This window comes from Leptonychotes weddellii, chromosome 6 (genome assembly GCF_054177405.1).
Source record: "Leptonychotes weddellii isolate Sample4059 chromosome 6, ASM5417740v2, whole genome shotgun sequence".
NCBI lineage: Eukaryota > Metazoa > Chordata > Mammalia > Carnivora > Phocidae > Leptonychotes > Leptonychotes weddellii.
The window spans coordinates 132,170,142-132,227,997 of NC_138374.1; the positions used below are offsets into that span (position 1 = coordinate 132,170,142).

At 39.9% G+C, this 57,856-nt stretch overlaps 1 protein-coding gene across 1 annotated transcript; it reads right to left on the reverse strand.

Annotated features, from left to right (window-relative positions):
* Positions 1-19,315: 19,315 nt before the first annotated feature.
* Positions 19,316-49,461, reverse strand: NUF2 (NUF2 component of NDC80 kinetochore complex). The gene is made up of 14 exons (XM_006734512.3): positions 49,314-49,461; positions 45,680-45,819; positions 44,419-44,493; positions 43,322-43,398; positions 42,560-42,621; positions 37,941-38,038; positions 36,691-36,764; positions 35,255-35,351; positions 33,765-33,827; positions 31,064-31,201; positions 28,967-29,107; positions 27,880-28,055; positions 26,838-26,973; positions 19,316-19,708 (listed from the first exon to the last, which is right to left on the reverse strand). The coding sequence occupies exons 2-14, from the start codon at positions 45,800-45,802 to the stop codon at positions 19,574-19,576; spliced, it is 1,395 nt and encodes a 464-aa protein (XP_006734575.1). The 5' UTR covers positions 45,803-45,819; positions 49,314-49,461; the 3' UTR covers positions 19,316-19,573.
* Between the last annotated feature and the right edge of the window lie 8,395 nt (positions 49,462-57,856).

Below are 57,856 nucleotides of genomic sequence, written 5' to 3' on the forward strand. Positions count from 1 at the left end.
TCATTAACAGTTTTTGAGGGGTGGGGAAAGGAACCATCACTGTACTTTTGGCCAAATTCCTGTCATATGGAAGAGGGTTCAAAAGTATTGTGAATGACTTTCTACTTCAGGGGTTCAAGATCATAGGCTTTTGGGGGATGATGAAACCCGGTGATATTTATTTTCAATCATGATTATAGACCATGGATCTGGCATCAGTTGCTCCCTCATTCTGGGAAAACAAATTGACAAAGTAAAATAATCTAATGTAATGAGCCTGCTTACTGTATAACATCTGGTTGGGAAAGGGGGTATTCTAATATATGTAACAGCCCATCAGACAAAAATTTTGGCCATCAGGTTATCAGTGTTAATGTGAGAGCAAAGAATTGAGATTGACAAGTGTTTATGGGATGTATATCATGTCCAGGAACCATGTTAGGTGCAGGAGGTATAAGGCTATGATGCAACCATAAGAAGTTTTACAGTCAAGTGGGAAAGACAGATGAACCTGTAAAGAAAGAATCTCTATAATGTGGTAACAAACAAGTTAGGACAAAACAAAACGAAACAAGAAACACCTTGCAAAACTGTGATGAACAAAGTGAAGGAGTAGTACCCAAGGATAAAAACCAGACTCTAGAACCTGGGCCTCCTCTGTATAAACTTGAATTTCTCCAGGCCTCAGTTTTCCCATCTGTAAAAAGGGGAATACTACAATTTGCCTTGAAAGACTTTTTTTGTGAGGATTTAGATGAGATATTTTATGTGTAATGTTAGCTTCTTAGTAGTCATTAAATAAATAGTAGCTATTGCAATATATGCTGTTAATATAGGGGACATGCAAATCAATGCCCAGCTACCAAAAAAAACGAAAAACAAAAAACATGCAGGAAGAGCCCACTCACAAAAGAACAAAGTCAAATAGCTAATAAAAAAAGAATATCATTCCAACTTCCCACATAAAAAAATAAAAAAGAATGAGATGCATTTCTTGACCACCAAATTGACAATTTATTTCAAAGTAACACTTGACTGTGGCAAGATTGGGGTAAAATAAGCTGTTTGGGGCAGCGCCAGTGACTTTGCACAGAGTTGTAATCTTTCTGCAAAGGAATTGGTCAATATGTATCCAAGGCCTTCAAAATGTTCATATGGCTTTTAGCCTGGTACTTCTACCTCTACTTTAAAGATGTCCATTATGCTGCTTTCTATTATAAAGATTTTTAAAAACAATCTAGATATAAAAAATAGGGAAATAGTAAGATTTCATTCTACATCCATAGAGTAGATTATCATATAGTGATAAACATAATGCTTGGCCAGAAATTTTCTATTATGATTATGATTAAAATGTTAAGGGGGAAGAAAGCTATAAATTTATTGTAATCATGTAATCTCTACCATGTATATGTATCAGTAAGCTCATGCTGCATAACAAACAGCTCCTCAAAATTTAGTGACTTAAAATAACCATTTATTTAGCTCATAATTTTGCAGGCAATTCAGGCTGGGCTCACCTGGGCAATTCTTCTCATCTGGGTTAGCTGGTCAGTTGGGAGCTGGCTGGTGTAGGATGGCCTCCACTGGCATAATTCATCCATTCTCCAAATGTCTTTTATTCTTCACCAGGCCAGCCTGGGGTTGTTCTCATGGTGTATTGAGGTTCCAAGAGAGAAAAGGGAAGGGTACAAGGCTCAGAACTGGCACATTATCACGTCTGCCATAGTCCACTTTCCATATAAGGTCACAAGTTCAACCCAGACAAAAGGGAGGGAAAGTCGACCCCCCCTCCTGATGGAAGGAGCCACAAAGACATATTGCAAATGACCAGAACACAGACAGAGGTGGAGAACTGAGGAAATGTTTTATAATTAACCTATCACCATAAACATAGAAAAAGGTTTGAAAAGTAATACTAACAATATATTAACATTGTATTTCTGAGTGGTGGAATGACTGGTGATTTTTAGTTTTTTACAATTTTCCCTTTTCTGAAAGCAAACTTTGCTTTTAGAAGCAGATAGAAATTAATATGAGAAATGTATTATCTAGTGTACATGCCTCTAGCGCTGTAGACACATCAAAGCAAGTGTGGGATCACAGCCTCGGGTGGAGGTCAGAGCAGGCTTCTAGAGGGAGTGGCATTTGAGCTGGAGGTTGATGGAAGTATAAAGAGGATTTGGTCAAGCAAAGGAGGGAGGGACTTTGAAGGCAAGAGAATGGGTCAAGAAGAAAACCCTTCACGGGTTGGGGGAAAGAGTACTGAAATGAGCAGGGGTATCAGGTGGGAAGGTGGTACACGGAGGGGGCTTATTTTTTACTGTCTGGACACAAGCTATGAACATTTAAACCCAGTCCTTATAAACTCAGAGCTGGATCATTTTGAAAGGCAGTCCTCTTTTAAGGTTTCAAAAATAATAAATTATAGTCATGGGGACACTGGTGCTGAGGAAGAGAGTTTGCTTTCAGCTGAGATTAAAACTCCCAAAGAACAAGGGTGCAGAAGTAAAAAGGACGACAATCTATTTTCTCAGCAGTGCTGACCAACCCTCCAACCCCCTTCCCCTTTTGAAGTGTAGGGAATCTGGGCAACTGCCTGCCAAGGAAGCTTTTTAAAGCAGGATTAATCAGCACCTGCTGATTAAATTTTGGGCTATAAAATTGCAATATAGCTGTCACAGTTCTAGTGACAGTAGTCTAGGTTATGTGTTTTCCAATGAAGTGCTTAATTAAAATGAATGCTTAGATATTTAAATTCCTAGAGCCAATTAATCAGCTCGTTGTTTATGACTTCTCAAGGGACCCCCCTCATGGTCCCAGTGTAATGTGGGCTATGGCCCTGCCACTGAGAGACTTCACCTGTTTTGAAAATCGAGTTCACAGCCTCATCAGTGCCTGACTTACCAGAGGAGAAAAAAAATGCAACAAAACACAGCAAACTGCCACACTAGCAGAGATAGGAATGGAAGGTCATGTGTGGAAATCCAGTCGCCACCTTGACAGACGCCACCTCACGCGGGAGGCTGTCAATTCTTTTCCCTTCTTAAGAAGCCCGAGGAATGTAACGTGTGTGTGTTGCCTGTGACAGCTTTTACCTTAGTAAAAGCTCAGGGAAGTTTCTTTACTTCCCTAACTTTCCGTAGCTTTCTGTGATGGTGAGTAGAGACAACCGGGAGAAACGTTATTCTTCTTGTAATGATGAATGAATTTTAATTAGGATTGCTACATTTAGCAAATAAAAACTACAGGATGCCCAATTACATTTGAATTTCAGATACACAACAAATATAAATGTAAGACATACTTATACTAAAAAAATTACTTGTAGTGTATCCGAAATTCAAATGTAATTGGGCATCCTGTATTTCATGTGCCAACCCCGATGTTAAGTGTTTGCTGGGAGGGCAAAGGCCCTTCTTCAGAGAAACAGCGGGACTCTGAATGGGCACAGGAGAACCCAGACGGGAGGCCAGGTGTCTGAGTCAGCACAACTATGGAGGAACTCCTGGTCTCCCCGAGCCACCGCTGGATTCTCTTTCCTCACAATACCCTGGTGCGCTTTGGTTGGGGAAGTCATTTTGTGGATTTCATTATCTTCCAAATGGCTCCATCGAATTTTATGTAGCTTACCCAGAGAGAAATAAGCTTCTTTAAGCACAATTACCTAATTTGCTGTGTTGAGAGCCAAAAGTTTGACTGTTGGAGTCACTGTAGCAGCTACCCAGTCCAAATGTGCAAGGATATTGGAGTTTAGGAAAAAATGAAGACTTTATGAAAACCCTAAAGTATGAACTGCAAATGAACGTATTCACTTGGAGGGATCTGACCATCCGAGGAAGGACTCCCTGTACATCAGCTAGAGCAACTATAAAATAGGACTTGGACACTCCTCTTCAATTCCTTCCTCATTAAGAAATTAGAAAAATGGGGCACCTGGGTGGCTCAGCGGTTAAGCGTCTGCCTTCGGCTCAGGTCATGATCCCAGGGTCCTGGGATAGAGCCCCGCATCTGGCTCTCTGCTCAGCGGGAGCCTGCTTCTCCCTCTCCCTGCCACTTCCCCGGCTTGTACTGTCTCTCTCTCTCTCTGTGTCAAATAAATAAAATCTTAAAAAAAAGAAATTAGAAAAAAAATGCCCTTCAGCTTCATGTGGCCAAGAAAAAAAACAACAACATAGAAAACTCTCTGTTTTAGAGACAGCCAAATTCCTCTCTCATGTAGCCCTAATTTAGGAGATTCCGCCATATTATTATTATATTACCCTCTGTCCTCACCCCCACACTGGTCTCTCCGGAGTGATGCTTCCAAATAGCAAGGTCCTCATGGCGCTGTGAAGATTTTTCTTAGTATCTGTCTGCAGTTGGGCATTGTTTGTTCTCAGCTCCAAGTCCTGAGTGTTTTCCAAGAGTACTGCAAAGGATGTTTGCTCCTTCCAATACACTCTGCCAAACGTGCGCTAATTATTTACCACCCTAGGAATAGTTTCTCTGTGTGCTTGGTGCTGCAGCTCAGCGTTCTGCCCCATGGGATCACCTGCATGCTGCGGTGACAGAGGATGTTTGTCCCCCGTCTTGGGAGAAAGTGCCATTGCTATTTGGGGTCCGATCTGAAAATAAATTCCCCACAGAGCAGAGACATTGATTTCGTTCATGCATTCTTCCACAAATTATTCCTGAGCTACGATTATGTGCCAGGCACTACACAAGGCTGTGGGAATAGAAATGAAAAAAAAAAAAAATTCCCCCTATAGTCTAATGCAGAAGGCAGATATTTATTAATAATTTCAATAATGTTGAGTGTTTTGATAGGAAAAGTATGGTATATGTGAGGATGCCACAGGGGGCTTCATCTCAGTTAGGTTTTTTCTTTTTTTTTTGTCTTGTGCAACTGGGTAGCTGGTGGTACCATTTGCTAAAAAGGGGAGAAGAAAATGATGAATTATATTTTGGATGTGTTGGAATGGGGTTCCTATAGTACATCTAAATGGGGCTGCTCAGAGGAAAGGCACATGCATGGGTCTGGGCTCAGAAGAAAGGTCTGTGTTGGACATGTAACTATCATGGAAGAGCAGACAACAAAGCTGAGGGAGAGAGTAGACCACAGATGGAGGACCTCAGACACAGCCCTGAGGAAGGCCAGCTTCAGGCGCTCAGGGGCATGACGGTTTTCCATGTCCGAAATTAAGCATGCTGGACATCCTTGAAACATGTCTCCTGGAAGTTGCTGAAAGGCCTGGCACAGCTCAGGATGATTTTCATTTTGCAAAATTTATTATATATCTAGCATGATAAAGGTCCTTTGTGAAGCACGGTGAAACACATGAAATATACCCCTTGATGAGAATTACGTATAGGAGGCCAGGGACCTGATGAGGATGCCATGGGGGCCAAGGATGTGGAGTGACTCCCCCCACCCCCGTATTGGTAATAACAACAATAATGAGTCATGGAGTGTCTATACTCCAGACACGGTGCTGGATGTTGGAGATCAAACAGTGAATGAGCCCAAAAGCTCACAGATAGGGGTGGAATTTCTCATGTAGGAAAGTAATAGCAAACCACTGTGACACGCAAAGAGACAGGAAAGGATTTTGTGGGACATAGAAGAGGGAGGTGGTAGTAGTGGTCTGGAACACCAAGGAGAGGAGATGATGCACTTGACCCGTGGTTGCGGCCAAATGCCTAATGCTAGCACGGAGACAGGTCATACCAAGTAATGGTAATAACCCTTATTAGGACTCACAAAGATAAAGCCTTTAAAACTCTTGATGGTTCATAAAGTGCTTGTGGGCTGGTGGGTATTTTTAACCTATTTTCAAACATTACAAAAATAAAAGCCTTCTATGGCAAAATAATTGAATTAAACATCATTCTTACCTGGTCCACATCGGGAGACTGATTGGGAATTAAAGTAGGAAAGCCAGAGGCTGCTATCAGGAACTGTTGGCAATTTACTTCTTGTGTGTGGGCTACACATGGGATATCACACTTCTCTGACCCTAAGTTCCTTCTTTGGTAATCTGGGGTGGGGAGGGGTGTATGATACACTCTCCACATGATGAGGATGGATGTCATGATGTCCCCAAATCAGACCACGCGCTCAGGAGATGGCCCAGGATGTCCTAAGTCTTCTAGCTAGACCTGGTAACACTGATAGATACTTCCAGATGTATCTTCAGGACAGGCATCACATTTGAAGGACCTGGGTGTTGCATCTTGAGATATCCCTTGATCCATTCAATTAGCAACATTATCTGTGCCACCCATGAGTAAACTTACTGAATAGAAAGTATACTTACTGTAGAAGATAGAATGACCAAAACCACAGTACTGGGGGAGCAAGTCAGAATCTCCACCTGACTAATGTGGGTTAAGAAAAACAATATACAGAACAGGACCCGAATTGCCTGAAGTTGGGATTAATTAGCAGAGATGATCCAGAATCGGGTGATAAGTTTGAAACTGCTCCAGAGTAAGAGCTGTTTCTAATCCTAACAATGTAATAGTATTTAGAGTCCATAACAATTTTGGCTGAAACCATCGTTTTAATGCTCAATATGTCCTCCACATTAATTTTTCAGTCTAGACTTCCCAAATAAATCAGAGCATTTGTTGATTAACTTCACATTAATTTTTAGTTATTTTTGCTGTGTTGATGTCCTGCTCAAGTCAATGGTTTTAGTCACAAAGACTAGGCATAGGGAAGGAGATAATGCCAGTTTTTGTTTTTGTTTTTTGTTTTTTTTTTGAGCACACTGAAAGGGTGACAAGGACCAGTCAGTGGGTCGAGGTGCCTGGCAGTGAGCCAAGGGGAAGAATTTGAGACCAAAAGTTGTGGCGTTAGGTGACAAGCAGGCATTTGGGACCCAAGGGCTGGACCCTGCTCTCAAAGCCCGATCCAAGTGTCCATCACAGCAACTGCCCTGGTCCAGACGGGAATCTTTTTGATTTTTAGGCAGAAGGCGCTCAGATCCAATGGTTCTGTCCTGGGGAGTGAACGTGGGGTGCAGAGGTGTCTAGGTAGTCTTCCTCACTGTCCAGCCCGTCAGGAGGATCTTCAGGGAGCAGTGGAAATCATGCAGGAAGATTTCATTTCCCCTGAGCACTGGGCTGATTTTCTCCTCCAGCTGCCTTCTCAGGAGCCAGGAATTCAGATAAACGGTGGTGTACTTCTTTTTTTTTTTATTATTGTTATGTTAATCTCCATACATTACATCATTAGTTTTTGATGTAGTGTTCCATGATTTATTGTTTGTGCATAACACCTAGTACTCCATGCAGAACGTGCCCTCTTTAATACCCATCACCAGGCTGGGGCGCCTGGGTAGCTGTCGTTAAGCGTCTGCCTTCAGCTCAGGTCATGATCCCAGGGTCCTGGGATCGAGCCCCGCACAAGCAGGGAGCCCGCTTCTCCCTATCCCGTTCCCCCTGCTTGTGTTCCTGCTCTCGCTGTCTCTCTGTCAAATAAGTAAATTAAAAATCTTTTAAAAAAAAAATACCCATCACCAGGCTAACCCATCCTCCCACCCCCCTCCCCTCTAGAACCCTGTAACAGGTCAATAATGTAAACCTCCAACAGCCGCGGGGAACATTGTATCCAGTGTAAAAATGAAACTGAGCATTTCACAACACTCTGTTCTCCTTTAAGAAAGGTATTTATCTTTCAGAAATATGTAATGTTGCTACATTGTGAATAATAGTGGACATCCATGTACCATCCTCTAACTGAAGAAAGAAAGCATTAGCAATCCAACCGAAGACTTTACTCTAGCCCTCCGGGAGGACAAGGCGCCTCACCATTCTCCAGTAACCACTAACCTGAAAGTGATTGAAATTTAAAATGGAAAGAGGGGCACCTGCCCCTGGGAGGCTTGGACGTGGTGTGAGAACTTCCAAGGCAGCTGTAGCTCTGGGACATGGTTTTCCAGGAGCCCAGGCCCCCTGAAGGCTGATGGGATTCCCTCCCACCACCGCACAAATCCCTGTTGCCAAGGAATGCCAAGAAACTTTAAAACTCTGCAGCAAGCAAGTAAGGTTTAGTACATTTTTTTAAAAATTCAAATTCATTACCATAAAAATGAGCCTCTTCTCTGTCACAGCTTGCAATTCTCTCTGACATTCAATTGACTGATCAGCAGACCTGTGCTTTATAGTAGGAGACTTTCTGCATTCTTCTTTGATCTGATTTCCCCCTATTTAATAGACAATTATAGGCTCTTTAAATCCCAAAGGTTCAGAGACAGCAAATAATTACTAGTAGCAATTTTAGAATAAAGTCAATCTAAATGAGTTCAGTTAAATTATGCAATACTAAGTAGTGGCGTTTTTTATTTTAAATAAGGACAGCAAATCCAAACCCCAAACAATCGTTATACTGCCTCAAATTCCTCCTGACAGCTGCCTGTTAAACTTCTGACCTGTTTGTAAAAATCTGCACACCATCTACCAAAAGGATATACACATGATTGCAAACTTCTGTTCGAAGGACATTAAATAAATTATTTCTTTAAGATCATACGGCAGATCTATAATTAATTAAACCCACCATGATATTACGGCAAAATAATTTAGCTTTTCTAAAAAGGTAAATGTAATTTGCCGATCCGGTATTTGGAAGAAAGCTTTGCCCAAAATCAATTCCTTTAGTTTCTAGAGAATAGAAACTAGAGGCAATCTCATTTTAATTATATCTCTTTATTGCTAACAAAGGAATGATTTATGCAATTAAATTAACTGGCTAGAAAATTATTCTCAGCTGGGCTGTCCTAATTCTTTGCTTTCTGAATTGCAGGCTCTCACACTTTCCTACGTAGATTAATTTTCCTGATATGCAAACAATGCTTCTGTGTTCGTCTTGTCCTTTTTTTTTTTAAATTCAAAAGTACCCTTTTCTTCTTGCCAACGACATGAGTAATATTTGTTGAACTGCTGGGCTTTGACTAGTATTTTTTTTTAATGTTAAAAAGATGAAAAAGATCTTTTCTTTCCAATCTCATTATTACAGAACAGAGCGAGGTTTGAGGGTTTCTTATCTGCGGTCCTGGAACCGCAGCAAAGACACAGAAAAATTGCAGAAATGTCAAAGGCTGCAAAATCCGAAAGTGGTTTCAGCAGCCCCAGAAGCTGTAAATTAGCAAATGCTTTCAGGACCATCGTTCTTCATTGCTTCCCTCTGTCCCTTGGCCCCCAGCCCCCATCCTTGGCCCCCTCTCTCTGCCCCAATTATTTCCTAAAGTGCCACCAGGTAAATAACGTGCTATACTATCAGCAGCCCTAAGTCCACGCTTATGGAGTGACCTTCGTGCATAGCATTGACTGTGGTGCGGGGGGGTGCGGGGGGGAAGGCAGGGGAGGGTGGTGACAAAGGAATTCAAAGACACTTTCTCTGTTCCTAAGTAGTTGGTGACCCTGGAGGCAATTTTTGGTAGGAATTTTTTTGAAATAATATCCATTTCTGTATTGATGGGTTAAAGATAGAATGATGGCATCATCATGGGCCTACATTAATTTAGATTATTTTTATTTTATTTATTTATTTGAGAGAGAGAGAGAGAGCACAAGCGGAGGGAGGGCCAGAGGGAAAGGGAGAAGCAGACTCCCCACTGAGCTGGGAGCCTCCTGCAGGGGCTCCATCCCAGGATCCTGAGATTGTGACCTGAGCCGAAGGCAGGTGCTTAACCCACTGAGCCACCCAGGCACCCCTAGGTTATTTTAAAATATTCTGTATATTTTGTTATTGAACTTTTAAAATAGGATGAGGTAAGGAGTTGAGACATATATAGGCTGGTAATGTTAGGAAAATGACAGAAGAGATTAGGTGCACTTTTTCTTTTGAAGCCGTAAGCATGTCATCATCACATGCTTCCCACTACATCATCTTTATCTGCTGGACCAAGGGTTACAACCTTCCTCTGTAAAGGGCCACATAATGGAGTTCAAGCTTGTCTTGCTCGCTGCATAATAGGCCAATAAGTTAAGAGGCAAGGTCAAGTTGGGGTAAGGACAGTGACCTTACTGGGAAAGCCAGCAAACCGGGAAGATGGTAGACCATTGTCCCAAAGATCATCTCCTCTGGGCGTGAAATTTGAGCTTCTTCTATGTCAGGAAAAGGGGGACGCGGGAGGGGGTTGGTGTCAAAAGGTGACTGATCTCTGTAGATACCTGAGGAAGGTTGTGATTTCTTTGTCCTTGGTCAGTTGATCTTTGCATATGGGAATATGGTCATGTCATTCCCATAAATCTTAGACATACTTAGTCATTTCTGCACCCACTTCCTTAACTCCTCAAGCAAGGTAGTTGTGGGTAAAAATCGTTTTTGGAAATCTCAGCTGTAACATGCCAATGTGCAGCCTAAACTTCCACTTAGGAAGTTTCTAAGCTCTAGGTCACAGCAGCAAGGGAAATAGAAGCAATATGGAGTCAGACATGCTAAGTTTCTCCCTGGTACACCCAGACATTAAGTATTTTTGGGCCTGTGGGCCATGTGGTCTCTGTCCCCACTACTGAATTCTGCCATTGTAAGAAGAAGGCAGCCGTAGACAATCTATAAGCAATAAATGTGACTGTGTTCTAATATAACTTTATTTCCAAAAGCAGGGAGCGGTCTGGTCTGGCTCATGGGCTGTGGTTTACCAACCCCTGGACTACTTCCTAATTACTGCTTTTCACTTTGTCTGAGGGCAGAGCCCTATCCATTTCAAAACCCAAAATCAAAAGTATTTACTAGGCCCCAACCCGTACAAGGCACAATGAATGACAGTTGGCCTTCAAGAACTCCACAATCTGGTGGATGAAGTATTTTTAATGGATTTAATGGGTGTAATGGATTAAAAAATTACAATTCAGTGGAATAAGTACTACAGTGCAAGTTTTTAAAAATGCTATGGGGGAAAAGAAAATGAAAAGACAAGCCACAAATGGAATAAGGCATTTGTAAACTGACAAGGGCTGGTACCCAGAATTAAAAATACATATATTCTTGAAAGCAGTAAGGGAAAAAAAATAGGTATCCAAACAGAAATGTGGTCAAAAAATATGAACAGGTAATTAACCAAAGAAGAAAGATGAATGGCCAATAAACATATGAGAAGATGTTTATCCTCAACAGTAAGCAGGAAGATAACAAATGAAAAACACAATGAAATGTCATTTCACATTCACCCCAATGACCAACATTAAGACTTCTGATTATACCTGGTGTGAAAAAGGTAGGAAATCTTTAGAAGGCACAAATGTCACTGGCACTAAGATAAAATGGCAAGCCACTTTGGAGAGTCCATCATTCTACCCCTTGATATATATCCCAGAAATGTCACTATGTGGATAGAAAGGTAAACAAATTTTCATAGTGCATAGCACATCTATAATATCAAAAAAAAAAAAAAAAGGAAATGCTCTAAATGTCCTTTGATGGGAGTATGTGATATAACCATGCAGTGAAATGCTACACAGAAGTAAAAATGAAACAAGAGATATCCATATAAATATAGACATAGCTCACAAATAAAATGCTTTTTGGTCCAGGAATACTTGAGTACCCACTATGTGTTGGGCACATAGTTCTAGGTGCTACGGATATACCAGTGAACAAAACAAAACCATCACTTGTAATTTGTTCCCAGTAAGTGAAAAAAAGCAAGTTGCAGAAGAACATATAAAGCATGCCATTCAGCATTATGCCCACATATTGTTAGTGATGCTTCATATAAGCAGTAAAAGTATAAAGAAATTCATGGAAATAATAAACTACAATTTCAGGATAATGGTTACTTGAGAGCAGTGAGGGAGTTGGTCATCGTGGGGCTATGGAAAGGGCTTTAATTGCATTCGTGTTTTCTCTTTTAAGTTAGGGGATGGTACAGGGATGTTTACTAATATTTGCCATGTAGTAGCCTTGTATATTTCTGAAATATAATACCTTTCTTTTAGGAAAACAGTAATGTCTTCACATTCAATCATTACATGAAGATTTCGATTATTAAGTATTACAACCAAATATTTTAAACACTAAAGAGTCTGCTTGATATTCTGAATATCCAGAATAGATTCAACTAGCTCTTGAGAAATTAACATTATAGAGTTTTCATTACATTGAAACTAGTGATGTGGTTTGATGGCATTATCAATTAAAACATAGCCTGTTGTTTCAGGGTTTCTGGGCTAGGATCCCATGTCAGATGTTTATAATTCCTTAGTAGAAATTCCCTTGTAACCAGGAAAAAAAAAAAAAAAGATGGCAGCCTTCAGGGAAGTAGAAAATGAGGAGTAATTTTATCTGTAAGAGTCAGGGAAAACTTCTCAGTGGGTACTCCAAATCTGACCTGGATTCCTAGCCCTGTTCCATTTACAGCAGTGCTGCATACCCATGCATGCCAATGATCTACTTCAAAGACTTTGAGGGCACATTTCTCCTGGGGTTGATGGAGGCAGAACTGACTTAGTGGGCCTGTTTTACTCTGAAATCACATTTGGAAAGTAAGTCAACCATTTGGGACGTGCTTGGTAACTGTCAAATCACTGGGACTAGGGTCGGATGGGCTGGTCTTGAGTTTCAAAGAAAAATTGAAGTGAACCAAGATGCATATGGGGCATGGGGTTGGTGGCAATCCCAGAGGGCCACAATAGAAACAGAAGTTGGAAAAGAGCTGTATTTGTATTTCTTATAAGGGAACCCCAACTAGGGAGCCAAACCATGCTTCCCAGAATCTACAGATCTAACTCTCTGGAATCACATCTGGCTGTAAAGCTCATCCTGCAGGCTCCAAAATTCTGGAAATGTGGCTAATAGGTATCTGACTGTTTTTGTTAAAAGTTAAAAAAGTCAGATCCTATATGGAAGAAAATATTTTTTTCAAATAACTAACTAAATCTTTAATATTTTTATATTTTTAGTTGCAGATATAGAGAAATTATAGTTGCACAGAGTCCTAGAACACCACCAACTTTCTTGGTACATCACTGCATGGTTAAAAGTCACAGCACGAGGGAGAAGCTCTAACTAAAACTCCAATGTTTGCATTTTTTTCCCCTTTCCATTTGCTTAACAAAAGAGGGGAGCTGGGATGTGTTGCCAGGGCTGGGGGGACTCTGTGTAGAAAAGAGGAGTTTTCTTCCTTGAACGCCTAGATCCCACAGATGGACAGGTGTGAGGGAGTGCATTGTACCCCCAGGCATATGCTTTGTAGGGTGGGAGGGCACGTGGGGCTCTGACCTGGCTTCCCCACCCACCTTTCTGGGCAGTTGGAAAAAGAATCTTCACTCATAGGAACTTTGGCAGTTTCCCTTCCCCTGAACATAAAACTTAAGCAAAAAAAAGTCACCCCTCTCTGCGTTGGCAGAGGATGGGCTAGCTCTCTCCAGGAGAATCTGGGGCCAGCTGACCTAATGTGTTACACAGCCATGGATTACTAATACAAGGATTGGAGCAAAAGGAAGACTAGCAATATTTGGATGGAAAGAAAGTCTTTAAGAGTTGACAATGTCAGGGCGCCTGGGTGGCTCAGTCGGTTAAGTGTCGGACTCTTGATTTTGGCTCAGGTTATGATCTCAGGGTCATGAGATCGAGCCCCACTTCAGGCCCCATGCTCAGTGCAGAGTCTGCTTGAGATTCTCGCTCTCCTTCTGCCCTTCTTCCGACTCCTGCTCTCTTCCTCTCTCTGAAATAAAGAAATAAAATCTTAAAAAAAAAAAAAAAAAGAGTTGACAATGTCCATGGATACTTCTAGAGAGCAGAAATTATGCTTTCACTTCTTTCCATGCAGTCCGATTGGACCTGGAATAAGGTGGACTCTTGGTAGATGTCGCTTGAATTATTGAGTGAAGGCTGGGGGGCTAAATTTTGTGAAAGTAAAGAGAGTCCAACCACAGACAGGAGCATGGGGTGACTAGGGCTTCAGGGATAAGACATGTCTAGGGAGACTAACCATTCTGGCTTGCCCAGGACACAGGGGTTTCCTGAAGGTGGGACATGAGTGCTAAAATTACAACAGTGAGAGCCCCATTAGAGGAACCTTCCAGGGAAAGCAGGGAATTCATGGAAAACTTAATGAGGAGCAGTCTATTATCCCCTTGAAGAAAGTGAAGTTTCTTCACCAAATATTATTTCACTTCCTTTATGTGCCAAGTTCTAACGATGAAAACATGAATTCTGGCCTCTGGAGGAGAACTGATATAAAGTTGCCTTGGTGACAATGGACAGCTTTGTCCTCCTGGAAAAATGCAGCTGATTTCTGAGAACTTTTAGGAAGATATTAACGTTCCCATAGCATTTTTTTTCCTTCAAATCTCCTCGAAAGGATGGCTTTAAGCATCTCAGTAGTTTCTGAATCCTCTCTCTCCTCTGCCTGGCGACAGACCCCATAGCCATAAATGAACGTTGGTGTGGGTAGTGGCTAGTCAGAGTCCCGAGTACAGCAGGACTTATTTTTCTGCTTCGATTTTATTTCTTTCAAACTGTAAAAGCTGACCTCGCACGGCTACAGCTAGTTTTATCACCTCAACTTCTTGAGCTTTACTAGTAACAATAGCCACTTACAAAGAGTGCTAAGTAGTTCACATTTATTATCTGATTTAATCCTCACAGCAACTTAAAGACACTATAATCCCTGATTCACACTTGAGAAACCGAAGGCTCAGGGCCATTCCAGGATGCGCCCCAGTTCGCTCGGCTGGTCAGTTGTAAACATGGATTTCGAAGGTCTTTCCTAAACCTGCGTCCTGAACCACTGTGCTAAATGCCTCGTCTTCGTGATGGTCAACACACATAAAGTGCCTGACGATGGCCCGGCCGCTGCACCAAGCATTCCACGTACGTCATCTCAGCCTCGAAGGGCAAAGAACCCGGCAGTATGAAGACGGAACCAATGATGAGAGGCTGTTAATTTCATATTCCAAGTGTGGTCTGTGGTCCAGCCACACCATTATCACCTATGAGCTTTTTAGAAATGCAGGTTATCGGGTCTCACCCAGACCGACCGAGTGAGTATCTTCATTTTAACAAGAGCTCTCAGTGACTTGAACACATAGGAGATCTGTCAAAACCCTAACCCGGCTATGGGTGGATTCCCCTACAGCAGTGGTTCTCTAACTGGGATCCTGAACCAGCAACATCAGCTTCCCCTGGGAACTTGACTGAAAGGCACATTCCAGAGCCCCACCCCAGCCCTTCTGAATCAGAAACTCTGGAGCGGTAAGCTGGTGGAGCGTCCAGGTGATTTCAGTGCGGTCTGAGACCTGCTAATGCCTTCCTTACCGCTGCTCAACCTGGAAAGAAGAGCCAGCAGCGACACCCTGTGGAGCCAAGGGAAGTTTGCACCTTTTCTATGAATGTACCTGCTGCTTTTCCCTGGTAAGGTCAAACTGTCGTGATCTTTGTTCTTTACACTAAAAATACAAAGCTAATGTCTTTCCCCATGAACTGTTTACTTTGAGGTCTTGTGCCCATTGTGATCAAGCAGACTAGATCCTTTAATTCAGCGAACATTTACTCATTCATCACCAAGTAAGTGTAAAAGATTGCAGTCGAAGTAGTGTAGAAGGTAGAAAGCATATCAGATTGGTCCCGGGAGCAGTGTAGTAACAGTTATATTTATAACAGCACCTGCTACCCCTGGAATATTTACTATGTGGCAGGATCTTTGCTAATTGTTTTCCCAAACTCCCTCAGTCCTTACAAGCTAGAGATGTAGTTACTATTGCCACTTTATAATAAAGAAAGTAATGTGAGGGCTGATTCTGATGCCAAGGCTCTTAATCACATAGCAGCACTTCTTAAAGTGATCCCTGAGGATCAGTGTTGTAAGAGTCACTTAGTGTGCTTGTTTCAAGTGTAGGTTCCCAGAGACCCACCACGTCAAGGCATGTGTGACAGGCACCCCAGGCAAATGTTACACTCCCACAGTCTGAGGACTGCTGCGCTACACTGAACTCCCTCCATCACAACATTGTCCTTCAAAGAGGACAATGGACTGTTCCCGAAACGGTGAGGTGAGCAGCAAAGATTCGTAGAGCAGTGGGGAAGAGATGACCAAAGGGGACCTCCAAAGGGAGATCTATGGGGTGGCAGTATGAATGGATTAGAAGAGGATGCAGTGGTAGAGACTGATTTTATCATCTTATCAGAAAAAAGCTTGTCCCCCAGAGTCCTCAATGCCAGTCCTCGAGCTTCTTTTCCTAAGTGACTTGCTAATCGTTGTATGGGGTTTCTCAAATTCTTATCTCGGGAAAATTCAGTTTTAAGAGTTGCATGAAATCTGAGCTGGAAATCCAGCACCAAGCACTAGGAGGATGATTTAGATAAAATAATCTTAAAAAGATAACAAAATAGGGTCAGAAATCGGAGCTTTGTGTTGAGTCATCCTTGTAAGCAGACTTTTAAATAATTTAAGTTACTGTTTAGAACCTATTTTGACTCTAAATAGATTGTCTCCGGGTTCCTTCTGATGCTTTTTTCGAGTTGTAACTATCACTTTAAATTTTTCAGCTTTCCAGTCTTAAAATCAAGTTACTCCGGCATTGGTCATGCAAGCTATGTTATGCCCCCTGGTGGCAATATGGGTAGGAAGATGAGAAGCCAGGCTCAATCAAAGGGAGAGAGCCAACTTAATTGAAGTCGGTGGTGGGCCCTGAATTTGAAATGGAATTTCATATAAAACTTTTCTGGTCTTACTAAAAATAGGAAACATCCCGTTAAGCTAAAATCAGATGTATTAACTTCAGCCTGCAAGGTACATATTTCAATTTCCCTTGCTTTGTCATAAAATGGATTAGCTCCTTGAAATATGCCAGTTAAATTTGAAATTAAATATTTGCTCTACATATAGCTAAGTAGCTGGACTCATAAAAGATGCCTAGAGTCTAAATATGGGCAGAATTTCCTTCGAGATCAGGCCTCAGCCTATCACATAAACATACTGCTCTTTCCTTCCTTCAGAGCAGTCGTTGTTCTGTTAATACATTTTAAAATGCTACACAGCCCAAGGAAGTCAAGTATATTCAAGGAGGCTTTGGGAAAAAATTTCAGATTTTGTAATGTAGTCTTCAGTTGAAACAGCCAAACATAGGTTTTAATGTGGATTATACTCAGGGCTTCTTGAAGGTGGATTTTTTATCTGTCTGGGAAGGGAGAGTGAAGCTAGCAAACTAGTGGTTTGGTGTGAAAAAATGCATGGAAGATACAAGTTTCTTGCTGGATTTAGATAAACCTGACCTCAATGGACAAATTATTTGGTCACGGGAGAGAAAAATGGCAGCTCCTTAAGGAAACAGAGTAAGTGACTACCAGGTGCCTGGCTCTATGCTATCCTAGAAGTATGGGAGAGAGAGAGAGAGAGAGAAAACAACAGAGAGAGACACACACAGCCTCAAGAAACAGTAAGTCTAGCAAGTGAAGATGTGTAAAAAATTAGTGATATAAATGAATGAAAATTGTAACAGACATAAAGGAAAACCTGACAAAGTTTAAAAGGGCATTTCAGCTGTAGTTTGGATTGAGACTTGAAAAATGAGTATTTTCCCGTTGAACATACAAAGGAAAAACAGAAACTAAAGGAGGAAACAGGTGTAAACGCATGCAGGTGTGATGTGCCCGGGATCGCTCCAGGATAAAGCTCTGACGAGAAGCAGCAAGAGACAAGGCAGGAGTCTGGATTAAGATGGGTCTTAAAACTCAGGCACAGTTACTTTGTCCTTGAGAGGTGCCATGAGGTTCTCAGTTCATGAAGCCCTTTCTGTTTAGGAAATTCTTCCACTGTGCCCCTTGGCCAAAAAAAAAAAACAACTAATGGACTTAATAATGGACTTAACAGATCCATTATTAAGTAGTTAGATTAAAACAACTTCTTGGGCATTTTTGTCCTAACAATGTGTGTTTAGGAAGAATAACACAAAAACTGAAAGTATTTTTATTCTACTCTTAAATAACCAATTATTAATTGGATGTGTGTACCTACTGGGCAGTGCCCAAGTTCTCAAACTTTGCAGTCAGATTGGACATCACCACCCTCATTTCTTATTCCATAAGAATGTGATACTTATTATCACAGCAAAGGCCAGAAACCCATTTCATCAAGATGTTATCATTGAAAGGAATGCAGTGGGATCTAACTTTGAAACTGTGAGCTACCTTGGGCTAGCAGTTTGCAGTGGTGTCGAAGAGAAAGTCACCAACTCTATGCTTCCCTTGCAAATTTCAGCTATTCCATGGTTCCCCTGTGAGGTCACCAACACACCCCAGCAGCAGTTTGAAAATCCAAAAAAACTGCAAATCAATAACATAATCTAACTTGCAAGTTTAGAACGCCCTGATGCCTTTGGGGGTAGGGGTGGGTAGAGACCAGGAGCCTGGTGAGGTGGTCATCACAAGCTTCTCAGGTAGGAAAGGACAATGCAAACTGCAGCACGGGGGAAGACATGAGAAGAAGCAAAGTTGGGTACATTGATCCTCTGTTCTTGCTAACTAAATGTTATAAAAAAGGAGTGAGGTGCACAAGAGGGAAAACGGAGGGGTTCCAACTATGTGTAGTTAGCGATACCATTTAGGAGAACATGTGTTAAGTATTTTGATAATCTTATTTGAATCTCATTGGTTCCCCTTGCAATCCTATCTTTTATTTCATGCACAAAAAACATTATTTTGAGTGGGTCCATTAGGCTCGGCCAGAATGCCAAAAGGTTAAAAACATCTACTGACTATTGGACATGCAAGTGTGAAATTCAGGAGAAATAAGCAAAATGTAATTAAATGTACATAATGCAGTAAAAGTTGCATGGATGTCTCGATTGTGATTGGAGCTGTGGGTGTAGATACAAGTTTTCAAACAGGAGTAAGAGGCTGAGGATCAAGGGCAGAAGCCCACACTCAAACTTTCTTTCAAATGATTACATTAGAAAGTGTGGTATAGGGGGAACATTCCAGGCTCCAGCACCATACAGAGCACAGCCCAAATTCTGGCTCAGCTGTTTAATCTCAGGACCCTCATGGTTACTTCACCCATAAAGCAGTAATAAAAATATGCACCCAGGGGCGCCTGGGTGGCTCAGTTGTTAAGTGTCTGCCTTCAGCTCAGGTCGTGATCCCAGGGTCCTGGGATCGAGCCCCGCATTGGGCTCCCTGCTCAGCAGGGAGTCTGCTTCTCCTTCTGCCTCTCCCTCTGCTCCCTCTCTCGCTGTGTCTCTGTCAAATAAATAAATAAAATCTTAAAAAAAAAAAAAAAATGCATCCAGAGTTGCCCAAGTGAGGATCAAATGAGATCCCAACCACAGTGATCAGAAATACTACACCCCCTGATGTCCACAAACAAAGCACCAACAGCCGGGAAAACAATAGAAAAATTACATCTTTCAAATGCACCTATTTTGGTTTTATTCCAACTACTTTCAAGGGGCAGAGACATGAATCACTACACAAGTTATTTGAATTATAAGTTAATAAACGTTTACGTTAAATGCATTATCTTACAAAGTAACAACCTATGAGAGGATATAGAACATTATGTGTTGCTTCTGATACTTCTGTTGACTTCAATTTAACTGTTCTCTTTCCAAAGGTAAAATGAAGGCAGTGAGCTGTTTACAGGAAGCCAAGTGACTGTGTCCATCAGGTCGACGTTCTGAACATCCTCTTCTTCAGTTCACCTGTCTTCTGCTCTAACTGAGCACCAGCGTCCTCTGTGGCCTTTTCAATGCCTTCATGGTATTTCTCCAAAGCAGCTTTCAAACTTAGAAATATTTCCTAAGCGGAAAATGAAATGGAGTAAGAATTATCCCGTGCATCAACCTAAACTGATAAGAGTTACAAGAATTCTAACCATCTCGTTAACATTTATTAACAACATTTTAAAGCCTAAATGATCTCATGCGCACACCCATGCACACACACACGGACCTACTCGTTTTAAAAAATTCCTTCTTCAGGCGGAACAGACACATCAAAGAGGTCTGCTGCTTAGAAAGAACAGAGCAGAGAGACATGCAACAAAGACTTGGATTTGAAGATATGAAGAATGTATTTGTAATTGTCAAGGAAAAGCTTTTACTTTGGAGCTTTTCATCTCCAGGCAAGTCCCTGGGTTACTCGGGACAACTAGACCCTCTGTGTCTGGCCCCAATCACCAATGAAAGATAGGTCAACAGATTTTTTTTTTTTAAAGATTTTTTACTTATTTATCTGAGAGAGAGAATGGGAGACAGATAGCATGAGAGGGGAAGGGTCAGAGGGAGAAGCAGACCCCCCACTGAGCAGGGAGCCCAATGTGGGACTCGATCCCGGGACTCCAGAATCATGACCTGAGCCGAAGGCAGTTGCTTAACCAACTGAGCCACCCAGGCGCCCAGGTCAACAGATTTCATAAGTCATCTGTATGACTGAAAAATACACATGTTAGAGACACTTTAATAAACTTATCGGGTAATTCTACTATAAGCAATAATAAGTTTTCATATAAACCTATGTGGATGTGCTAAGAATTAAGAAAAAAATGAGAGAACAATGTTTATAGATGGAATAAAATAATAAAAGAAGCCAGTTGGCCTGCAAACACTCACACTCATCCAGTAAAATTTTGATCCTTGTATTATTCATTTTTCTTGAACAAAACAATTCTCAAATCCAGACACAAGAAGTGGTATTCTAAGTTGATGGTTTTTCATCACTGAAATAAAACAGCAGTTCTCTTCCAGTGGGAGGAAGTAGTAGTAAATGGGTACAGATGTTCTCAATTTTAATCATCCCTGCCATTAAATTTTTCTTAAACCTATAGTTTGGTACTACTTACCTTAGTTTAAATTTTAGTGTAGATACTATCTGATTTTGAACAAACTATATGGATTATAATTTAATATATTACAATTCATAGTGTTTCATAAAAGAATGAAACTATTTCCAGACTCTGTCATCTATGCAAATTTGAGAGCTATTGCTCAAGATTCAGTGAATATAAACAGATGCTTAAGGCTAAACACTTTCCAAAAATCCAAACACAGATACTTATTAAATCCTAATACAAAAATAAAAGAGTCTATTTAGATTTCTAAGATCTAATTGGGCATCAAATTACTACAACTATGATGGAATACGAATCATTAAGAAAATAAACATTTTTGAAAGCTTTATTTCTTCAATCTTAAAGGAAAAACAAGGTGAAATTAGTTGCTAGCTTGTGTAAACACCATTTAAAAAAAAAAAAAACTCAGCACATTCAGCAGCTATAGATCAATTTAACTTCCTAGTTCCATAGGAGTGTATATTTATTCTTACTAAAAAGGAAGCTGAATAAATTTGGTAGAAAGACAGTACTCATAAGAAACTATTAAGACTAAGTGTGGTTAAATAAAGATACACAATCTGAATATCTGAACCAACCACTTCAACACACCTAAAGAAACCATTTCCTTCCAAGAACAAAGATACTCTCATGGAGGAACCAAACCCCGCAGGTCGAGCCACGATATATGACATGTTAAAGCCCACTCCAGGGGTGCCTGGGTGGCTCGGGGTGGGGGTTGAGCATCCGACTCTTGATCTCAGCTCAGGTCTTGATCTCAGGGTCATGAGTTTGAGCCCCATGTTGGGCTCCACGCTGGATATGGAGCCTACTTAAAAAAAAAAAAAAAGCCCACTCCAGGGCACATCAACAGAAGGCAGCAAGCACACATTTGAAGTAACAAGGCAACCCTCAGAGGATGTTAATGGCAACAAGCACAGCCCTCACAAATGCTATTTCAGTTTCCAATTAAATTCTGTATCCAAGTGGAACTTTAGATTATTAATCCACATCTAACCCACAAAATAAGTACATCTTACGGTGATGACTTCACTAAGGTGAAATATTTCTAAATTCAGTCTGGTTCTGTGGTGTCTCTGTGGTAACCACCAGGTGCCTGTGGCTAGAAAACTGACATTTAAATACCTCCGGGCTCCTGAGCTGCTGCCCAGACACAGGCACCCAGTGGCTACCGTACGGAACAGGACAGAAGAGCATCCCCATCATTGCAGAAAGTTCTACTGGCCGGCACTGGTCCAGGGAACCGTCTCACTTTCACATCAGATAAATTGCAGAGGACAGTTGACCCTTGAGCAACATGGGTTTGAACTGCACGGGTCCACTTATACACAGATTTTTATACAGTATGGGATTATAAATGTATTTTCTCTTCCTCATGATTTTCTTCCTAACATTTTCTTTTCTCTGGCCTACATAATGTAAGAATACAGTACACAATATATATAGCATACAGAATACGTGTTAATTGGCTGTTTATCTTACCAGTAGGCTATTAGTCAATAGCAGGCTATTAGTAGTTAAGGTTTTAGCAAGTAAGAAGTTACATGTGGATTTTCAACTGCATGCGGTTGGCACCCTGAGTCCCTGGGTTGTTCAAGGTTCAATCGTATATAATATACATGGGGTTTCACAGCCAATCATTACCCAACAAGTACATATTTAATTCATCAACAAAATACATTATTGAGTACCTTCTAGAAGTAGCACTGTGCATAAGTACACTAGAAAATGCAGATGTGCTTTCTACCCTGAAGGAACATATAATCCAGACCAGACTGGACACCAAGCGCTTACAGGATGGCTAAGTTTTGTACTATATTTTAAATTTTAAATATTATTTCATTATAATTAATTTAAATGTAAATATAAATAGCCATATGTTGCCAGTAGCTACCCCACTGGACAGCACAAATCCAGATTATCTGGAATCAACTAAAAGCACTATAGTAGTATTTGAGAGAGAGAGATCGAAGATACGTCACAGGAATCAGAGACTATACTTTCTAGTAAATTGTAAATAACTGAAATGATTAGCTTAGATCTAAAGCTTTAAAAGTCCTAGAAGGCAGGGATCATGTCTTCCTTATTCACTACTGACTCCAAGTCAGGTGGCGCCCCTGGCGCCCAGAAGAGGCACAGGCCATAGGTGAACAAGGGACTGAGGGAATGCACCACAGGGAAACCGGGAGCTCCCATTTTAAGCAGGAAAGTATAGCAACAGGGATAGTTTAGCAGGATAAATTTGGCAGTACTTAGTATTCAGGGTAGATCTGGTGCAGAGAATCTCAAGTCAAGGAAGAAATTTAGCAGATTTTTGCCACAATCCATGAGCATTACAAAATTAGGTGACAGAAGCAGAACAGAAAGGGGTTGTGATGAACAGTATCAATGACATTTAAAAAAATCTGAACACTAACCAGGTGCTTGTCTGGATGTCAGGATTATCTACAGAAAGTCCAAAATTTCAACTCCTTGCGATGGAAAAATGATGATGCCATCAAAGCATAAGAAGGAATTTGTGAAGAAATGGAGTAAAAGGGAAAGAGAGAGAGGCAGAGGGGAAGGAGAGAGACAGTGAGGAGGAGAGATGCTGCAAGCTGCTAGAAATCATTCTATAAATGTTATTCTTGTTGTGATGAGCGAGCCCACTGAAAACATCCGGCAGGCAGCTCCACTAAGGAGCAGGGATGGGGTGACTGGACAGAACAGGACACCGGTTTAGAAAGCAATCTAAATAAAGGTGTTAACTGAAAGCAGCAGAGATAAGGATCTCTGGGAAAGAATATTTAATGAAAAAAGGGATGTGAAGATCATTAGGATCTCAGAGAAACTGCACCCAGAACAAATGGGCAACTGTAGCCTGTCTTTTCCTTCTCATGGAGGGTGATTATGAAGGAAGCTAAAAGGAGCTCTTTGGAAAAATGCATCATGATCCGCCATAGGATTTAGACTCTCCCATGCTGCTCAGGACACATGGGTATCACAATGCAGACTGGGAAAAGCTACAACAACTTAGCAACTTCAACAACTGTATCCAAAGTTCTGCTCAGTGGCTCTATGCCACTCTGAAGGAAGAAATATCTACTGTAGCAAAGGGCCCAATTCTACTCAACATTTTTATTTTGGAGAATATGCATGTTGATCAAATGTGCAGGTGGTGCTAAGCCATGAAATAAATGTGAATGATACAAAGATTTAAAATGACCTTGATACTTTGACATCTGCATAGAAGTAAATAGATGGAAGCCTTAACGAAATACTAGTAAAATTCTGGCTTAAAAGTCCCATGAAATGGTTGCATTCATGTACGGGGAAGCAATTTAACTAGGCAGAACTACATGCGGAACGGATAGGGGTCATTTAATTGATCAGCAGCTCCATATGAGCTAAGGGCGAGATGCTGCTGCTAAAAATCCAAGCCAGTATTACACTTCAGTAACAGAAGCATTGTGCTTTGGGACTGGTCCCAGCATTACCTAGAAGGCTATGTTTAGTCCTGGGTCCTACATTTTACACAGAATAATGACAAACAGGAAACAGAGGGGAGAAGACAGTAAACAGGACAGTAATTAATCTGAAAATTAAGCTATATAAAGAATGGCTGGAAAACTGGGGCTCATTAACCCAGATGAGAAGGCTGGAGGAACCCATGATCATTATCCTCAAATGTCTGAAGTGATATTAAGCAGAGGATGATACAGATTTGTTCCAGAGAGATCTTGGTTCACTTGAGTACAGAAATTATATTTTAAATTCGAATTAACATTTTAACCACTAAAGCGGTCCTAGCAGAACAGCGTGGGTGGTTATGAGCTCGATGATATTGAAAACAATGAAGCAGAACCTATCAATGGTTCTCAAAAGCCACAGTAAAAAATTCCAGTTCATGAACCCCGTTGCTGATGATTCTAATTCAGGACATTTGAGGGGGGGGTTTGTTTGTTCATTTTTGAATTCTAATACGCAGCTGGTTTTAAGAAACACCATGCTAGATGACCATCCGAGTTTACGAATATTGATGAAAAACTACTACATATAAGGTGCCATTCCAGGCATGGTTTGACAGGACATACTAAGGTAGAAAATACATGATTGCTACTGTTGAGAAACAACATGTTCTTGGAGAGACAGACAGACACTAAACACAGTGACGTGAGGCCGGAAGGGGCACCTTTACGACTGATGGGCTGGAAGTGCTGAGGCACATGGTAGCTGGTTCGCTAACTGGGCCTGACCATGTGATAACAAATAAATATTCACTGATTGGGGCGCCTGGGTGGCTCAGTCGTTGGGCGTCTGCCTTTGGCTCAGGTCATGGTCCCAGGGTCCTGGGATCGAGCCCCGCATCGGGCTCCCTGCTCCGCAGGAAGCCTGCTTCTCCCTCTCCCGCTCCCCCTGCTTGTGTTCCTTCTCTCGCTGTCTCTGTCAAAAAATAAAATCTTAAAAAAAATATATATATATTCACTGATTGATTGCCCTGATTAAGAAGTGGATTAAATATCTCCTATGATCTTTCTAACCTGCATTCTAGAGAGAAACAGAGAGCTGGGCGTTGGTGAATATCTCGTTCAGGGGCAGGAGAAAGAGAAGCAGTTGAAATGTGGAAAGAAAGGGAAGAACACAGAAAGTCAGGACAGCAGACTGGGCCGACCACAGTAGGGAAGATGGCCATTCTCTTTTCTTTTCCTTCGTTCCGACCGTCCTTCCTTCCTCCCTTCCCAGCAGCCTTGAGACAGCACTTGGGGTACGTCTACGCATGCTTCCATGTACACGGGTAGCGATGCCATCTTTCAAGAGGATACAGGTTCCTGAGAACGGGTGAGGGGATTGTCTGCAGTGGCTTTTAGTTTTAGGACTCCTTGCAAATTGGATGTGGGTGGTGGAAGGTAGAGACAGCAAGTATTTAAATATTTCTCAGGTATCAGAGTTTTAGGAAACCTGGATCCAATATGTCAATAAAGTGAAGGTGAAAAAGAATGAGGGGAAAAAAGAAAGAGGCCGTGGGATTTTACACGATAAAAAGTTGTTTTTAGTGATTTCTAGTAGAGCATTTTGGGGCAATCTGGAAGATACAGGTCAAACTTCAAAAGTTAAGAGAAAATGAGGTATAATACATGTATCAGGAATAAACGACTTCTTGGAGACACTGGCAGTTAAGAAAAGGACAGAAAGAGGTAAACATTTGATGTTTGGCGCTGTACTGACATTTTGGAAGGACAAAAATGTAGACGATGTCTGTCCTCATTAAACTTAGAACTGTTTATGAAACAATAAAATAAATACACTGAAACAAGCCAAGAATAGAAGCAGCAAGTAACGTTAGGCAATTATGATAAAGATATCATGAAAATTCTCATCACATAGGGACCACCCTCAGCTATTCTGTTCAGGTAATAGCTCAAACACATTTAACAATGATGGTGAGAAATATTTTTTTTTTAATATTTTATTTATTTATTTGTCAGAGAGAGGGAACACAAGCAGGGAGAGTGGGAGAGGGAGAAGCAGGCTCTGATCCCAGGACCCTGGATCATGACCTGAGCCGAAGGCAGACACTTAACCGACTGAGCCACTCAGGAACCCCTAGAAATATTTCTGAGATCCTTTTATAAGGACGGAAAAATGCAGAAGCTTTTTAAAGGACATTACTTAAAATCACTATCCAAGTTCATCTATCAAAAAAGTTCAGAATGAGCACTGGGTATTATATAGGACTGCTGAATCACTGACCTCTACCTCTGAAACCAATAATACATTATACATTAATTGAATTTAAGTTAAAAAATAAATTAATTTAAAAAAAAATTTCAGAACCTTTATGGAGCATGCACTCTTAAAGCAGAGCACGGATGCTCGGCTAGGTCAGGGGAAAGGACATGGGGGGAAAAATGTACGAAGGAGGCATAAATCCAAACAAACAGTGGTAATGAAAAAGGGGCTGTAAATGGAATCAGAACCAAGGAACTGGGGATCAATCTCTACTTCAGAGAGCCAGCAATATCCTGAACGTGAGGGTGGCAGAGTCGCCACGGTGAGCTGGTGAGACCATTAAAAAGGCACCTGTGGGCACCCACTCACCTGAGACTTCAGCCTCTCCCTCTCAGTGGCATCTTTCAGTTGCTGAATTCCGAATTTGATTTTCTGGATTTCTTGATTAATTGTGGTTACTCGCTCGTAGACAACTCCTCTTTTTTCCTGAACTTTATTGCAATCTCTAAAGGAAAACAGACAGCTAAATTTTAATTCCGCTCAAGCATCTGAAAAGGAAAACATGAAACTCTAATTTTGATTCCAAAGAGATCACGTATATTTGTTTGACAAACCTAAACCGCTTCTCGGGACATACAAGCCAAGAGCTGCAAACCCCAGAGGGTGCTGGAGCCGAGGGCTGTTATTTACGCCAGAGACTAAGGTGACTCCCCCAGCTGTGCTCACGTACGTATTACTGGGAGGAACGTCACTCGGGACAACTTTTGTGCATGGCAGTTTGGCAGCAAATACAAAATCCGCCTGTTCTGCCCTTTGTCTTCATCCGCATGAGGAAGAATAAAGGAAATTTTCACCACGTGCAGACTGAAACAAGGACATCTCATAGACGTATCTGGGGGTGTATTCTAAAAATATATTCTGAGAACTGACGGGAAGAAGGCTCTACCACGGGAACACCCCAGCATGCTGGCTAACAGCCATAAAACCCTTAGTGAAATATTACTTCTTATCTGGATTTTAAAAATAAATAAATAACTAGGACCTTTTCTCAAAACATGGATGCTACAATGCCGGAGCCCAGCTGGACCATAAGATGGACCAGGTGACTCATCTGATGCAGCCCTAGCCCACTCCTCTGAGTGCACTGAAATGGGCAGGGGCACCGAACCCTTTTGGAGAATCCTGCAAAGGATGTGGAAGCGTGATATCTGGAAAGGGAAAAAACTAGGACCTAAAACAGCTCTAAATCTAGACCCAGCATTATAAAATTCATAATTAATTCATCTTTTTTTATTCACCCAAAGGTGGAATACCCTGTTGAAATTATAGGAGTTTCGGGATCTTAGGGGGAAAAATGGACTAGCTTTTCCCAATTATTTTCTAACACATTAAACTGAAAACAAGTTCGTACTCAATCACTGTGCGTTTGTACTGCTTGACATCCTCGTGCTTCTTATTTATTTTGAATTGCGCCGTGGCGAGTTTTTCCTTCTTCACAATCATTAGTCTTTTGAAGGAATTTTCTTCCGTCTTCAATTTCTTCAACTCTGACTCATCACTCTCAATTTGGTCCTCCAAGTTCAGGCTCTATAGTCGACAGGAAGTACTTAAAGTCGAATCAACCAATTAGGATTTATAAACAAAACAAACATCTATTTCCTGGGATGAGCTATAAGAAGATACAATTTGAAGATGAGATAAAACTGTTTCAGGCCTAAGGCCGAGCAGAAGGCGGCAAAGTGTTGGGAGGGGACCACAGCAAGGCACTGGGGACGCTGGGAAGGAACAGGACCCTGGGCAGGGCTACATGAAGGGGGTTTGGGTCTGTATTAAAGTAGGAGGAATAAAGAGAAAAGGGGAAACCCTAGAACCATTAAAAGCAGTGAACCTCAACCTTCTTTTGCTGACTCTGGATGGCAGACAAGGGAGTGTATGGTTGGGATAGAATACCTCAGGTCACCTCGCCTTCTAACCCCTACTTCCCTCAAAAAAAGAAATCCTTTATCAAATGCAGTGTTAGTGATCCTGGGGACAGCGTGGGTTACTATGATCAAGTTAAGAAGTAAAAAAGGATTTTCAAGCTTCTAGCCTGGGAAAATTAATGTTGGCATTCACTCTCCATCTTCAGGGCAGGCACTAAGGGCATAAACTTAAATCGCAGGTACGATGTGAGACCGTAAGTTGGGACTTTGGGCTTACTGGTGAGATCATTTCCAACTGTTAGAACAGGTTTAAAATTCCATTACTTTCCTCCAAAATATACACAGCAACGTGCCATGTTAATTAATCATTTCATCTGAAGGCTAACAGAGGTCTTACCACTGCTGTGTTTCAGTAGAAAACTGTTGTATTGCTCAGCGAACACTGCCACATCTATTATACTCTAGAATGATCCTGCCTTTCTTTAGGAAAAATAGTAACACAAAGTAAAAGCAAAGCCAAGGAACTATAGTAAACTATTCCATAATAAAAACATTAAAATTCCACACAATACAAACCTCTTTTAAGATGCTGGTTAATTTTTCCCTGTTATCTGCCAGGTCCTGTATTTTCTTCTGATATAACTGTACCTCCAGCTGACATGAAGGCAAGCAGTCAACGGAGTCTCTATAGATTTCATACTTTTCCATCACTTCTTGCTTTCAAAGAAAGAAAACATAAAAACCAGTTTGATAGTCTCCTTTATGAAACTGCAGTACCGTCAATTTGTTTGCTCTTAAATAATTTCTGCACTTAATACTGAAAGCTTAAGAGCAGAGAACAATTAAGTTTCTAGGTCAGTAAGAAAGCGCTGTTACTGACATGTGTCTGAGTACATATAATTATGCTTCTTAATTGCCAAATATCCTTACACAAAGGAAAACTGCCACAATTTTACTAAATCACTCACTGAAGTACCTTCCAAAGGTTATTCATGATGATTTGAAAAGAGTTCGCGTCTGCTAATATTCAAACTGCTCCTAATTACTCCTGGGCAAATTGTATTACCAATTATGATCTTCCTATTCATCTGTATAATAACTATTACTACAGCTGATTCTTTTTAAAAGATTAATTCCTCTTCTAAAATTAGAAAATGAACATGTAACAATACGGACTTACTTTTCTTCTCCCCACTAGCCTATCCCACCAACCACCTTCTTAACCAATTGGATTTTGTCTTCAGTGAAATGCTTAATCATATCATTACTCATTTTTGTTGTCTTTTTTCTTACGAATCTGTAACCACTCTGCATCTTTGCATGTTATGGATATAATCCCTTTACCTCTCATATGCATTATAAACATGATCCACAGGTCTCCTTTTCTCTAACTTAATTAAAAAAAAAAAATCTATCCCAGTTCAAGATTATACAAATGTTCTCCTAAAATTTCTAAAATTGTTGAAGTTTTAATCCACACAGAATTTATTTTTGTAAATGGTGCAAGGTATAGACCCAGCTCCCTTTTCTTCTATGTGAACAACCAACTGAACCAGAACTGTTTTTTATTAAATAAACTACACTTTTCTCATAAATACTCAGATCTAGTTTTTGGCTCTCATTTCTGTTCTCGTAATCATTGTCTATTCCTAGGTGATAATTCTTAATTATCAGGAATGACTAGAATAGCAAATTCAGAGGTAAACCAGAAACGTTCTGTTAATTGATGGTTTAAAAGCTCTGCCCGACAAAGGATGCTAACTTGTCTGCCCCCTTCTACTTCTGTCACACCGTGCCTCCATCCATCTCCCACAACAACCCATCATCTTGTTAAACATAAATTACATCATGTTCCAACATCCCCCTTTAAACTAATCAGTGGTGTACCCCTGCCCCTAAAGTAAAATCCCGCTCCCTGAATAATCTGCCTATTGCTTATTTTCCTATGGTCACCTCATGCCACTCCCCTTCTTATGCATGAGGCTTTGTTCCTGGAACATACCTCGCTTCCTTCTACCTCAAAGAATTTGCATATGCTGTTCCCTCCGCCTCCAATGGTCTTCCATGTACAAATTTAGTAGGATAACCACGGTTTATTCTTCAGATGTCAGCATCAATTTCTACTTCCTTCCCCTCTCCACCCCAGATTTCCAAAATTTAAATTAGGCTACCCTCATTATTTCAAAGAACCCTATACTATTTTTTGTTTCTCTTTTTGGTGTTTCTTAAAAAAATATTTTTAGAGCAGTGTTAGGTTCACAGCAGAACTGCACAGAAGGTACAGGGATTTCCCATGTACTTCCTACCCCAACATGTGCACACCCTATACGTATTCATAATATCTAACCTGTAATTATATCACTGATTATAAACTTAATACTTTTCTCCATCATATAAAGTAAGTCTCAGGAGGACAGAGAATTTCTGTTCTGCTCACACAGGGTAAAGTCTCAAAACTTTGTTGCATCATTGAACAAATGTCTTGAAATTGTACTTCTTTTCCCTACACCTACTTTAGAGGAGAGCAACATATCAGAGACAAGGGCAAAAAGCTTAAGAGGAAAAGAAGTGTAGATAAACTGGAAATCACAAAATGAACCCACGATTAAACAAAAGTTGCTAAAAAGAAAAAAATATATAGAAAAGCATTAAAATAAAAAAAAGGAAATTCACCCTGGAATTTTTAAGTTTCTGGACTGTATCTTTCATTTTTTCTTTATAATTCTTTAGCTTCTCTGGAGAATCCACAATTTTTGTTTTCAAACTCTCTTGTACTTCTTTCAAAGAAACTACTGACAATTTTAGTTCATTCTGTTGAGAAAACATATTTATATATTAGATACAGTAACAAAATTGTTAACTTACCATTACAATAATGGAAAAGAACAAAGAAATTGGGTCTGTGCTCTTTGTAGTGGGGGAACAATTAGATTATGATCACCTGCTTATTTGCTCCCTCTTGTCTATGGGCCAAAGACCAAGCCCCTAAAAGCAGGACACTCAAGGTCCTGCACTGTGTACTTCTGTCCTTGCAAGGTCCCCTGCTGCCAGTGCCCCACCATACCTACAGCCTGCTAATACCAGTCCTAGGTTTGAACAGATGCAAGTGATGTCTCTTTGATCAGTACGGTCCTCCTGAATACCATCATCCCAACCCGGTACCGCCTCTGAGTTTCATTAATCCTTGGAAATCCTGCTCCCACTTCCCCTGCATTCCTTCTATGAACAGTACAATCACTGTACATGCAATGCTACAATTATGTACTTAATCTGTGCGGCTGAATTTGACTGAGCAGCTTGGGGTTGTGAGAAGTTATCTTTGTTCTCCCAGAACACAGACAAAGCCATAGCACTGAGCAGGCGCTCAATACATGCCTGCTGAATTAAAACAAATTTCCTTCCTCTCCTGAATTTCAAACCATTTGCGGAATTGAGGTGAAGGGCATCGGAGATTTTTGTGAAAACTTCTCTGCAAGTCTAAAATTATATAAAGATAAAAAATATTCATATGAACTTCCTCCCCAAGTATTAGTTGATAAATTATGTTTACATTGTTTTGAGATACTCTCTATGTATCGATATGGGAAGATCTCCAAGAAATATTAAGTGAAAGAAACAATTATAGATCAACAAACAACACAGGCCCATTTCTAGGAACACTGAATAATGAAACGGCAATAGATAACTGTATGTGTCTATGTAAGCGCATGCAATGTCATGGAAAGGAATGGGAAGGAGCAACCTGTAGGGGAAGCAGGCCCAGAGAAGAGGGCCTTCTGTGTCTGACTCTCTGGCTCTCTCACATACACACACACACACACACACACAGAGGCATGTCATTTGAGTATTTTATAACAGGAATGTATTACTGGATGACTTCTGTAATTTGTCTACAAATTACTTTCAACTAAAAAGAACCACAAATGATCTTACATTTTGATCAACTCAGAGCCCAAAATTGAATGTTTGACACCATATGTCTGTTATTCTAGCAAACGGTCACAATGTCTACTCTACTCTCGCATGCTCTACAAAACCAGAGCCCAACCTCCTTACGACTGACGTTGACTTTTCATCGCATTTCTTCCCTTTATAAGAAGCCTAAACCCGATACTATAATTACAAAACGATTTTGTTTTAAGGTAGATTTAAATGGGACAGAAAAAAATGAATAATAAAATAACCAGGCAATACTACTCAGAAGAAAGCACTTGCTAATAAAAAGAGTGACAGAAAAATACAGGATATATTACACCAAAGTAAATTTCAGGTGGTTCTATATAGCGTGTTAATAGAGAAGCCATAAAAGTACAATGAGACAACCTGGGATTAAAAACATGAGAAATGGGACAGGGTTTTCTATGTATAGAACTAAGCCCACAAACCATAAAGGCAATGTCTATAAATTTACATTAAAAACATAAGCCTTCTAATGGAAAAAAATCACGAATTTAAAAGACAAGTAGTTAATATCCCTAACTCATAAAGTTTCTTTAAAAAAAAAACGAAAGAAGCCAGGAACACACATAGTTTACAAAATAAGACATAACAACAAACCATTGAAGAGGATGTCAAAATCACTAAGAATCAAAAAAATCAAAATGAAAATGAGGTGTTTTTTTCCTATAAAAGCGACAAAGACAGAGAAAGCAAACTAAAAACCTCCCATTTTGGCAAGACAGTAGGGAAAAGAACACTCTCATATTCTATTGGTAGGAATGTAAATGGGTATCTTTTTAGAAGCCAGTTTGGCAAGGTGGGTCAGTTTTAAATGTGCATTCCCTTTAACCCAGAAATCCTACAAGTAGGAATCTGGTCTAAGATGAAAAGCAGCCTGGTACACAGATCTCGGTGTGTGAGTACGTGAGTGGGTGTGCAGCATACACACACTGCTGTCTAGTAGCAGAAACATTAGAAGCCAGTGAATGTCCACCAACAGGACACCAGAAGGATCTACATCAGTGTGACGTACAACCATAAGCAGCCGTTAAGATAATGAGGCTCTATGGTGGCCTGGTAAGTATTCATACTCTTTTGTTCAGTGAAAAAAGGCAGGTTTGTGGCATGAAGAGTCTCACAGCTCTGAGGTAACATTACACATGGCTCTCCGCATAGAGAAATATCGTCTATGCACGCATCAGACTGTGTGGTGAGCCACTGGGTGATTTTCACTCTCCTCACACATTTCCATGTTTCCATTTAAAAAAAAAAAAAAAAAGGTAGTCAGCTATTATATTTAAACTGAAAAAAGTTAAACTAGTTTCATTTTAAGGAAAAAGGGAGAAACATTTACTTTAACAATGCACACAGTTAAAATACTCCTCCACACAAAATATCCAAACCTTAAATGCTGGTTATATGCAAAGACGCTTACCAAACGCTTGGTTTTCTCTGAAATATCAGACTTCTTTTGGGAATTTCCGTCCTGGAGCACTATCTAAGGAAAAACGCCAATAAACTGTTTTCTGTGATGATTCAAAACAGATTTAAATTTAGCCACTCAGTGCGTTCTCATAAAATAAAGGTAAGGAAGGAGAGAAGTTAAATGGATTAGACCAGATATTCTCAAACTTCCTCTGTTTACGATGCCCCCAGGCCAGAAGAAATACCTAACGGTTTCTTTACTAAGTAGGAGAGTCCAAATAACTGCATAAGTATTTACATCCTAAGAACTTAGTAGCCCTTTGAAAAAATTATGCATACAAATTGGAAAAAAATAATGTTTATTTTATTCTTAAATAGCCACAACTACTTCCAAATTGGATGTGTGTACCTATTGGACCCTGCACAAATTCACACACGTTGGAATCAGATTGGACATAGACATTCTCATTTCCTGTTCTGTGAGGTTGTTCACGTAGTATTGGTTTTTCACCACGACAAATGCCAGAACCCAGGCTCACAAAGATATGAATGGAAGGCAATGTGCCTTGAGCTAGGAGTTCAAGCAGGGTACAAGAGATGCTAACAATCACTGTTTCCCATAAAATTTTAAAATATCCCAAAGCCCCTGAAGTCCAGGGTGCCTCCGTACAGTCTGGGAACAGCAAGTTTAGAAAAAGGCAAATCCTAAAAAATTCTAGTCAACAAGAATTGACTAGAACACAAATTGATAACCATGGTTGACAGAAGTATATATCCATTATAAGTAGCACAAATGGGCACAGCAATATACCCTAGATCTTTTGTAACTGAAAGTAACGTGCTCTTACGTCCTCCACAGCCAAAAGAAAAAAAAAACAAAGTTGTTTTTAATTTATGTGAACTGTAAAAATAAAATGAAACCTCGCTCACATGGAGTCGGGAGGCCAGGAGGGGGAGCTCTCACCCCCCATGAAGCCGTGTCAACTCCAAGAAGCCTCATCAACTAGGCCCCTCACCAGGGCAAGAGGTCCACTGAGTCTCTACAGGAAAGCCTCTTCCCCTGCAACTCCCCCAATGAGAAACCATCACCACCCTCGTGCTAGGTTAGTCTTTTCTGAGCCCAAGAAAGGTGGTTCTCTTAGCGTTCTCAAAGTTCCTGCACAGCAATTACTTTGCCGTGCTTTCTGCTTTTATTCCCTAGCTGTGAGCAAAAACAAAACCAAAGTGCCCAAAAAGAAGAATTTTTTGTCATATAATGAATCAGACTCTGTGTTTAGACTCTTGCTTTTCTTCCAAGGACTCTGATTCCAAACAACCCCTCCCAACCTCCTCCTTCTTCTCCATAAAATAACATTTCTCTTCTTTGTTTGTTGGACGAGCCTATGGTTTTTGCTGCAGTTTACTTGTACCAAATTGCAATTCTCTGCTATTCCCAAATAAACCCATTTTTGCTGATAAGATAACTGGCTGTTTAATTTTTAAGGTCAACACAGCTGATACCGTTTTTTGACGAAACTCTTGATTCAGTGACTGCTGCAGCTCCTGAATATCATCTGAAAGCTGTTTGAACTCTGCTTGTTCTTCAACTGGAACAGAACTAAACACAGCAAAATAGATGAAAATAACATATATCAAGTTCTTAACTTTGCAAGGCCAAAATAGTCTCTGTCCTCAAATGACTCAAATGGAAAAAAACAAAACAAAACAAAAAAACTATCTGCTTTCGTGTTTCTGAATTCTCATCCTTCCATGTGACAGAGATTTAAAATAGATGACCTGGCCTCTACAACACAGAAAATAAAGATCAGATGGGCTCCTCAGCCTTCCACCACCGAACCTGCGTATGGACTCATCTGCATTCGTACCTGCCTTTTCTAACTCAGCTCCTAATACAAGAAGCGCAACATTCCCTTCCCTGTTCAGTGCCGGCTCCTGCCTGGCTCCTCTCCTCGCCTCCCTCCCCTGGATCATCCATTCCCTTTGCTCTGCCTGTCCTTCCTAACAGCACCTGCCCATGTAAAAGTCTCTGCCATGCGCACCATTCTCAACTTCTGCTTTTGAGACATGGTACAGAATTATGGTTTTAATGATCATTTCCCTGACTGCTAGTGAGTTTAATAATCTTCACATAGTTAATTAGCTATTTGTATTTATTCCTCTGTAAATCCCCTGTTCTTGGCCTTTGCCCATTTTCCCATTATCCTTTTGCCCTTGGTTTGGAGGAGTTCTTTGTATTTTAGGAATATTACACAGGTTTTCTTACTAGGGACGGTGCTGCTCTGCTGGGTAGGCTGCAGATACCCGCCCCCAGTTTGTCATTTATCTCTTAACTTAGTTTGCACTAAATTTACCTGTGAAATTTTAGTATCTGCCTCCTATTCCCAGTCTTTGCAGCCTACTGCTGTCTCTAAGACAGTCTATACCAGGGCAGGTTAGGAAAGCTCTCCTGTGAAACAAAGAAACTCAAAGCCATCAAGAAATGAGAAGGGATGGGAAATCTTTCTGCTCAAAATCGATCTGGCCAAGAACTCTAACTCCCGAATGACTCTCCAATGTGACCGATGAGGCAAAACAAAACAAAGCTCTCTTAACAGAATTAACTGGCTTTAAGGAAGAAAGAGAGTCCACTTAGTTACTACTCACCTATACAAGATAAATACTTCCAGACATAATTTAGGAGGCAAGTTAATGGCTTTAAACATCTCAGGCTAATTCACTAACAACAAGAATAAGGTAAAAGAATATATTATGTACTAAGAGTTAGAAAGGAGGAGAATGAGTTTTTCTTTTTTTGGAACAGGTAAACTTAAATAGTCTCCTATTTAGTGAGGAAGGTGAAGGAGACTTGAGGTAGACTGCAGGGTTGTCAAATACTACTCATGATTCATTCTGCATCTTGAAATTACATTTATTTTATTTGTAAATCTCCTACTTACTCAAGTCTCTCCAATTTCATTAACGCTTCCTGGTGAGCAGTATTTAACTGGTGCATTTTGTCCAGAGATGATTTCTATTAAAGCAATTTTCATATTAGTGCTTTTCAACACAAACAGTGATGTGTTTAAAAAAAAACATCTACCGGTACACACTGCAAAATGCTTACTCCTCAGCTTTCACTATCAGAAATAAGACATTTTTAAGAGAGAACAGGCATTCATGATGAATTAGGAATTTACTTATTCACGCATAAATGCTGAGTTCTTACCATAGTCAGGCACTGTGCTAAGTGCCAAGAATAATACCCAAGAAGAAGTAGTTATAGTTGGGACTTAAGTAGCTCATTCTCCTTGAAGGGTCAGATACACGCATGTAAGTCTACAAACAACTTGCTACAGGACTAAAAATAATGACATCCAGCCCAACCTGGGTAATGGCTGGGGAGGAGCATCACAGGGCGCTTTGTAAAAATGTCTGAGCTATGTCTTAAAAAATGAGGAGAAATCAACCAAGCAAAATTGTATGTTTCTGTGTGTATATTAGCAAATCTACGTGAAGTTTTGGAGAGTGTGTGATGTTTGGGAAGTATAAGCTTGACATGATTTGTGCAAGGAAGCTTCTATCTATACAGCTCAGTGTTGCTGGAGCTGAAGTTCTAATTATCTGGTGTTACTCTGGCACTTTTCTAAGAATATGATAACCCAAAACTGAGGACAGATGGAAACAAATCACATGAATGACCCATAATCTTTCCAAATTCTCTAAATTGTTGATGAAATGAGTTTCCATCTGTTAAAGTGATTTACTTAGACTGGATCTTATAATGCACTGTTGGGCAAGCATGATAAAACATCATTTTAGGCCATTTTTTAGAAAGCAAACATAAACCTCAAATATCTCAATTAAATAAAGAACACTGCACTATCTATTAAACTCCAAAGGAAAAAAATATGAATTCGTCACTATTTCTCTTCCCTTACATTTCCTAATATAGGAAAAGGAGCCTCAGCTGTAAGATTAGAACAAAAAACCCAGCCTTTCCCTAGTGTTATCCAATAGCGAAGAAAATCTCATTCTGATACATGCTTTCCAGTAACGAAAATCTGCAACTTACATAAATATTAAAATAAATTTGATTCTAACAGCCATCTGACAATTAGGTATCTGTGACAACTATTTCAAAACAGATCAGCACTTTATAAGTGATATTACTGATCTGCTACGTGACTCAAAAATGTTTAAATCTTACATATTGCCAAAGAAATTCCATATATGTCTCACGGCATGCTTCTCTGAAGTGAATGAAGTTGATAATGCCACTTAAAAACCGACTTGTCCGTTTTGCCTCTAAAATAGAAAGCAAGACTCCTTAAGTAAATCTTTGAAACAAATGTAAAAATAAAAATTCATTCTCTCCCACAATATACTCTGCTCATAGCACATAGAATAAAACTGCATGCATGCTATAATGAACCAAAGCGCAAAAAATGTGCTCTAATATAAAGATCAGAATTATCTTTGCATTAATAACTTAAAAAAAAAAAAGTAAATCATTTTTGGTCAAGAGAGAATAATAAGGAACAAATTTACTCTCCCATTTTAAACTAGAAAACCAGATAAAATATACAAGGCAACCAATTTTAGACACCAGACAACAGGCAATACAGGGCAGCCATCCCTAAGAGAAACAAATGAGGTGAACCCTATTAATGCACCAGCCCAGTACTTGGGCGTTTTCAGGCTGTACTGCAAGGAGGGAGAACACAAACAACTCGCGGGTTTTGCTGAGTCACAAAGATCAAGTTTCGAGTTTGGAGAGGTCAAGGCAACTAGAATTTATGAGTTCTAGAGGCCTTGGCCTTTCCCAACTAAACTCTATCTTCCTGACAGCCTCTATAAATATATTCTATAAATATATTCTGTTTGTTCAGGAAGACAGAGCAATGCATCAGCATTAAAAGAGAAGGGGAAGATTTTTTAAAAAGACCCAAATCAAACTTTTGTACTTAAAAAATAAAATATCTGCAAAAATAAATACACTAGGTGGGATTAATAGCAGATCGACCTGACAGATGAATGCATTAGGGACAATGAAGACACAACAATAAAAGCCATCTAAAAGGCCAGAGAGAAAAAATGGATAGAACACCTATGTGCGGAGGGACAACATCAAGGTAGCATAACAAATGTGTAATTGGAGTCCCACAAAAGAGACTGGCAGAAAAAACTTGTATAAAATATCTAAATATTTTCTAAATTTGATGGACACTATAGACATAGTCAAGGAGATGAGTGAGTCTTAGTGGGGGTGGGCAGGGGGAGAGGAACACAACAACAAACGGAAAGAAAATCCCCCAAAAGCACATTATAATAAAACTGCTAAAAACTTTAAAAAAAAAAAAAAAAAAAACTGCTAAAAACTTGTGATAAGGAGAAAGTCTTACAAGCAACTAGACTGGGGGAGAACCAAAAGAAAGTAAGTCCAGGCTAAGTAAGCAAGTGGTTTGGATTATTAACTTTCATGTAGGAATCGTTGCTGATGCCTTAAGGGCTTGGCGCTGAGCACCCTAGCAGATGGGGGACTCTAGGAAGGCTGCATCCTTAGTGAAGAGGTAGATTGGGGCAGGAAAAATTTCTCATGCCAGTGAGGGAAATGACAAAGCTCCTAGTGTCTCCTAGCCTTGTCTCTGGGGAGCAAAGGATCTCTGAGAATTCCAAAGCTTGAACCTACTGCCATAAGGATTTTTAGTTTGAATTAAACTGTATACGTGGTCCAAGAACTCCCAAATTTGGAATTAAAAAGTGATCTTTAGCCAATGATAACCCAGGAACAACTGCCAAAAGCAGAAAGTATCCCAGGAGGGATGTGGCCTCAACCCCAGCAGCAGAAGACCATAGGACGACTCTGCTGAAGACAAGCTTAGATTTATAATCCAAAGGCAGGTGTGCATATGCACGCACACACGCGGAAGACACATCTGTCATCAGTTTGTGGTATGCAGCTAAAGCAGGACGAAAGGAAAATTTATAGCACTAAACACGTATATCAGGAAAGAAGAAAGGTCTCAAATTAACGTCCTCACCTTCTACCTTAAAAAAAAAATACGGGAAAAAAAACAGCAAATCCAAACTACGCGTGGAAAAAAAGAAGGAATAACAATAAGTACAGAAACCAATAGAACAAAAACATAAATAAAATACAGAAAAATCAATGAAACCAAAAGCTGGTTTTTTGAAAAGATAAACAAAATTGATAAGCCTCTGGCCAGACTGGTCCAGGAAAACGACAAGAGTGAAAAAACAAATGACAAATGTCAGAATGAGAGAGGGGACATCACTACTGACCCCAAAGACTGTTAAAGATGATACAGGAAAATTATGAACAACTTTATGTTAATAAATTTTCCAGCTTAAATGAAGTGGATAAATTCCCTGAAAAGGGGAAACACCAAAGCTCACTCAGGGGCGTTGGCAATAAACCACCAGCATTTGATATTATCAGTGTTCTGGATTTGTGCTATTCTAATAGGTGTGTGGTGGTTGGTCAATTGATTTTTGACAAGAAGTGCCAAGGTAATTCAATGGGAAAAGAATAATCTTTTCTGGGGCACCTGGGTGGCTCAGTCGTTAAGCGTCTGCCTTCGGCTCAGGTCATGATCCCAGGGTCTGGGATCGAGCCCTGCGTTGGGCTCCCTGCTCAGCAGGAAGCCTGCTTCTCCCTCTCCCACTCCCCTGCTTGTGTTCCCTCTCTCGCTGTCTCTCTCTGTCTTTCAAATAAATAAATCTTTAAAAAAAAAGAAGAATCTTTTCAATAAGTGGTGCTGAAATAATTTGATAACTATATGCAAAAAAGAAAAAACCTGAACTTTGACCCTGACCTTACATCATGTATAAAAATTCAAGCATTAAATAACAAAAGCTAGAACCATAATATGCTTGGAGTGCCTGAGTGGCTCAGTCAGTTAAGCGTTCAACACTTGATTTTGGCTCAGGTCATGATCTCAGGGCTCTGAGATCTAACCCACAGAACCCCGAGGAGGAGATTCTCCCTCCCTCCTTCTCTTTCCCCCTTCACATGCACACTCTGGCTCTCTCTCTCTTTCTCTCATAAATAAATAACTAATAAATAAAACTATAATGTGCTTAAAATATACGAGTAAAATCTTAGCATCTCTGAAACCAAGATTTCTTAATAGTACACACAAAAAAATGGTTTTATGAATCATTTTTATGAAAAAAAATTGATAAATTAGAGTCTTCAAAATGGAAATATATTTTGCTCTTCAAAAGACAGTTATAATACTAAAAAGTCAAGTAATGGATTGGGAGAAAATATTTGCATAATACATACCTGATAAACTATGTGTTTTTATAATATCTGAAGAAGACTTACAATTCAATAATAAGACAAACAATTAAAAAAAAAAAAAGACAGGGGCGCCTGGCTGCCTCAGTTGGTGGAGCATGTGACTCTTAATCTCGGGATTGTGGGTTTGAGCCCCACATTGCGTGCAGAGATTACGTAAAAAAATTATTCAAAAAGACACTCCACCGAAGAAGATATATGGACAGCAAATAAGCATATGAAAATATGCTGCTATTAGTCATTAGGGAAATGAAAATTAAAACCATGAGATACAGCTATATAGCCACTAGAAGGGCTAAGATTAAAAATTTCCAATATCAAGTCCAGGGGAGGAAATGAAGCAATTGAAACTACAGATGCTGTTGATGGTTATGATGCCGCCACATTAGAAAACAGTTCGGCAGTTTCTTAAAACTTTAAGTGTGTACTTAACACATGAACCAGCATTTCTACTGCTAGGTGTTTACCCAGAGAAGTGAAAACACATGACCTTACGAAGACTTGTAACCTACGTTCAGAGCAGCCTTGCTCATAATGGCCAAAAACTGTAAACATCCAAATGTCTATCAGCTGGTCACTGGGTAAATATACTGCAGTTTATATTTACAATAGACTACTATTCCAAAATAAAAAGAAACAAAGAACTAATAAATGTAACTAACATGGATGAATCTCAAAAGCGTTCTGCTAAGTTAAAGACACCAGACACAAAAGAATACAGACTATTATTTCATTTATATCAAATATCAGACAAGTCAAGAAACTACAGTGACAGAAAGCAAATCAGTGGTTGCCAGGGAAGAGGGGTCGGTAAGAAGTAATCAACTTCAAGGGGACCCGAGGCAACTTTTGTAGGGCTACCGAAATTTCCATACATGATCATGGCAGTGGTTATACAACTATGTGCCTTTGTTAAAATTCTAGTTATACATTTAAAATTGGTGAATTTTTATTTTGTGTAAATTACAGACCAATAACAAAACAAAAAGGTAGAACAGAAAGAGGAAAAAAACATTTTTAAATAGCACATTGAATCTCTTGCAACATAAAATAATTTGATGCATAAATATCAGAGTCAAATGAATTAAGGGACATTTAAATAAAGTTAAGAGAAATTGACATGCTAATATAACATCAAGACTATTCTTATCAGTGCTAAAAGATATTTTCTTCATAGTAAAAAGTAATTGCTACATTTGAGAAAATTGGTGTGATGAATCCACTATGCAGTAACACAGCTTGTATATTACTCATATCCGTGTTTTCAAATTTACAGGATATCTTTTAAATGTAAGGAGTTAAGAAAAATGGATCAGAAAAACAGCTTTCCTATGGACCTACAAAGGAAAACAATTCCAGTAAAAGGATATAAAAAAATTCATCCTTAAAAATGGGATAAACTTTCTAAAACCAATTATCTGTAGTTTTTATTTTTACACTTATTGACAGAGAAGTAAAATATTAAAGTCAGACATTAAAAATTGTTTTAAATTCTCACTTACTTGGATATAGAATATCAGCAATCTCAAAGTCATTCACCCGACAGATGGGCAGAAATGAATCCCTTAAAGATGAAGTGGAGAAAGAATATTTTAAGTTATATATAAACCATATAATATAAACATTTTATTTTCCAAGAGATTTCTGGATATGTTTCTCAATGTCCAAAGACCAAGTCAGAAGTCAACTACCACGCATAATCCTGTAGCACAGAAATCTATGTTTTCTGTACACTACACAAGTATTCAAGCAATACCAAGGTAAAGTTATAAATTCTAATAAACAACACACACTTTTGGAGGTACTAGGACTCTTTAAAAACTCAAAACCTCCAAACAATTTTAGATTCACAACATCTTAAAACCCCACTGAAAGCAGAATTGATAGTGCCACAGAGGGAAGCAGTTAGTTCTATTTGAAGAAGTCTACAATTTTCAATGTACTGATGGAGTGGAGAGGGAGATGATAGAAATTCTCCAAGAAAATCCTGTCATTAAGAAAGCTTAATGCAGGCGCCTGGGTGGCTCAGTTGGTTAAGCAGCTGCCTTCGGCTCAGGCCATGATCCTGGAATCCCAGGATCGAGTTCCGCATCCAGCTCCCTGCTTGGCGGGGGTCTGCTTCTCCCTCTGAGCTCTCCCCTCTCATGCTCTCTCTCTCTCTCACACACAAATAATAAAATCTCAAAAAAAAAAAAAAAAAGAAAGCTTAATGTAATGAAAAAATAAATGTATGTAGTCTCAGAAAATAAAACCACTTTACTCACAGATGAATAAATAAATTGCTGACCGGTAAGAAGCCTTCCATGATATGTGGATACATGACTTCTGAGTTCACTGGCATCTAAATGTAATATATCACAAAATCTAAGTTACACATTGATTAGACAAAATGAGAAAAGTCTTCAACCTCAAAATAACTTTTTTTTTTAAGTAGGCTCCATACCCAATGCGGGGCTTGAATTCATGACCCCTAGGTCAAGAGTCATATGCTCCATTGAGCCAACCTCGTGCCCCCTGTTAATCATAAATTAAGATCAAAATAACCTTATTATCATTAAATGTTTAAAACTTAGTAAACAATAACGATCCTGGCACAAAACTAGAGTTGTTACTAATAATGCTAGGTTCACAGCAGGTCCTCAGTAAAGATTTTTTAAATGAATGAATGAAGGGGTCAAGTCAGCATTTACTAAATCAGGAGCTATGCTCAGCATTTTACATGTATTCTTCTTTAATTTTCATAACTACCTAAAACAGTGTGCTATCCCTATTTTATACACAAAGAAAGTAAGCCTTAGCAAGGTTTCATAGCAAATATGTGGCAAAGCCTTTGATTTTTAAACAATATGTTATCATATTGGTGAGATTCTAAAGATAGTACATTTTTAGTAAAACTTCAGATCATGCCCTGAGGATTTAACAGCAACAACAGAATTAAGAAAAATGACTTTTCCTACTAGCAATACCTAATTTGCTAAAAGCTCAGACGCCTTATTTCAATTGTTTTCAATCTTAGTGTACATCACATACTCTAATTTGGGAGTCCTTTCTCAGAAGAGAGAGTATGTGTGAAGACTGTGCTGTTGCTCATTAGCCTCTGAAGACAAACCTGTAAATCTGTGAATAACTACACAGCACCAATAATTTCTGTCATTTAAGTCTTCTACTACTGTTGTCTTACTAAAGCTATCAATATAAGCCACTATTATACCTAAGATTCTTTTGCCAGTGACATTAATTTTATATAAGCCTTTGATTTTGTTAAAAATAAAGTCAAGAACTTCCTATCCTGAAACCAGTATGCAATATGAACATGGGAAATGCAGCAAAAGAAAGTAATTTTGCCTCATCTTAAACCCACCATGTAAAAATGCTCCAGTCGAATTCCATATACTATTTGTAAGGCTCTCATGTAGATCATGTGCAAGACTTCAGGCTACAAGAGAAAAACAACTTTTAATACTCTGATGCATGACTCGACAGCTGAATCACCATCATCTGATATTGTAGACAATGGATGCAAAGAGAAGAGTAACAAAGTTACTCTATCTCTCTTGAAATATTTCTTAATTTTTCCAAATCTTAAAACACATATATACTTACCAGTTTGCTCAGATATAATAAGTGGTCAATAAGATCAGTTGTTTAAGCTTATATACAGAATCCAATCCAAGCAATCCATCCACATTAGGGAAGACGGGTTAGTCTTTCAAAATAGACTGCAGGCATGGGGCAAACATAACGGCACACTGAGGGTGTATTTTTTTTTTTTTTTAAAGACCATGGGCAAACTTATTTCACACTTCAGATGTTAAGGTTTCCTGAGAGGTTAAAGTTTAAGTGAACACTATTATCCTGGGGGTATAAATTTAATAGAGTAGCATGGAATTTTCAAAAGTTTTATCTTTTAATTCAGCAGCTGCCAAATACTGGCCTGTAGAACCTGTTCTGACCCATATACAAGTTCATTTATTCTGAGATTATTCCTTCCATTTTAAAGAATTACAAAGGGACTGAGATCAAGAAGTTTGAGTTCTACATCACTAAACCAGGTTTTATTATGTTATTACTTCAAGACCAATGCAGGAAAATGGAAGGAGACTTTGGGATTTTCTATGACACATAAATAGTTCATTTTTGCATTTAATAACTAAAGAAATAAGAACAAAGCCTGTCAAAACAAGTCAATCCCCCCCTTGGGGCATAATGCAAGAAAATTAATCCATAAGTTTCCAAAGAGAATTGTTTCTAAGCACTTTTTATGGTTGGAAACCACTTGGAATAGGTTCCTTCAAATCCTACCAATAAATGATACACTCAGACCACCACTACAATAATAAAAAAAATTTAATATACTTTAATAAGTCTATGATTTAGAAGTGTTTTTTTTTAAGGAAACAACCATATTAAGGAATTGAATTCCTAATGGAAATGTAGATGTCACCTCACATATAAACTTAACATTATTTTAAAATTACACTTGGTGAGAGATTGCTTCTGGATTAAAATGATTGGCCCACATCAAGTAGTAGGGTACATGCCCTTTTGCAAATACTATAGGCCAAGTAGTTTCATTTCTTTTTAAATACCATCATCCACATGGAAACACAATCACATTGTACCTTTGGATTTGGATAAAGATCATTCTTGGAGAGGTTTTTACCATCAGCTCCTGTTAAGATTTTGTTGCGAATATGAATCACAATCTCAGCCACATTATATCTGGGGAAAGACAAAGTTTCCATCTTGGGAATCTCCTAGTCTGAAGGAAGAAAAAGCAAAGATCAGAAACATGGACAACTAGCTGTTCTCTTTATCTGGAAGCTGATAAATATAAGCAAAATTAACAAGCTAACATTGAACTATTCATAGTAGTGTTAACTATCATCAAACATCCTAGTAAGATAACACAAATTACATACATATGTATATCCTAGATTGTAAATGTGTATATACATGTATGTATTCTGAAATATCTTTTATTCTGAAACGGTTTTCTTTCTCTAATTTCCTAATGCTCTTCTCTTTCATATGGGAAAGAGGACTTTGCTCGAATATACGTGAAAATCCCTGTTTTTTCTTTGTTAAATTTGGGGGACTTAGGGTTTAACAAGATTGGTCTTGAGAATTAATCCTCCAGGCAAGATATATAGGCAACAGTATCAGCAGAAGCTATATATAAACAGTACCAACATAAGGATAATCAAACTGTACTCTGATCTAATATCCTATTTGATGTACACATAGTGAGATGGGCAATAAGATTTAAGATGCACGTAGGAAGAGAGAGGGGAAAAAATACAGTAAAAATAGAATGCTGTAATTGGTAGGAATTCCAATCACCAGATAGATAACTTAAAACAACAACAACCACTTTCCCCTAATGTCCTCAGATGTGAGATACTCCCACCTGTGTCCCCCGACAGCAGTCGTTGTCACAATTTTGCACCCCTCCTGCGGGGGGATATCTGGGTACGTGTGGCGACATCTTTGGCTGTCAGGACTGGAATGGGGGTGCTACTGGAATCTAGTGGTTCGAGGATCATGCTGCTAAACAACCTACAATGCACAGGATAGTGCTCCCACCTCCACTGCAGCAAAGAATTATTCAGTCCAAAAGTCAGTAACGCTGAGGTTAAGAAATCCTGTCCTAGAGCCTTGCCTTTAACTGTTGTAATAACTGCCACAGTGTATTGTGAGGTTTCTAGAACTCTGACACTACATTCTGAGCCCCCGGAAGCTGACACCTTTGCATTTTCTTCTTATTTCTAGCCGTGCCCGGCAGGATAGCAGTAGTAACAGCAGGAGCACCAGCCATTGCAGCCACCGCCTCTGCGTCTCAGTTGACAATATCGGATTTATTACATACAGATCACCTGTTCTGTGAGGAAGTAGCATAATTCAAGAGCTCCAATGTGAATATACTCAACGTTGCAAACAAACTGAAATGACCCACAATTCCGGAAATCCATTTCTTTAGGTGCCTAATATTTCTTAGAATATTATAGTTAAAAGAAGCTTCGGCAACTTGCCTAATCTCTGATAAGTGTAGAAAGCCATTCTGAAAGATGACCGACAAACAACTTGGCACTTCTGCGTGAACACGTGCAAACATCACAAAGTTCACTAACTCTCAAGGCAACTTTTTTCCACTTCAGTATGGCTTTAATAATTAAATAACTCTTTCTCACACTGTGTAGAAATCTGTTTATTGTAATCTTTACCCACTGGTCCTATTTCCAGTCAACGCAACTACAAAGAAAGTATTAATTTCTGTTTACATGACACCACTTTTGAAAATGTGAAGAAAGTTATCACATCTCTGCTTAGCCATCTCTTCTCTAAGGTTAAGTATAATTTAAGTAGAACCACTGCTTATATGACATTATTTTAGAAACTTTACCATTCTACTCAATTTCCTCTACAACAATTTTGTCCATGTCTTCTTAAAATGTAATGCTCAAAGTGAACACAATACTCCAGGTACGGTTTGCCTAGGGCAGAATATTAATATAGTAGACATTGGCCACGCTAATCTAGTCTACAACTGTAGCACTTACTGACTCTGTCTCTGTTTCTCTCTCTCACACACACACTCACACAATCAACTAAAACTCACAGAACTTCTTCAATGTGACCCATTGATATCAAGCCAGGACTTCTCCATGTTTTTCTTAACATAATTATTTGAACCTTAAGCAAGGATTTGCACTTCCCATTATTGAATTTTATAATTTTATACTTTCATTCCGTAGTCAGCATCTTTCTGACTCCAGATCCTGACGCCTCACATATTAAATGTCTTTTTCAGCATAAATACACATTCCACATTTTCATCTAAGTCATAGATTTAAAAACCACTGATAGAAATACTTGGCCAAAAGATTGTAGAAAAAGTCACTTTTCCAAAACAAGCTACATCTGGATCAAAGATTATCACAGTAAGGGTGCAGCTGGTTAAGCAACGGACTCCTGGTTTCGGCTCCAGTGATGATCTCAGGTTGTGAGATGAAGCCCCAGGTCAGGCTCTGCGCTCAGCATGGAGTCTGCATGGGATTCCCTTTCCCTCTTCCCCTCCCATTCGCGCTCACTCTCTCTCCCAAATAAATAAATAAATCTTAAAAAAAAAAAGATTATAAGAGAGAAAGAGTAGGTGTAAAATACCTTCATAATCATTACCGCACATCCTTCTCTAATGTGTCTTGCACACTCTATCAGATTAATCCTTATAAACACCGAATGCATCATGTAATATCTTTACAAAAATACTTCAATTACCCTACCCACCACATCAAATTCAATTTTTTCTGTTGGTTTCTAAAACACTCCAATATTTAATAAATCAATGAATTTTCTGTTTCAAGTTAGTCTCCTCCAAGATGTTTCCCAAACTCCCAATGCTTCTTTTTGGAATCATCTCCCATATCCAATTTCTATCTTTCTTTGATAGTACAATTTCAATTCCAATTCATCTTTGGGAGGTGGGGAAAAAGGCCTTCCAACTGAACAGTATGAGGTCTCTAGTGGGATAAAGCATATAAACAATCTAATAACATGTAGAGTGACCCTCAGACCGTCTAGCAAATAGCTGGTATTAACTGCTAATTATCCCTCTGATTTCTTTATATTTGCAACACTGAGAAGCTGAACAGAGTAGATGTTGAGAGAATATCTGTTAAATCATACACACTTCGTTTTACTAAAACTAGTTCATGAAAGCAAAATTCCAGGAGGCAAAGACTAAACAAAAACCACCTCAATAAATTAAGTAAAAAGTTTCCTGAACTCATTCAGGGAAAATGAACGTGCTATGCATGCATAGTGCCACATATTCACCGCTCTTTTCCTTTGATTCTTAGATTAAGTATGATATCTTTGATCTGGCTAAGCGATGTGTGAGCAACGGAGATCTGTAGAAAGTTGACGAGCGTCTCAAACCTATTGCCTTCTAAATAAATGGGTTAAAAAAATATAAATACAAGCTTCAACTGGCCAGCTTCAGCCCAAGTTTCTTCTCACACAGTCTACGTGGCAACAAACACTCATCATTTCGCAGGAACTAAGCTCAGGTTGTTTCTGGGACCAACACCAAGTTAAAAGAACCCTATCTCCCGGGGGCTGGCTTCTCCAGCCTCCTCCCCAGCGCTACGCGCAACGAAAACACTGCCAGGCCCGGCGTCCAGGCTTCTGCCCGCGCCTCCGGAGGGACGGCGCACTCAGGCTCCCGTCCTCCCGTGTTTGGTCGCGTTCACTTACCGCGGCAGCCAGCCGCCCGCAGGAGGGCGAAGAGCTCCGGAACTGCTGCAAGCGAAGTTTGAAGTCAACAGACATCAGCCGTCAACGGTTGTGTCTTTTCAAACTTGCCGCCTCCTACTGGAAGTCCCGCCCCCTCCACCCAGCCCACTTCCTGCGCGGCCGCGGCGCCGGGTGCCGGTAAGGCTCAACAGACCCGAGGCGGGTGGGGCTTGTGCGGCGAGAGAAGGCGCCGGGCTCTAGGCGGAACTGTTTTTTGCGGCGTTGGCGTCTAGTCGGACCTGGATTCCACAGGAAGTGGGAGCGCGGCGGTTTGCCGGAAGGGCTGGGAGTTCCGGGAACGGGGTTGCTGCAGAGTTCCTCCACATCGTGGAGGGCTCCCCGGGCCCGAGGTTAAAGGAAAAGCGAATGGAGAGTTTCTAGAGACTTGAGCTAAGTTCAAAGTGAGAAGGGAGAGAGGGTGTGGGGTTCTCCGTGGGGCAGCGTAAGTCCTAGAGTCCCAGAGTGATGATACTAATACGGATATTTTGACATCGAGTATGAGCGCACGGCTTCTGTTTTAGGCTTCATTAAAAGGGGAAGGAAGAGGGGGCGAGTAGATACTGTCATCAAATGAGGGATCTAAGTCAGAGAGACCATGCAGCTGGCCAAGGACGCTCACAGTGTTCACAAGTAGCACAACCAGGATCCAGACACAAATCCCCTGATTCTGCGTTGGTAAACACGACTCCGAGAGGTGAAAGGTACCCAACGGTTCATCCGGCCAGAGCCTTTCACTTTTACAGGCAGGCAAACGGGGGCTTGGAAGTGATTTGTTCCCTACTGTGCAGTAAGCGGCACTGTCCAGAGTAGAAGCCACTGTCCTGATTGAAGCTTTTCCCTCCCTCCGGGCATCTCTCCACAGTAGCCAGCAAGGCAGGTGCTTCCCGACACGGACTGTTCCCCAAACGTGCACGTGCCCCAGTGAAGGGCGCTTCGTACATGATCGCAAGTCAGCGTCCTGCAGCGCAAGACACGAGCGAACTAGTGTCGGTGGAGAAGCCGTGAAGTTTAATTTGGGTTTTGGGCACTAGAGGACATAATGGGACCTACATCTGACTGCAGGATGGAGTATTAGTTGGTGAGGGTTCTATGTTGGATGGAGAGTCTGGACTGAATAAAGTGAAACATCATGCTAGAAATACTGTGCTGGAAGTAGACGAACGCTGGTGCTTTTTTGTGCATATTAGTAGAGAAGTCTATACCCATTCTAACAAAAATACATTTCATATTAAATAGTTTAGGTCTTCTCTTGCCCTAAGTCCATGTTCTTAGGTCAATCTCAAAGTCAGAATAGTAAAACTCAAAAGTAGGTTAGGAAAGTAGAATTTTAAAGATCTCAGGGAGTCAGGAAAGGAGAGAAAAAAGACCTTTCATTGGCACTTAGCCAAATCAACTTTATTACTTGTGCATACTTATCCTCCACTGGAGCACATCTCCTTAGAGGCAGGGAAAGGGGGGACACCTAAGGATGGAGGGCACAGCTCTGGAATCAGTAGCTGGATTTAAATCTCCAGTCACACTACTTACTGCCTATGTGGACTCAGGCAAGTTGCTTAACCTAAGCTGCTTTCCACTTAGGCAAAATGGAGAAATAGTCCTCTTTGATTTATAGGTTGTCATGAAGATTAAATGAATTTGTTCATGTAAAGTGCCTGGCAGAATTGTGAGCATTCAATAAGTATTAGCTGTTATTTTGATTATTATTTGTATGAGGTCCCTATGCACATGGTAAGCGCTCAACAAATGTCTGAACTGTTGAGAGTTCAGACAAGAAAAGAGTGATCTATATGTAGGCCAAGAATAGAATGGACCCAATGGGAAGAAAAATAAGACAATTCTTTAATATAATGGTTTAGTTGGGGGATAATTTTACCATCGATATGGCAATCTGATAGTTAAAAGTATGAAAGAACTAATGGATATTTATTGAAATTATCTCAGCTATAAGGGTAAGCGTGACTTTAAAAATTCAGTTGCCTATTACAGGGCAGTGTGAGGTAGAGGGCGGAATGGCAGAAATTTCAACTTAGACTTTCTAGAGTTTTAATCATCATCCATGAAGACACTAACTGCAGCAGAAAATTGAACCTAGTATTCTTTATGACTGTGGCATCTAATTTTTCTGCACCTGTATACCCTCACATGCTCTGTATTTGCCTTCTATTTCATTTTCCCTGTCAGTCCTCAGTCCATTGCCTCCCTTCCCAGCCTGGACCGCAGGGTTTATCAGCATCCAAACTTCCTGTGTCCAAGGCCTCTGACCCAGGTGCCTGTCAAAACTGTGACCCTGAATGCATCCCATAAATCCCCAGCGTGGTGCCCTGGAGGAAACAGTACATAGGGGCGTATGACACATTTGTGGTCTCCAGCTTCATCTCACCTCCTGCTTCTTGACAATCCATTAATTTATCATCCATCACTTTCCTGTCTTAGAGCTTTCAGTGCCTTACAAACTATCCCTTCCCAGCCTCAATTCCCGTCTTTATTAGAAGGTGCCCAGTGTAGTCTGAAAGGTGTTTTTCAAGCACGTAACACACATTCACATGCATCTGCAGTTTTTATGCCTGTTCCTGATCTCATTTTAATTTCATGTTCCCTTTCTAGATTGCACTTTAGAGGCTGGATGACAGACCTGTAAGGACTGAGCAGACCTTTGAGTGACATGATGCGGATGCTCAGTGAGACAATGACAGCCTGCAGCTGGGACTTTACCTTTAATGCAGGTGGTGCTCTGTGGTAGCTTGTGCTTTGGGTTAAAACAAATCTCTTTTTAAAGTGATGGGTTCCAGGGGCACCTGGGTGGTCATTAAGCGTCTGCCTTCAGCTCAGGTCATGATCCCAGGATCTGGGATCGATTCCCGCGTCAGGCTCCCTGCTCAGCGGGAAGCCTGCTGCTCCCTCTCCCACTCCCCCTGCTTGTGTTCCCTCTCTTGCTGTGTCTCTCTCTGTCAAATAAATAAAATCTTAAAAAAAAAAAATAAAGTGATGGGTTCCAAATTGTTGTTTCTGCTTTGTTTTTAGCAGATCAGTAAGGCTGAAAAGTTGATTCACTTGATCTAGGGTGGTAGAAATAGGTGAAAATACGAAGATGGATTTTACTCCCTATTTGCCATCAGGCACCCATGCATTGGAACAGAGATTCCCTACGGGACGCACATGTTTCCAGTAGCCTTGTTTCCAGTTAACTGAGAAAATTCAAGCCATCATGCAACATACACCTTAACGTCCTGCTTCCTCATGCCCCTCCCTGCCACGTGTACCTCCCTCTTATTTCAGAAGATGAAATATACCTCCCTGGCCTGTGCTGCAGATCATGCTTCTCTTTCTTTCTAAACCTCTCAGTTGCATTTGCTACCACTGATCAAACCTTCCTTGAAACCTAACTCCCTTTGCTTCGCTCCTCTCTCTTCTATCTACCTCATACTTCTTAGCTGGCTTTTTCTCTCCCTGCCCTTTAAACAGTGTAAGTTCCAACATCATCATCATTATTATTATTATTATTATTATTATTATTATTATTTTGTAAATTTGTCTTTATTTTCTCCTTGGGAGTATCATTCACTCATTGTTTTAATCTGTTTGCTCATGAAGCCTAAAACAACTGCTGTTCCTGATTTCTCCCTTGAGATTCAGGCTTTTACTTCTATTGCTTCACAAGCTCCTTGGGACCTTTCTGGGTGTAGTCTGGAACCAGGCCCATAGTTGGAGGGCAGGGAGAGGCGAAAGAAAGAGGTAGGCCACTCCAGACGGTAGGTAGCAGGTTGAATAAGCAAAGGAACTTGCATACAAGACTTGTCTTGGGTGGCCACAAGAGCAGATCTCTGCACTTGCCTGCCAAATCTTGAAAGTTTATATAGAATCCATAATGGGGTTCAGTCACTGTATACAATCCAGATGCGTCTCAGCACATCACTCTCTCAAGCCTGTGTCCTTGGAGCAGCCTCTGGGCACAGAGAAGGCAAGCTGGACACACATTCCAAGGACAGGGGAGGGAGAGAGGAGCCTCCAGTTGCTGGTGTCCAGCTCACAGGTCAACCAGCGGTCATGTCCTTTTGGTGACTCCAATGATTTCCTAGCCTTCTAGATAGAGCGACTTGGGAGGGTGCATGAGCCATTCCAACTTTAATTTGTCCCTTTCATTTCCACTATCTCAGTCCTGTCTCTAGCCTTACCACCCCTGCCCACACCCCCAAATTCATCTTGTAAGTAGCAGCCAGAATGATCAGTCCCAAATGTAAATCTGAACGTTTCACTTGTCTGCTTAGATTTCTTCCATCCATCTTTCTTATCACCTCCAAGATAAAGTCTAACTCCATAGCCTGGCATGCTAGGACCTCCATGATCTTGTCACTGTTTATGTTTCCAACCTCACCTCCCATCACACCCACTTCCCGTTCATGAGGCTGTTTTATACTTTGAGACCTTATTTTGTTGACTGTCTGGGCTATCCTGATTTTCTTTGCCTGACTCTTACCTATCCTTACTTATTTTTCAGAGAGTCTTTCAAGAAGTTTTTACCTATTCTATAGTCTGAATTAGTTGACTTTCCTCCTGGCTTTCTTGGCAATCATCTTTTCATTCAAAAAACTTTATTGAGCCCCTAATTTTGTGCCAGACAATAAACTACGTACTAGAACATAATAGTGAACAAAAAAATGTGGTAGAAACCAATCTAACAATTGACCTGACATCTTGTATTCTCATAGAGAAGGGGGGCAAGTAATAAAAACAAATTTTTAAAAAATGCAGTTCAGCCTGATTGGCTCGCTTGAGAATATCTAGGAATTGGCTAGGTTAAACGGGGTTGGGGGGACAAGTGCAGCAGATGGAGGTACCTTCCTAAAGGTAATAGAAAGCTTGAAGGGTTTTGACATGACTAGGTTTATATTTTAGATGATGATTCTGGCTAGTGTGAGAAAGTGGAATTCAAGAGTGGCAAGGAAACCAGTTCAAGAGGAAGGGAAACCAACTGGGACATCATTGTAGTAATCCAGAGGAAACAAGATGGCGGCCCATACTACGGTGTTGCCAGTGTGATGGAAATCGATCCCAGAGGAATTTAAGTAGACATGGTGGAACTTGATAACTGATTGAACGAGGAGGGCAGAAGTAAGAGAAAGCAAGGATAGAGTCTTGTAAACAGGTTTTGGTGAAAACAGGAACTACCATATTTTCTATCATATATTCATAGCCTAGCACAAGTCCTTAGATGTTGTAGATGCTCAATAAATGTCTGTTTCGTGAGAGTTTTCTGACTCCCAGATAAATGGGGTGTCATTCTTTATTTATAGTGGGAAACTCATTTTGGGTGGTGAGCAGTTGTTGAGTTTTAGACATGTCAAGCTCAAGATGCCTGTGAGAGATACACATGAAAATGTCCAGATCCATGGCATTTGGAAGAGATCAGTGGATTCCTTGTATACTTAAAAAAAATAAAAGTTTATGTTATATTGAAATGATCTGTTTTATGTCTGTCTCAACTACTACACAGAGCTGGTTCTTAATGACTTGATTCCTGAGCACCTAACACCACGTCTGGCACAAACTGAGCACCCAGTTAATGTTTGTTGTTGGAATGAACTACCCCTTTTTAAAAATGGTTCATCTAACAGGGAGAAATCAGTCATAGTAGTAGCCTCTGAAGAGGAAAATGGGGAGGGGGTGGGTCAGAGTAAAAGGAGATTTTGATTGTATATACTTTGAGTCTTTATGCTCTCCCCCTCAATGTGCTTTTATTTCTTAAGAAAAAATAAAAGGATGACCAAAAAAGTGTTCTATTCAACTTTTGTGGACTTTAAACTGAAAACCACACTCTGACTGTGGTCTGATTGGTGTAAGGTAGGATAGTAATGCTGTCTGAAATCATGACAGCATTTTTGACCACATCACATTGACTGATTCACAGATTTGTTGGTTTTATCATTGATGCCATTATTCAACTCACCTCATATTATTAATAATATTCATTTCTTAAAAATGATGACTAACCGGGCGCCTGGGTGGCTCAGTTGATTAAGCGACTGCCTTCGGCTCAGGTCATGATCCTGGAGTCCCGGGATCAAGTCCCGCATCAGCCTCCCTGCTCAGCAGGGAGTCTGCTTCTCCTTCTCCTGCTCCCCCCTCTTGTGCGCTCTCTCTCTCTCACTCTCTCTTTCAAATAAATAAATAAAATCTTAAAAAAAAAATGATGACTAACCATGAGTAGCAGGCTGAAGTAAAATTATGAACACACATTTCATATGAAGGGCATCAGAAAAAATCTTTGAAACTACGTATGAGAGATGCAGATAACACCTAATGCAAAGAAGTGTCATAGTTTTATGCTTGCCTAACATTTTGTAAGAGAGAAAACAATTTGTCATCTAACATCTATTGCTTGGCAACATTACAAGTTTTATCTAATATGCAAAACCCTTTATCACAAGTGTTGGAATATCCTTTGCACATTTTAACCATAGTTAATTATGAATGAATAAGTAAAAATGTATAATGCTTTTATAGATTTTTGAATTACTATTTTAGTTTGGGGCTATATATCTACTGGAAAATGCACCAATACTTAAAGAAAATAGCAAATTCTAGTAACATTTCTGTATGCACAGCATGTTCACTGGGTGGCATGCTTGTATTAACGCTACCCTTATGCCCCTTGAAAGTCAACAGAAGTAGAGTGATAAACATCGAACACAATGTTCTAGGTAGAAAAAATTAGATTCTAAATTTATTGGCTTTAAAATACATGTTTAGAGTTCAGGCTTAAGAAAAACAGCATTGAAGTCAAAGTAGCCGTCTGCTCTGATTATCTTTTAATCATTCCAGACCTATTGATCTACTTCATTCCTCAGCTGTGTTCATCTTTGTTAGTGGATTTGGAAACTGAGCTCTACATTTGCAATGGTTTAAATATTATTTTTGTTATGGGCTCAAATGGTATTTTTAGTGTGAAGCCATAAAATACATGTCCTTTGCTCATTTTTGATGAGCTCTACACCAGATCCAAGGGAGAAAATACATGGTGTGTTATACTTGAACCCCTCTAATATCCTCCCCCCAACCTTTCACACCAACACCTTCTTTTAACAGTTAATTTAGAGCAGCTTAGGGATTAATTGGACATTGATAAAAATATTTGTCCAATGTTACTTTTTTTTTCAAATATAATCTTCATGCCCTGAGTATTTCCAATGTTGGCATTATAATATCCTGTTAGTGTTTCCAGTTATTTCAAGGCAGTTCATGAGAGTCACAAGAAAAAATATTAATGTTAATCAATTTAAGTAACAATACAGATGAACAGAGCAGGGAAAAAAGGAGAGGCATACCTGAAAAGAGACTCTCAACGGTAGGGAACAAAATGAGGGTCAATGGAGGGAAGTGGGTGGGGGATGGGCCAGATGTGATGAGCCCTGGGTGTTGTGTGTAAGTAATGAATTACTGAATTCTAACCCTGAAACTAATATTACACTGTGGGCTAACTAACTGGACTTTAAATAAAAACTTGAAAAAAATTGAAGAATAATAACGTTAAAATTAATCATTCATAACAAATTTTGGAAAAGAAAGTTACACTGAAACCAATAATGACAGATAGCACAAATCAGAAAACTCTGGGGATAAATAGCTTTTGTCACAGTTCTAGTGTCATGTTGTCATTCCTATACGCCCCTTTATGTTACTGACTTCTATTATCTAGAGTTAGTCTAATAAATAGGCTGTTTAATGAACCCTGAGAGGGAAATCACTTCTAAGTTCCCAACATCTTTTCATAGACCCTAATTCTGCTTTTTCCCAAGAAAGAGACTGCATGTTTTATCAAAAAAGTTTCGGTGTAATACTAAGTAATAGTATCTAATTTCATCCTTGGTATTTGAAAAAAGTTCAGGTCAATTTCCACCCACTACTTATTAAGCAGACTCAAACTGGTAAACAGTGTTTGGCCATATAAATTCAAAGTTAATACTGAATATTGCTCCTAGGATAGCCCACTATGATATATTCCATTTATATATCTTTTGCTTGTGGTGCTTTAATAATAAGAACTCACATTTATAAAAGATGTCCCAGGTACCAGTTCCTCTGCATGCATTCCCTCTTTTTTTTTATTTTACATTTTATTATGTTATGTTAATCACCATACATTACATCATTAGTTTTTGATGTAGTGTTCCATGATTCATTGCGTATAACACCCAGTGCTCCATTCAGTACGTACCCTCTTTAATACCCATCATCAGGCTAACCCATCCCCCCACCCCCCTCCCCTCTAGAACCCTCTCAGTTTGTTTCTCAGAGTCCATAGTCTCTCATGGTTCGTCTCCCCCTACGATTTACCCCCCTTCATTTTTCCCTTCCTACTATCTTTTTTTTTTTAAATATTTTATTTATTTATTCATGAGAGTCAGAGAGAGAGAGAGAGAGACACAGAGGCAGAGGGAGAAGCAGGCTCCCCGCCTAGCAGGGAGCCCGATGCGGGACTCGATCCCAGGACCCCGGGATCATGACCT

Bases quoted from the DNA above. Each gene is read 5' to 3' on its own strand.
- NUF2 (XM_006734512.3), bottom strand. From the start codon at position 45,802: ATGGAAACTTTGTCTTTCCCCAGATATAATGTGGCTGAGATTGTGATT. The intron at 31,202-33,764 runs GTAAGCGTCTTT...TTTTCTCAACAG, and splicing joins CAGAGAAAACCAAGCGTTTG to AATGAACTAAAATTGTCAGT. The intron at 19,709-26,837 runs GTGAGTGGGTGC...TTTTCCGCTTAG, and splicing joins GGGAGAGGCTGAAGTCTCAG to GAAATATTTCTAAGTTTGAA.